General features: G+C 46.7%; 3 protein-coding genes across 3 annotated transcripts; 1 reads left to right on the top strand and 2 right to left on the bottom strand.

Annotated features, from left to right (window-relative positions):
• The first annotated feature begins 23,066 nt into the window (after nt 1-23,066).
• LOC125552486 (protein OBERON 4-like) lies at nt 23,067-29,981 on the top strand. Its single transcript, XM_048716060.1, has 3 exons — nt 23,067-27,078; nt 27,368-28,002; nt 29,491-29,981. The coding sequence occupies exons 1-2, from the start codon at nt 23,448-23,450 to the stop codon at nt 27,928-27,930; spliced, it is 4,194 nt and encodes a 1,397-aa protein (XP_048572017.1). The 5' UTR covers nt 23,067-23,447; the 3' UTR covers nt 27,931-28,002; nt 29,491-29,981.
• Nucleotides 29,982-30,817: 836 nt separating this feature from the next.
• LOC125552485 (sugar transport protein MST4) lies at nt 30,818-35,184 on the bottom strand. The gene is made up of 3 exons (XM_048716059.1): nt 34,924-35,184; nt 33,801-34,120; nt 30,818-32,214 (listed from the first exon to the last, which is right to left on the bottom strand). Exons 1-3 carry the CDS (start codon nt 35,057-35,059, stop codon nt 31,123-31,125), a joined length of 1,548 nt encoding a protein of 515 aa, XP_048572016.1. The 5' UTR covers nt 35,060-35,184; the 3' UTR covers nt 30,818-31,122.
• Nucleotides 35,185-43,733: 8,549 nt separating this feature from the next.
• On the bottom strand, nt 43,734-47,418 carry LOC125552484 (heat shock 70 kDa protein 8). The gene is made up of 2 exons (XM_048716058.1): nt 47,142-47,418; nt 43,734-45,778 (listed from the first exon to the last, which is right to left on the bottom strand). The coding sequence occupies exon 2, from the start codon at nt 45,775-45,777 to the stop codon at nt 44,035-44,037; it is 1,743 nt and encodes a 580-aa protein (XP_048572015.1). The 5' UTR covers nt 45,778; nt 47,142-47,418; the 3' UTR covers nt 43,734-44,034.
• Nucleotides 47,419-72,089: the final 24,671 nt, after the last annotated feature.

The raw sequence follows: 72,089 nt of genomic DNA, 5'->3' as shown, positions 1-72,089 counted from the left end.
ACCAAACGTCACTAGTATGCCTCTACTTGACTAGCTCATTAATCAAAGATGGTTAAGTTTCCTAACCATAGACATGTGTTGTCATTTGATTAACGGGATCACATTATTAGGAGAATGATGTGATTGACATGACCCATTCCATTAGCTTAGCACCCGATCGTTTAGTATGTTGCTATTGCTTTCTTCATGACTTATACATGTTCCTATGACTATGAGATTATGCAACTCCCGTTTGCCAGAGGAACACTTTGTGTGCTACCAAACGTCACAACGTAATTGGGTGATTATAAAGGAGCTCTACAGGTGTCACCAAAGGTAAATGTTGGGTTGGCGTATTTCGAGATTAGGATTTGTCACTCCGATTGTCGAAGAGGTATCTCTGGGACCACTTGGTAATGCACATCACATAAGCCTCGCAAGCATTGCAACTAATGAGTTAGTTGCGAGATGATGTATTACGAAACGAGTAAACAGACTTGCCGGTAACGAGATTGAACTAGGTATTAAGATACCAACGATCGAATCTCGGGCGAGTAACATACCGATGACAAAGGGAACAACGTATGTTGTTATGCGGTCTGACCGATAAAGATCTTCGTAGAATATGTAGGAGCCAATATGAGCATCCAGGTTCCGCTATTGGTTATTAACCGGAGACGTGTCTCGGTCATGTCTACATTGTTCTCGAACCCGTAGGGTCCGCACGCTTAAGGTTTCGATGACAGTTATATTATGAGTTTATGAGTTTTGATGTACCGAAGTTAGTTCGGAGTCCCGGATGTGATCACGGACATAACGAGGAGTCTCGAAATGGTCGAGACATAAAGATTGATATATTGAACGGCTATATTCGGACACCGGAAGTGTTCCGGGTGATTTCGGAGAAAACCGGAGAGCCGGAGGGTTACCGGAACCCTACCGGGAGAAGTAATGGGCCATATGGGCCTTAGTGGAGAGAGAGAAGGGCAACCAGGGTGGGCCGCGCGCCTCCTCCCCCTGGTCCGAATTGGACTAGGAGAGGGGGGCGGCGTCCCCCTTTCCTTCTCCCTCCCCACTTCCTTCCCCCTCCTAGTAGGAGTCCTACTCCTACTAGGAGGAGGACTCCTCCTTGGCGCGCCTATAGGGCCGGCCGGCCTCCTCCCCTTGATCCTTTATATACGGGGGCAGGGGCACCCCTAGACACACAAGTTGATCCACGTGATCATATTCTTAGCCGTGTGCGGTGCCCCCTTCCACCATAATCCTCGATAATATTGTAGCGGTGCTTAGGCGAAACCCTGCGTCGGTAGTACATCAAGATCGTCACCACGCCGTCGTGCTGACGGAACTCTTCCCCGACACTTTGCTGGATCGGATTCCGGGGATCGTCATTGAGCTGAACGTGTGCTAAAACTCGGAGGTGCCGTAGTTTAGGTGCTTGATCGGTCGGACCGTGAAGACGTACGACTACATCAACCGCGTTGTGCTAACGCTTCCGCTGTCAGTCTACAAGGGTACGTAGATCGCACTCTCCCCTCTCGTTTCTATGCATCACCATGATCTTGCGTGTGCGTAGGAATTTTTTTGAAATTACTACGTTCCCCAACACATATCCCCGTTGAGGTAACATAGTGTTATTCAAAATTTCTCCGGTTCCATGTTATTCGGAATGAGTTTGTTAACAAGACCTGATCAACCTTGTTAGTGGATTCCTTTTGATGAGCATGAGATGGATGAAACTAGAAGGCACAACCTTCTGTACCCTCCTTTTACTTTCTGTTATTTATATTAAATAAAATAAAAATAATATTTTTCTGTTTGTTATCTGAATTATCCGTGCAATATAAAAATACCCCGAAAATAAAGTTCTCCAAATGCCCTGAAATTTGAATATGATTTTTTCTAGAATATTTGAGAATATTTGGCACTGAGAACACAACAGGGGGGCATCCACCTGGCCATGAGGGTGGAGGGCGCGCCCTACCCCCCTGGGCGCGCCCCCCTGCCTCGTGGGCCCACGGTGGCCCTCCTCCACTTATTCCTGCACCCACACACTTCTTCTTCCTCCCACAAACACGAATATCCAGCTCAAGCACGAGTTCTAGCTCATTTTGCTGCGATTTTCGATCTCCTTGCTCAAAGCACCACTCACAAAACTGCTTGGGGGATTGTTCCTTAGTATGTGACTCCTCCATTGGTCCAATTAGTTTTTGTTCTTGTAACGCCCTCGATGCGGCTATAGCTCCCACGTGTCGAGGCACGACTTAGAGGCATAACCGCATTGAAAGCAGTGTCGCAAGTCAGGCAATCATTACAACATCCCATGTAATACATAATAAAAGGGGGAGATACATAGTTGGCTTACACTCGCCACGTCACATCAGAGTACATAAATAACATCCATCAAAAAAACACTCATGGCCCGACTACGGCGCCAAAATGGAAAAGAACCCAACATGCGTCAAGGCCCTGAATCAAACCCCAACTAGGCACCACTACTGATCATCGGGAAAGGAAACATAATAACGCTGAGAGTCCTCGTCGAACTCCCACTTGAGCTCGTACTCGTCACCTGGAGCGAAATCACCTGGACCTGCATCTGGAGTTATAGTATCTGTGAGCCACAGGGACTCAGCAATCTCGCACCCTCGCGATCAAAACTATTTAAGCTTATAGGAATGGATGAGGCAAATATATGTGGAGCTGCAGCAAGCGACTAGCATATGTGGTGGCTATCTTATACGCAAAAGAGAGCGAGAAGAGGAGGCAAAGCGCGAGCGAGAAGCTATAAGAACAACCTGCGCAAGCATAACTCCAACACCGTGTCCACTTCCCGGACTACGCTGAGAAGAGGCCATCACGGCAACACACCCGGTTGATTCATTTTAATTAATTAAGGTTCAAGTTATCTACAACCGGACATTAACAAATTCCCATCTGCCCATAACCGCGGGCATGGCTTTCGAAAGTTCAATCCCTGCAGGGGGTCCCAACTTAGCCCATGACAAGCTCTCACGGTCAACGAAGGAATAGACCTCCACCCGAGACACACCGATCAGACTTGGTAACCCGGTACAACAAGACAATTCGTCAGGTTAAAACAAGACCAGCAACACCGCCCGAATGTGCCGACAAATCCCGATAGGAGCTGCACATATCTCTTTCTCAGGGCACACTCAGATGAGCAAGACGACGGGTAGGCCAGCCCAGAGTTGCCCCTGGTAGCCCCGGACATCGCTCGGTTGGACCAACACTCAGAGGAGCACTAGCCCGGGGGGTTAACATAAGATGACCCTTGAGTCTGCAGAACCCAAGGGAAAGAAAAGGCTAGGTGGAAAAAGGTAAAACCAAGGTTGGGCATTGCTGGAAAAGCTTTAATCAAGGCGAACTATCAAGGGGTTCCCATTATAACCCAACCGCGTAAGGAACGCAAATCCGGGAACATAACACCGATATGACGGAAACTAGGGCGGCAAGAGTGGAACAAAACACTAGGCGAGAGGCCGCGCCTTCCACCCTTTACCAAGTATATAGATGCATTAAGATAACATAGCAATATAATGATATCCCCAACAAGTAAATAAAAGATGTTCCGACAAGGAACGGCCTCCAAACTTCACCTGCAACTAGCAACGCTATAAGAGGGCTGAGCAAAGCGGTAACCTAGCCAATCAACGGTTTGCTAGGACATGGTGGGTTAGAGGTTTGACATGGCAATTGGGAGGCTGACAAGCAAAAGGTAGGCATCGTAGCATTGGCATAGCAAGAGCGAGCAAACTAGCATAGCAAAGATAGTAGTGATTTCGAGGGTATGATCATCTTGCCTGCACAGTTGTCAGAGTTGACTGGATCCTCACAAGCAAACTCAACGGGCTCCTCGGTAGCGAACTCGTCTCCCGGTTCTACCCAACAAGACAAACAAGCAACAAGGACACAATCAACCACGTGCAAGAACAAGCAATATGATGAAATGATGATATGCTATATGGAATGCGATGCGGGATGCAAAATGCAAGATATGACAGGAAATGCATGAACCTGGCCTCAAATTGGAATTCCAAGGGTGCCACTTGATAGAGGGGATGAAATCGCTTGAAAACGATATAAAGATCATTGGAATCGGAGTTACGGTTTGGAAATGGCAAGCGTTTTAAGATATGACACCGGTCTGCAATTTACAGCAAGTAGGCATCTAAATGCAACGAAATGAACATGCTACAGCCAAAAAACAAGACAACAAAAGACATGGCAGGGATGCACACAAGATGCTTAACAAAAGACTAGCACTGAGCCACGGCCAATTCATCCATTAAGAGGTTCAAACAAGCATGGAAAAAACGCAAATGCAAAACAGATTCCAGACTTAGTGAAATTAACACTAGTCTAAAATCTCAGATCACGAAGCCCTCTTCGGAGCAGCAAAACAACATGATACATGACCTGAACATGACAAGTAAGAACATGGCACGGAGCTACTCAACAAGCTTAACAAAAGTCCCAAAGTTACCTGGGGCCAAAAGGGATCACAAAATATATTAACGGGCACACGAACATAGCTAAAACACAATCAGTTTTCAGACTTGGTGAAAACTGAGACATGCTGAAATATAACTCACGAAGGCATGTAAACGAGCTCAATGTACTCACCATGGTGCAAGTCATGGCAAGGCAGGCATACACCCATTAATAAGGCATAAAATACAAGCTATAAATGGCAAGAACAATGGCATAGCATGCACGGATCAACTATAACAACACCGGCAAAATCGCAAACGAGTGGACGATCTGCCCAGATTCACCACGAAGCAAAAGTAGAGCTCGATTGACTCAAGCTAGGGTGCTCCATAATTGAAAACAAGACATGGATGGATAGAGCATAAAATGATTAACAAAACTCCTTTACTGATCATCCTCAAAAGAGGCACGGATCACTAGGAAACAAGCTAAACATATGGCATCATGAACTAAAATATCCCAGACTTAGTGAAAACAACTAAGTCCCTGAAAACAGATTTCTCGGGTGCCTCTCTTTGCAAGCTTGCACAAGTCACCACACACACCCTAAAAATGCATGGTTTGCACCCCTGGAAAGAAGACAAAATGCTTAACAAAACATATGAAGGACTCATAGGCATAGCATGCACACAATAATCATGGCAAAAATAACAAAAGTCTAAGATGAACTAGCAGATCTGACAATTAACTCACGAAGCCTCCTTCTAACAGCATTTTGGGCAACAAGATGAACTCAAATGAAAATGATGCAATGGAATGAAATGATGTACTCGTCGAGACGAAGATTTTGATATATTATATGCCCAAATCGGAGCTACGGATGCAAAGTTACGGGCGGTCAAAGTATGCATAAAAAACTAGGGTTAGGGACGAAAAAAGTCAACTGAGATGACCCAGATCCAGATCTGGCGCGTTCTTCGATGTTCGCCGGAGTCACTGTAGCTCGAATCGCCAGAGAGGAGAGGGACGGCCGGAGCTCGGGGAAGAGGCCGGGGCTCACCGGCCGGAGCAAGGCGGTGCCGGCGGTGGTGGACGGGGGCGGCGCCGGCTCGGGCGGCGACCCACGGCGAGACAGGCGGCTGCGGGCGTGGCTCGCGCGCCGGCGAGGTGGCGATTTGTCCGGCCGGATCGGATGTGTCCGGCTCGGCGCGGGGATCTTTTAGGGTTCGGAGGTAGGGGAAGATCCGAAAAACGGGGGGTGTATATATAGGCATAAGTAGAGCTAGGAGAGTCCAAATGAGGTGCGGTTTTCGGCCACGCGATCGTGATCGAACGCTCTAGGACATGGAGCAGAGTTTGGTGGGTTTTGGGCAAAATTGGAGGGGTGTTGGGCTGCAACACACACGAGGCCTTTTCGGTCCCTCGGTTAACCGTTGGGGTATCAAACGAAGTCCAAATGATACGAAACTTGACAGGCGGTCTACCGGTAGTAAACCAAGGCCGCTTGGCAAGTCTCGGTCCAATCCGGAAATGTTTAATCCCCACACACGAAAGAAAGCTAGAAATGACCACCGGAGGAGAGCGAAGCGCCGGAATGCAAAACGGACAACGGGGAAAATCTCGAATGCATGAGATGAACACGTATGCAAATGCAATGCACATGATGACATGATATGAGATGCATGAAAAACGAAAACAACACACGGAGACAAAGGCCCGAACCCGAGAAATAAATATAACTTAACGCCGGAAACGGCAAGAGTTGGAGTACAAATTGGGAAAGTTACACCCGGGGTGTTACAGTTCTAGTGCTTTATTCATTGCAAATTTGTGCTGCCTAGGTGACCCTGTTCTTGAGGTTGCATGTCAAATTTATATGGTCCCAAGTAGTTCTAATGCATGATATAGGCTCTAGGCACTTGTAGGAGTTGTTGCTATCAATTTTGTTGAGCTTGGCTCACTTTTATTTGAAGTTACTAAAAATTTCAGAATTTTCAGAAAATAATGAAGAGATTTTTGAGGGGCTCATCGAGCCGAAGCTCGAAGGAAAAGCAAAATGAAAAAGCAGAGAGGCCCAAATATAATCTGCCTCGCACCGTTGAGGTTCAGCCGTGTGAATGGCCTTCCGATGATTTCTTGAGAGCAGCCGGGATTTATGATGATTTTTATGAATTGGCTGAGAATGCAAGTCTCACCGCCTTCTGCTACCTCTTGAGCACTGCGTTGGATTTCCTTGAAGAGGAAAGGATGATGCAGCAAAGTAGCGTAAGTATTTCCCTCAGTTTTTGAGAATCAAGGTATCAATCCAATAGGAGGTTACACGCGAGTCCCTTGTACCTGCACAAAACAAATAACTCTTCGCAACCAACGCGATAAGGGGTTGTCAATCCCTTCACGGTCACTTACGAGAGTGAGATATGATAGATATGATAGGATAATATTTTTGGTATTTTTGTGATAAAGATGCAAAGTAAAATAAAAGCAAAGTAAAAAAGCAAAGAAAATAACTAAGTATTGGAAGATTAATATGATGAAGATAGACCCGGGGGCCATAGGTTTCACTAGTGGCTTCTCTCAAGTGCATAAGTATTTTACGGTGGGTGAATGAATTACTGTTGAGCAATTGACAGAATTGAGCATAGTTATGAGAATATCTAGGTATGATCATGTATATAGGCATCACGTCCGAGACAAGTAGACCGACTCCTGCCTGCATCTACTACTATTACTCCACTCATCGACCGCTATCCAGCATGCATCTAGAGTATTAAGTTCATGAAAACAGAGTAACGCCTTAAGCAAGATGACATGATGTAGAGGGATAAATTCATGCAATATGATAAAAAACCATCTTGTTATCCTCGATGGCAACAATACAATACGTGCCTTGTTGCCCTTACTGTCACTGGGAAAGGACACCGCAAGATTGAACCCAAAGCTAAACACTTCTCCCATTGCAATAAAGATCAATCTAGTAGGCCAAACCATACTGATAATTCGAAGAGACTTGCAAAGATAACCAATCATACATGAAAGAATTCAAAGAAGATTCAAATATTGTTCATAGATAATCTTGATCATAAACCCACAATTCATCGGTCTCAACAAACACACCGCAAAAAGAAGATTGCATCGAATAGATCTCCACAAGAGAGGGGGAGAACATTGTATTGAGATCCAAAAAGAGAGAAGAAGCCATCTAGCTAATAACTATGGACCCGAAGGTCTAAGGTAAACTACTCACACTTCATCGGAGAGGCTATGGTGTTGATGTAGAAGCCCTCCGTGATGGATGCCCCCTCCGGCGGAGCTCCGGAACAGGCCCCAAGATGGGATCTTGTGGATACAGAAGGTTGCGGCGGCGGAATTAGGTTTTTGGCTCCGTCTCTGATCGTTTGGGGGTATGTAGGTATATATAGGAGGAAGGAGTACATCGGTGGAGCAACAGGGGGCCCACGAGGGTGGAGGGCGCGCCTGGGAGGGGTAGGCGCGCCCCCTACCTCGTGGCTTCCTCCTTTATTTCTTGACGTAGGGTCCAAGTCTCCTGGATCATGTTCGTTCCGAAAATCACGTTCCCGAAGGTTTCATTCTGTTTGGACTCCGTTTGATATTCCTTTTCTGCGAAACTCTGAAATAGGCAAAAACATCAATTCTGGGTTGGGCCTCCGGTTAATAGGTTAGTCCCAAAAATAATATAAAAGTGGATAATAAAGCCCAATAATGTCCAAAACAGTAGATAATATAGCATGGAGCAAACAAAAATTATAGATACGTTGGAGACGTATCAAGCATCCCCAAGCTTAATTCCTGCTCGTCCTCGAGTAGGTAAATGATAAAAAAGATAATTTTGATGCGGAGTGCTACTTGGCATAATTTTAATGTAATTCTTCTTAATTGTGGTATGAATATTCAGATCCGAAAGATTCAAGATAAAAGTTCATATTGACATAAAAATAATAATACTTCAAGCATACTAACTAAGCAATTATGTCTTCTCAAAATAACGTGGCCAAAGAAAGTTCATCCCTACAAAATCATATAGTTTAGTCATGCTCCATTTTCGTCAAACAAGAATGCTCTCATCATGCACAACCCCGATGACAAGACAAGCAATTGTTTCATACTTTAGTAATCTCAAACCTATAAACTTTCACGCAATATATGAGCGCGAGCCATGGACATAGCACTATGGGTGGAATAGAATATGATGATGGGGGTTATGTGGAGAAGACAAAAAAGGAGAAAGTCTCACATCAACGAGGCTAATCAATGGGCTATGGAGATGCCCATCGATTGATGTTAATGCAAGGAGTAGGGATTTCCATCCAGCGGATGCACTAGAGCTATAAATGTCTGAAAGCTCAACAAAAGAAACTAAGTGGGTGTGCATCCAACTTGCTTGCTCACGAAGACCTAGGGCACTTGAGGAGGCCCATTGTTGGAATATACAAGCCAAGTTATATAATGAAAAATTCCCACTAGTATATGAAAGTGACAAAACAAAAGACTCTCTATCATGAAGATTATGGTGCTACTTTGAAGCACAAGTGTAGCAAAGGATAGTAGCATTGTCCCTTCTCTCTTTTTCTCTCTTTTTTGGGCCTTTTTTATGGCCTTTCTCTCCCTTTTTTTTAATTCCTCACTTGGGACAATGCTCTAGAAAATGATGATCATCACACTTCTATTTATTTACAACTCAATGATTACAACTCGATGCTAGAACAAAAGATGGCTCTATATGAATGCCTCCGGCGGTGTACCGGGATATGCAATGAACCAAGAGTGACATGTATGAAAGAATTATGAATGGTGGCTTTGCCACAAATACTATGTCAACTACATGATCATGCTAAGCAATATGACAATGATGAATGTGGCATGATAAACGGAATGGTGGAAAGTTGCATGGCAATATATCTTGGAATGGCTATGGAAATGCCATATAGGTAGGTATGGTGGCTGTTTTGAGGAAGATATAAGGAGGTTTATGTGTGAAAGAGCGTATCATATCACGGGGTTTGGATGCACCGGCGAAGTTTGCACCAACTCTCAATGTGAGAAAGGGCAATGCACGGTACCGAAGAGGCTAGTAATGATGGAAGGGTGAGAGTGCGTATAATCCATGGACTCAACATTAGTCATAAAGAACTCACATACTTATTGCAAAAATCTACAAGTCATCAAAAACCAAGCACTACGCGCATGCTCCTAGGGGGTAGATTGGTAGGAAAAGACCATCGCTCGTCCCTGACCGCCACTCATAAGGAGGACAATCAAAGAACACCTCATGTTTCAAATTTGTTACATAACGTTTACCATACGTGCATGCTACGAGACTTGCAAACTTCAACACAAGCATTTCTCAAATTCACAACTACTCAACTAGCATGACTTTGATATTATTACCTCCATATCTCAAAACAATCATCAAGCATTAAACTTCTCTTAGTATTCAAAGCACTCATAAGAATTTTTTTTACTAATCTTGAATACCTAGCATATTAGGATTATTTAAGCAAATTACCATGCTATTTAAGACTCTCAAAATAATCTAAGTGAAGCATGAGAGATAATAGTTTCTATAAAACAAATCCACCACCGTGTTCTAAAAGATATAAGTGAAGTACTAGAGCAAAACTATATAACTCAAAAGATATAAGTGAAGCACATAGAGTATTCTAACAAATTCCAAATCATGTATGGCTCTCTCAAAAGGTGTGTACAACAAGGATGATTTTGGTAAACTAAAAGGCAAAGAATCAAATCATACAAGACGCTCCAAGCAAAAGACATATCATGTGGTGAATAAAAATATAGCTCCAAGTAAAGTTACCGATGGAAGTAGACGAAAGAGGGGATGCCTTCCGGGGCATCCCCAAGCTTTGGCTTTTAGGTGTCCTTAGATTATCTTGGAGGTGCCATGGGCATCCCCAAACTTAGGCCCTTGCCGCTCCTTGTTCCATAATCCATCAAATCTTTACCCAAAACTTGAAAACTTCACAACACAAAACTTAAAGTAGAAAATCTCGTGAGCTCCGTTAGCGAAAGAAAACAAAAGACCACTTCAAGGTACTGTAATGAACTCATTCTTTTTTTATATTGGTGTTAAACCTACTGTATTCCAACTTCTCTATGGTTTATAAACTATTTTACTAGCCATAGATTCATCAAAATAAGCAAACAACACACGAAAAACAGAATCTGTCAAAAACAGAACAGTCTGTAGTAATCTGTAACTAGCGCAAGATCTGGAACCCCAAAATTCTAAAATAAATTGCTGGACGTGATTAATTTATCTATTAATAATCTGCAAAAAGAATTAACTAAATAGAACTTGCAAAATAAAAATGGCAGCATTTCTCGTGAGCGCTAAAGTTTCTGTTTTTTTACAGCAAGATATCAAGACTTTCCCCAAGTCTTCCCAACGGTTCTACTTGGCACAAACACTAATTAAGCATAAAAAAACACAACCAAAACAGAGTCTAGATAAATTATTTATTACTAAACAGTAGCAAAAAGCAAGGAATAAAATAAAATTGGGTTGCCTCCCAACAAGCGCTATCGTTTAACACCCCTAGCTAGGCATAAAAAGCAAGGATAGATCTAGGTATTGCCATCTTTGGTAGGCAATCCATAAGTGGATCTCATAATAGATTCATAAGGTAATCTAATTTTCTTTCTAGGAAAGTGTTCCATGCCTTTCCTTAACAAAAATTGGAATCTAATATTTCCTTCTTTCATATCAATAATTGCACCAATCGTTCTAAGGAAAGGTCTACCGAGGATAATAGGACATGAAGGATTGCAATCTATGTCAAGAACAATAAAATCTATGGGCACATAATTCCTATTTGCGACAATAAGAACATCATTGATTCTTCCCATTGGTTTCTTAATAGTGGAATCCGCAAGGTGCAAGTTTAAAGAGCAATCATCAAAATCACGGAAACCTAACAAATCACACAAAGTCTTTGGAAGCGTGGAAACACTAGCACCCAAATCACATAAAGAATAGAACTCATGATCTTTAATCTTAATTTTAATAGTTGGTTCCCACTCATCATAAATTTTTCTAGGGATATAAACTTCCAACTCAAGTTTTTCTTCATAAGATTGCATCAAGGCATCAACGATATGTTTAGTAAACGCTTTATTTTGACTATAAGCATGAGGAGAATTTAGCACGGATTGCAACAAGGAAATACAATCAATCAAAGAGCAATTTTCATAATTAAATTCCTTGAAATCCAAAATAGTGGGTTTAACAACATCTAGGGTTTTAATTTCTTCAATCCCACTTCCATCAAATTTAGCATCAAGATCTAAAAACTCCAAATTTTTGGAACGCCTTCTAGGTAAAGGTGGATCATATTCAATCCCATCATTATCAAGATTCATATTGCAAAACAAAGATTTAATAGGGGACACATCAATAACTTTTAGATCTTCATCTTTATTTTCATAAAAATCCGGTTTAGCGGCCATCCTATTAACTAAGGTAGCCTGCTTATCCGAAATTTCAGCAGTCAATTTCTCAAGACGAGCAATTTGGGATCTTAAACCATCAAATTCTTTAGACATATCATCGAGCTCTTTATTCATAAAACTCATAAAACTTTTCTGTTCCTTAAGCTCGTTTCTGAAGAAATTATTATGCTCAAATTGCAAAATCATAAAACTCCTGACATTGCTTTCGATCTCTTCTAACCTTTTAAGGTGAAGATCACCAAATCTAGGTAGAGCCATTGTGACAAACAAGCAAACCAACACAGAAGCAAACAAAAAGCAAGCGGGCAAAAAGAGGCAAATAGAGAAAGAGAGGGAGGATAGAGAGAGAGAGGGCGAATAAAACGGCAAGGGTGAAGTGGGGGAGAGGAAAACGAGAGGCAAATGGCAAATAATGTAATGCGGGAGATAAGGGTTGTGATGGGTACTTGGTATGTTGACTTTTGTGTAGACTCCCCGGCAACGGCGCCGGAAATCTTCTTGCTACCTCTTGAGCACTGCGTTGGATTTCCTTGAAGAGGAAAGGATGATGCAGCAAAGTAGCGTAAGTATTTCCCTCAATTTTTGAGAACCAAGGTATCAATCCAGTAGGAGGCTACGCGTGAGTCCCTCGTACCTGCACAAAACAAATAACTCCTTGCAACCAACGCGATAAGGGGTTGTCAATCCCTTCACGGTCACTTACGAGAGTGAGATCTGATAGATATGATAGGATAATATTTTTGTGATAAAGATGCAAAGCAAAATAAAAGCAAAGGAAATAACTAAGTATTAGAAGATTAATATGATGAAGATAGATCCGGGGGCCAAGGTTTCACTGGTGGCTTCTCTCAAGAGCATAAGTATTTTACGGTGGGTGAACGAATTACTGTTGAGCAATTGACAGAATTGAGCATAGTTATGAGAATATCTAGGTATGATCATGTATATAGGCATCACGTCCGAGACAAGTAGACCGACTCCTGCCTGCATCTACTACTATTACTCCACTCATCGACCGCTATCCAGCATGCATCTAGATTATTAAGTTCATGAAAACAGAGTAACGCCTTAAGCAAGATGACATGATGTAGAGGGATAAATTCATGCAATATGATAAAAAAACCATCTTGTTATCCTCGATGGCAACAATACAATACGTGCCTTGCTGCCCTTACTGTCACTGGGAAAGGACACCGCAAGATTGAACCCAAAGCTAAACACTTCTCCCATTGCAAGAAAGATCAATCTAGTAGGCCAAACCAAACTGATAATTCGAAGAGACTTGCAAAGATAACCAATCATACATAAAAGAATTCAAAGAAGATTCAAATATTGTTCATAGATAATCTTGATCATAAACCGACAATTTATCGGTCTCAACAAACACACCGCAAAAAGAAGATTACATCGAATAGATCTCCACAAGAGAGGGGGGGAACATTGTATTGAGATCCAAAAAGAGAGAAGAAGCCATCTAGCTAATAACTATGGACCCAAGGTCTGAGGTAAACTACTCACACTTCATCGGAGAGGCTATGGTGTTGATGTAGAAGCCCTCCGTGATGGATGCCCCCTCCGGCGGAGCTCCGGAACAGGCCCCAAGATGGGATCTCGTGGATACATAAGGTTGCGGCGATGAAATTAGGTTTTTGGCTCCGTCTCTGATTGTTTGGGGGTACGTAGGTATATATAGGAGGAAGGAGTACGTCGGTGGAGCAACAGTGGGGCCACGAGGGTGGAGGGCGCGCCCCCCTACCTCGTGGCTTCCTCCTTTATTTCTTGACGTAGGGTCCAAGTCTCCTGGATCATGTTCGTTCTGAAAATCACGTTCCCGAAGGTTTCATTCCGTTTGGACTCCATTTGATATTCCTTTTCTACAAAACTCTAAAATAGGCAAAAACAACAATTCTGGGCTGGGCTTCCGGTTAATAGGTTAGTCCCAAAAATAATATAAAAGTGGATAATAAAGCCCAATAATGTCCAAAACAATAGATACTATAGCATGGAGCAATCAAAAATTATAGATACATTGGAGATGTATCACCTTCCTCCATGACCAACGCGAACGGTATCTCTTACTCACCAATATCTTTGTGCAAAACTTTCATTTCCATGCTAGGAGCTCACCACCTACGGTGGAGTTTTATTTATATGATGAGCATAAGGAGATGTCACTTTATGATTTTTGTCGGGTTTGTTTGATCCCTTTCGAGGGCACAATAGAGGAACCACACCGCGGTGATGTGGATGGGTTTATTGATACCATCACTGTAGGGGAAACGAGGAAGGTTTTCGATGCACGAATCACTAGCATACATTTTCCTGTTTTACGCTACTTTGCAATATTTGCTAGTCGTTGCTTAATTGGTCGCGGAAACTGTGGAAACCTTAGTGTTCCTGATATTATTATTTTGTTCCATGGTTTATTCTGTGATAACTCTGTTAGTATGGGTGGTATTATTGCTAAACGGTTAAGTCTGAACCGTACAAAGGGCCCCATCTTTGGAGGCATCTATACTTCACGCCTAGCTGCACATTTTAACATACCTATTAGGCATTATGAGAAGGAAGAAAAATTGTTGCCTCCTGTTTATTTAGATTATAAGAGTATGGTGGCACACGACTTTATTGTTAAGAATAGGGAAGGGGAGCTTAAATACAAATTGTTCTTTCATAAACATCATCCTGAGACTATTACCCTGCCTGCTCCTTCCTTGTTTGATTTATCTGCAGGCCAGTACCTTGTTCCGTTAGAGGCTATTCACGCCTACCGGAACCCTACATCAGCCACAGAGCCAGAGTCGGAACCACAAGTTGATCCTCCACGACAGTCTAATTACCATTGGGATCCGGAAATGATTGCCAACCAGTGGCAATCAAGTCTTCTTCTTCACAGTATGACCCCAACTATTACTATGGATATCCGCCAGGCCAACCGTGGCCATAGACCAACTTAGGCCAAAAGCCTAAGCTTGGGGGAGTACATATTTCTCACCGACATTACATTTATGTTCACACACTCATTGCTAGATGTCGGTGCTCATACTTTTTCATTGTATCATCCATGCTAGTTTATTTCCCTTTTTTATGCTTTGTTCTTGTGTATTTAATAAACCTTAAGAAAAACCAAAAAAATTAGTTGTAGCTTTTAATTAGTTTACTTTCCATGCTTGTAGTAGTAATTAAAAAGAAAACCCAAAAAGATTTCTTGTTCTTCTTTTGCTTGTTGGGAGCTTTCCCGTGTAAATAGTTTTATTTCTTTTCTTTGGGGGTCGATAGGAGAAGACCATAATTAAATTGTTGAAGTGACTCTTATATGCATTATTGTTGATCTGACAAAAGAGCCCATATTGCCTTGTCTTCTCATGTTTATTGAATGCTTGCAGATTCCAGCTTAGTCCAATGCACGTGCACTGTTATTATTATTCACGTCATTCGGCCGTGCAAGTGAAAGGCAATTATGACGATATATGATGGACTGACTGAGATGAGAAAAGCTGGTATGAACTCGACCTCTCTTGTTTTTGTAAATATGATTAGTTCATCATTCTTGATTCAGCCTATTATGAATAAACATGTTTGCAATGACAACTAGAGATCATAGTTTCTTGTGCCATGCTTGATTAGCTAGGAGCTTATAATGGTTTACCTTGCATGCCAACATGCTATTAAAATGGTTGTGATGTGGTATGATAGGGTGGTATCCTCCTCTGAATGATTTAAGTGACTTGACTTGGCACATGTTCACCCATGTAGTTGAAACAAAATCAACATAGCCTTCACGATATTTATGTTCATGGTGGATTATATCCTACTCATGCTTGCATTCGGTGTTGATTAATTTTAATGCATGTTCATGACTGTTGTCGCTCTCTAGTTGGTCGCTTCCCAGTCTTTTTCTAGCCTTCACCTGTACTAAGCGGAAATATTGCTTGTGCATCCAACTCTATAAACCCCAAAGTTATTCCATATGAGTCCACCATACCTACCTATATACGGTATCTACCTGCCATTCCAAGTAAATTTGTATGTGCCAAACTCTAAACCTTCAAATAAATATCCTATTTTGTATGCTCGAATAGCTAATGTATCAACTAGGGTTGCCCGTATCTTCCATGTTAGGCGGGTTATTCTCAAGAGGAGTGGACTCCGCTCCTCACTCACGAGAAAGTGGCTGGTCACCGGGATGCCCAATCCCATGCTTTATGCAAACTAAATCAAAATAATTGCAAACAAAACTCCCCCTGGGACTCTTGTTAGTTGGAGGCACTCGTTGTTTCGAGCAAGCCATGGATTGATGCTTGTTGGTGGAGGGGGAGTATAAACTTTACCATTCTGTTTGGGAACCGCCTATAATGTGTGTAGCATGGAAGATATCGCCATCTCTTGGTTGTTATGTTGACAATGAAAGTATACCGCTCAAAATATTATTCACCTCTATTTCAAAACCGAGCTCTGGCACCTCTAAAAATCCCTGCTTCCCTCTGCGAAGGGATTATCTATTTACTTTCATGTTGAGTCATCATCCTCTTACTAAAAAGCACCAGTTGGAGAGCACCGCTGTCATTTGCATTCATTACTGTTAGTTTACATTGAGTATGACTTGACTGGATCTCTTTTACCATGAATTACAATGTCTAGTCAGTCCTTGATCTTTAAAGGTGCTCTGCATTTATGTTTTGCGGTCTTAGAAAGGTCTAGCGAGATACCATCTTGTTATATCATATTATGACTATTTTGAGAAAGTGTTGTCATCCGAGATTTATTATTATTGCTCGCTAGTTGATTATGCCATTGATATGAGTAAACATGAGACCTATGTTATTGTGAATGTGGTTAGTTCATAATCTTTGCTGAAAACTTGAATGCTAGCTTTACATATTTACAACAACAAGAGCAAACAGAGTTTGTAAAAGTTTTTCTTTATCACTTTCAGTTTGTCAACTGAATTGCTTGAGGACAAGCAAAGGTTTAATCTTGGGGGAGTTGATACGTATCCGTCGTATCTACTTTCCAAACACTTTTGCCCTTGTTTTGGACTCTAACTTGCATGATTTGAATGGAACTAACCCGGACTGACGCTGTTTTCAGCAGAATTGCCATGGTGTTATTTATGTGCAGAAACAAAAGTTCTCGAAATGACCTGAAACTTCACGGAACATCTTTTCGGAAATAATAAAAAATCCTTGCAAAAGATGAAGACCAGGGGGCCCACACCCTAGCCACGAGGGTGGGGGGGGCGCCCCCTACCTTGTGGCCCCCTGGAGCTCCTCCAACCTCAACTCCAACTCTATATATTTGCTTCCGGGGAGAGAAAAAATAGGAGAGAAGGATTCATCGCGTTTTACGATACAGAGCCGCCGCCAAGCCCTAAAACCTCTCGGGAGGGCTGATCTGGAGTCCGTTCGGGGCTCCGGAGAGGGGAATCCGTCGCCATTGTCATCATCAACCTTCCTCCATCACCAATTTCATGATGCTCACTGCCGTGTGTGAGTAATTCCATCATAGGCTTGCTGGACGGTGATGGGTTGGATGAGATTTATCATGTAATCGAGTTAGTTTTGTTAGGGTTTGATCCCTAGTATCCACTATGTTCTGAGATTGATGTTGCTATGACTTTGCTATGCTTAATGCTTGTCACTAGGGCCCGAGTGCCATGATTTCAGATCTGAACCTATTATGTTTTCATCAATATATGAGAGTTCTTGATCCTATCTTGCAAGGCTATAGTCACCTACTATGTGTTATGATCCGTTAACCCCGAAGTGACAATAATCGGGATACTTACCGGTGATGACTGTAGTTGAGGAGTTCATGTATTCACTATGTGTTAATGCTTTGGTCTGGTACTCTATTAAAAGGAGGCCTTAATATCCCTTAGTTTCCGCTAGGACCCCGCTGCCACTGGAGGGTAGGACAAAAGATGTCATGCAAGTTCTTTTCCATAAGCACGTATGACTATATTCGGAATACATGCCTACATTACATTGATGAATTGGAGATAGTTCTGTGTCACCCTAGGTTATGACTGTTACATGATGAACCGCATCCGGCATAATTCTCCATCACTGATCCATTGCCTACGAGCTTTCCATATATTGTTCTTCGCTTATTTACTTTTCCGTTGCTATTGCTATCATCACTACAAAATACCCAAAACACTAGTTTTGCTACTGTTACCTTTTGCTACCATTACCACTACTATCATATTACTTTGCTACTAAATACCTTGCTGTAGATATTAAGTTTCCAGGTGTGGTTGAATTGATAACTCAGCTGCTAATACTTGAGAATATTCTTTCGCTCCCCTTGTGTCGAATCAATAAATTTGGGTTGAATACTCTACCCTCGAAAACTATTGCGATCCCCTATACTTGTGGGTTATCACGCGGAGCTTCGCAATATCCTCCTCCGTGACAGAAGAAGCCACCCATCGGCCCTGATGGTTGGATCCGCACATGACTAGGGCTGGTGGCGATTGGAACCCGAGGGTTGGAACTTGGGGTGGCCGGGTTGAGGAAGGAGCAAGCGCAAGGGAAGAAAACGAGACTGGCTCTCTATATAAAGGCCCTGAATATTGGGCGTCTCCCCCAGGGTCTCTAAACTTACCTATCACCAAGGAGTTGTACCCAGGGGATGGTTGGGTTACCCACGCATGCATTAATGAAAATCATGTAAATAAAGGGACACGATCTCTGCCCTGACGAGACATGCCAGTAAAACCGCACCTCGAGACGTGGGGCGGTTCGCTAACTGACGGTTGGAAATAGCAACCGGGCAGGCATGATACGACGTCATGAACAGCTATCAACAAGTTGGGCTCGTGGGGTGTTATATTTTCTGCCATTATATACATAGGTCCGTATATACTTACTTCGTCTGAAGACTATTCTGGAGTTCGGAAGGATGGAACCCGCCTTGCAATGCCGAATACAAATCTACGCGCCGCACTCCTCGTCATTTGAAGCCAGGTTCAGTGGCTACTGAGGGAGTCCTAGACTAAGGGGTCCTCGGGCGTCCGGCCTGTTATCCATGGGCCGGACTGATGGGCCGTGAAGACGTGAAGACCGAAGACTGCACCGTGTCCGGATTGGACTCTACTTGGCGTGGAAGGCAAGCTTGGCGACCGAAGATTCCTTTTCATGTAACCGAATCCATGTAAACCCTAGATCCCCTCGGTGTCTATATAAATCGAAGGGGATAGTCCGGAAAGGATAACACACATATACTCATTACCATATTCATAGGCTAGACTTCTAGGGTTTAGCCATTACGATCTCGTGGTAGATCAACTCTTGTAATACTCATATTCATCAAGATCAATCAAGCAGGAAGTAGGGTATTACCTCCATAGAGAGGGCCCGAACCTGGGTAAACATCGTGTCCCCTGTCTCCTATTACCATCGATCCTAGACGCACAGTTCGGGACCCCCTACCCGAGATCCGCCGGTTTTGACACCGATAGGGGGGCGGCCAAGGGGGTGCTTGCCCCCCAAGTTGGTGGGGGGCATCCCCACCCCTAGGGTTTTTACCCTAGGCGCCTTGGGGCCCTTGGGGGCGCACTAGCCCACTAGGGGGATGGTTCCCATCCATGTTCAGCCCATTTGGTCCCCCGGGGCAGGTGGCCCCACCCGGTGGACCCCCGGACACCTTTCGGTGGTCCCGGTACAATACTGATAACCCCCGAAACCTTCCGGCAACTGAAAACTGGACTTCCCATATATAAATCTTCACCTCCGGACCATTCCGGAAATCCTCATGACGTCTGAGATCTCATTCGGGACTCCGAACGACTTTCAGTAATCACATACAATTCTCATTACAACTCTAGCGTCACCGAACCTTAAGTGTGTAGACCCTACGGGTTCGGGAACCATGCAGACATGACCGAGACACCTCTCCGGCCAATAACCAATAGCGGGATCTAGATACCCATATTGGCTCCCACATGTTCCACGACTATCTCATCGGATGAACCATGATGTCGGGGATTCAATCAATCCTGTATACAATTCCCTTTGTCCTTCGGTATGTTACTTGCCCGAGATTCGATCGTCGGTATCCCCATACCTTGTTCAATCTCGTTATCGGCAAGTCTCTTTACTCGTTCTGTAGCACACGATCCCGTGGCTAACTCCTTAGTCACATTGAGCTCATTATGATGATGCATTACTGAGTGGACCCAGAGATACCTCTCCGTCATATGGAGTGACAAATCCCAGTCTCGATTCGTGCCAACCCAACAGACACTTCCGGAGATACCTGTAGTGCACCTTTATGGTCACCCAGTTACGTTGTGACGTTTGATACACCCAAAGCATTTCTACGGCATCCGGGAGTTGCACAAGCTCATGGTCTAAGGAAATGATACTTGACATTAGAAAAGCTCCAGCAAACGAACTACATGATCTTGTGCTATGCTTAGGATTGGGTCTTATCCATCACATCATTCTCCTAATGATGTGATCCCGTTATCAACGACATCCAATGTCCATGGTCAGGAAACCACAACCATCTATTGATCAACGAGCTAGTCAACTAGAGGCTCACTAGGGACATGTTGTGGTTTATGTATTAACACATGTATTACGGTTTCCGGTTAATACAATTATAGCATGAACAATAGACAATTATCATGAACAAGGAAATATAATAATAACCATTTTATTATTGCCTCTAGGGCATGTTTCCAACAGATGCGCCACCCAGGTGCGCACAATATGACCTCCTGTCAACTGGCCCTTCTTCAGGCGAGCAGTGGCCTCCGGCGTCAACTTCGCCAATGGAGCCCACGACCACGGCTTCTTCGGGGCTCATTCACAAAGGCCGGTAGATCTTCACCGAGGCCCTCCACGTAGAACCAGGATTTATGCCACCCAGTACAAACTTCGGGAGATTGAAGCAAAAGAACATGGAATTGGGGTGGAGCTGTAGGATGGCGCCTCCGAGGTTGCAGACGGCGCCCTCGTTTATCTGAACGCAAACCTGAAAGAAGTAGCGGAACAACTCAAAGAAGGGAGCTGTTCCAAGATAGCACTCACAGAAAGTAATAAAGTTGGCGATGTGGAGCACACCGTCGGGTGGGATGTGATGCAGCTGACAGCTGAAGAAGTGCAGGAGGCCCCACATGGAGTTGTTGAGTGGGAGTCCAAGCCCTCGCCCAAAATAGCCAGGACAGAACATGCTCGCCACAGCGGGGCTTCGGCGGGACCGCCCCGGTCAGGAACCGGACACTTAGATTCACCTGCACAAGGAGTTGGTCCTTGTACCCTTGGATCTCGCCTTCCGTGGCTACGGAAGGGAACCACTTCCCGGTGGACCTAGGGGCAGCGTGCGTCGATTTCGCCTCCCTTATGGAGGTGGCCCATTTCTGTTTCCTACCAGCAGCGCTCGACGACCACTCTTGGCGAAGAGCTCGCTTCCCCTTCTCGCTCCTTGTCCTAGCCATTGGTGGCGAAGAGGTGGGGGCGCGACAGAGAGATGAAGTTGGCACGACGACGCGTCAGGGGGTTTGGAAGCAGTCTGGGAGGTTGAACTGAGCAGAGGCGGGGTGCGATCTGAAACCCTCCTTTTCCCTCTCTTATAAACAACCAAAACCCGAAGCGTCACCCGCCTGAGACGGAACAGGTGTCTTCTCCAGTTTGGAAAGTTCCCTCTTGTTGTAGAACAATTGAAGCGACAGTCACAGCGGCATCACAACTCCATCCCGGGATCCGTGGGAATCCTAACGAGAATCCAGTTGACTACACCGAAAGGCATTCCATGTGAACCAGAGGCTCAAGCAGACCATCGTCTGAGCTCCATGCCGGAGAAAACTTGAGAAGATTTCAAGCAAGTGCGGGAGCCCGCCAGAGGTCTTGCGGCCACCCTCTCTGACCTCTGCCACTCTCGGGGGCTACTGATGGGGTCCTGTACCGGGGATGACTATTGCCAGGGAGCCCGGCCTCATCGACCACAAGGGGGTTGCTAGGCCCAATAAAAGGAGCAAACCCTAGGAGGCGAAGACGGCGTTCATGATCTTCAAGACTAGAGGGCAGCAGCGCCCCAGATCGCATCTGCCATGTAAACCCTAGACCTCTCTTGCCTATACAAAGGGAGGTGTAGGGTCCTCATTCATCATCTATCCACATATAGGAAACTCTCGATAGCAATCTCATTCACCATTGTAATCCCGCATGAAGTATCCCTTCATTATCAATCATCAAAACCAGCAGGACGTAGGGTATTACTCTCGGGAGGCCCGAACCTGGATAAACTCCTCGTGTGACCTCCGATTCATGACTTCCAGCTACGCTTGGACCCCTACCGAGGGATGTGACAGTATTTTGCACCGTCAATGGATGTGCCCGATCACGGCCGGGCCTCCCTGTATCCGCCCTACATTTGAGTTGCATATAAGGGTGCCGATCAGCTCGGACGTTTGAGGATGTTTTGAGGTGCCCGTGTGGTCGACTTTTTTTATCGACCACTGATCCGCCCGGACGTATGAGGGGGGGTTTGAGGTGCTCTAAGGATGACGGAATATTTCATTACATATTCAATATCCACTAGTATAATGTTTTAAAGAAAAAACAGAGAACCTGTAATCCCGAATGCAAGCAAACTTTGGAGAATAAACTAGTGGATGAGTAGTCAGCTTCTACTAGCCCCGGCGGAGGAAAAACTGGTGGCTTGTTGTTTTCGTCAAGCAATTGACAATGGCCAATTGGTAAACTCCGGCCTCCGCAGTTGCTCTCACCTTGAAAAAGAAAATCAGGAACCCGTTTTTTTAATAAATTCAGAAATCTGCTGGCTGCAAAGGAGGGAGAAGCACGCAACATTTGGGACTCCATTTTCCCTTCGAATCAAATCGGAGTCTGGAATCTGGATTTGCGGGGACGACGGGACAAGTCACCAGCGCGGGGGTCGGGAGACGGAGACGCTGATGCCCATGCTATCCTCCGCACGCAAACGCCAGTCAAAAGCTGACCTTTCCGGCTCACACATCAGGGATCAGACCACCGCACCACGCCACCCTGAGGCCTCCACGACACGACCCATCATCGCCCCAGCCGCATCCCCAGCGCGCCACCCACCCCACCACATCCACCCCCACGAGTCCACCACCGCCGTTGGCCACGCGCCACCGCGCCACGACGCCCGGCCCCGCGTCCCCTGTTCGGCCCCGGATCCGCTGCGCTCACTGCCATCTACGAAGGCGGGCCCCGGCCGAGCGACTCCCACGGGCCTCCTGCACCGCGCTCCGTCCGTCGGCGGTAAAAAAAAGAGAGAGGAGTAAGCAGGGGCGGCCGGCTGTGAGACCCGGGTCCAAATCTGGGTGACGCCCGTTGACCGCGACCAGGAGGCGAGGGGAGTGGCCGGGAGCGAGCGAGGGAGGAAGAGGTGAGGAGTGAGCCGGACGGACGCAAGCGCGAGCAGCAGCGGCCACCCCGCGCACGCATTCGCCCGTACGCCCCCACCCGCTCCTTCCTTATCTTTCCCCCTCGGCGGCAGCCCCCCCGCCCTCCTCGGCGGGCCGATCTGGCATGAAGCGCCAGCGGTCGTCCTACGTCGACGACGACGACCCGGACGGCGACAGGCGGAGGTTCTACGACCGCGGGGGCCCGCCGTCGCCGCGCCGCCGCCCCGCGGAGTACGAGAGCGACGAGTTCGACCGCCGGGCCGGCTTCGGCGGCGGCAGGTTCTACGACCACCGCTACCGGGACTCCCCCTCGCCGCGGGGCTATGGCGGGGACCGCGCGATGCACCGCTCCGAGAGCTTCTCCGGCTTCCGCCGCGAGTTCCCCAAGGGCTTCCGCGCCGACCGCGACCGGTCGTCGCGCTGGGACGCGAGCGGCAGCGGCAGCGGCGGCGGCGGCGGCTCGGCGTGGCGCCGTCCCGGTGGCCCCTGGAGGGATCCGCACGGCTTGGACGGCCACAAGTCTGCCACCAGGCGGCAGGCGCCGTCGCCGCCTACGCCCCCTCGCCGGTCTCCTAGTGAGCCCAGGAGGAGGATAGATGGTCCCAAGGGGGACAAGTTGAGGAAGCACAACTGCGGCGCCGGTGAGATCGAGGAAGGGGAAGTCGCGCCAGATCCGGACGCCAAAGCCCCGCCTCCGCCTGCCGTCGCGGAGCATCAGAAGTGGGTTGACTCAGGCCGTCCTGATGACAAGGGCACTAGTAAGAGATGCGAGTTAAAGAAAGTGGATTCACCTGGGCCAAGACTAAGAGTGGATTTGAGAACTCAAGCTGCCGACAACTCGGGGAAGGAGAAAGGGAAGATCAGCGATGATGCAGTTGCAGAAGCAGGGAAAGTAACAACCACGCAGCATGAGAAATCAGCATCAGATGTCACAGGGAAAGTAGCAAACACACAGCATGAGAAATCAGCATCGGATGTCACGGGGAAAGTATCAAACACACAGCATGAGAAATCAGCATCGGTTGTCACAGAGAAAGTAGCAAACGCACAGCATGAGAAATCAGCATCGGTTGTCACAGAGAAAGTAGCAAACGCACAGCATGAGAAATCAGCATCGGATGTCACGGAGAAAGTGTGTGGAGGAGATGGAGCTGCCAGTGCCGTTGATCAAGGTGGAGAGAGCACTTCCTCCGCTATGCAGCTGGAAGCGCGGCATGAGGAAGTCGTTACACGACAAGATGGTGCCAATGCTGCTCATGTGGGTGGGCAGAGCACTTCATCTGGTATCCTCAAGGAGGCTACCATGGAAGAAGTGACAACACAAGTTGAAACTGCCATTGCTGTCAATGATGTTGGGAAGGGCACTTCATCCAGCACACAAAAAGAATCACTGCAGGATGTAGTAATGGCATTAGGTGAGACTGCTAGTGACGATGATATTGTTTGGATTGGCAGTTCATCGACTACGCTGCAGAAAGTTCTTCCTAAAGAAGCAACAGATGGAAACATCAATGCCGGTGGCGATGTTGGATATTGCGCTTCGTCCAGTATCCTGCAGGGGGCGACGCAGGAGGAAGTGAAATATGTAGATGTAGCTGCCAATATTACAGATGCGCCGAAAGAGGTCAGTTCTTTCAGTATGCCAAAGGAAGCGGTTCATGAAGAGGACACACCGCTAACTGCTAATACCATTAATTTGCTAGGAGATAGCAATTCATCCGTTATGCTGGAGGAAGCAATGCATGAGACAGTAACCACGAAAGAACTATCTGCCAATGCGCTTGACATAGCTGGAAAGAGCAGCTCATCTACTATGCTCCAGGAAGATGTCATGACTTCTCTCTGCCAAGAGTCTCAAGAAATTAAAGAAACTGAAATAGGAAATGTTGGAGACAAGAAGATTGATGAAACAACTGAATCTATCGCATCCCAGCCAGTGGAAGAGGGACTCGAGAGGTACGGTTGTGAAAATAGAGTTGCGCTTGACAAAACTGAAGTTGTAGAAGAAAAAGAAGCAGCAGTTGAGAATGAAATCGTTGCGAAACAAGTAATACATGTTGATCTGGAGGCCAAACTTGCAGGTACTGGTGCTTTCCTTCAACCACCCAAGGACCATATTAAGGATACTGAGGAAGAGGACACGACTTTGGATCTGATTATGGAGAAGCCAAGGGCTGAAGATAAAGGAAAGGGTATAGCATTTGATGTCCTTAATAAGGCAGGTGGTGGTACTTTAGCGGGGAGAGGTTTTGACATAGGATTGCAGCCTGACACAGACCAAAAAGAAGCATGGAAATCTACAAGCACTACTTCCGTAAAGCAGGAAGATGACACACTCAAGATAGGGAGACTCGATCTTTCACTAAGCTTGTCAGGTGGTTTACACGATCCTGAATTCAGAAGTTCTGTTCCCAGGCCTGATTCTGTAGCCCATGGACCATGCTCTCAGTTGTCGTCGTCATCATCATCATTCTGCACAAATTCAGATGGAATAACAGCTTCTGTATCATTGACCAATTCTCAAGCATTTGTTCGCAACCCTAGTTTCTCACATACTCAACGGTCATTGGACAATTGTGAGCACTCAGTAGGCAGTAAACCTTTGTTTCAAGGAGTTGATCAGGTGAGCAACAGCACAGGATGGCAAGTAGAGTTGTCGTCAAACATATCTACCGAGAAAGGGAACCCTACCCCGCTACTTCAGAAAGCACTCCAAAATGGTCATTTGTCAGATACCACTTTGGTTGGTGTGAACATGCAGAACAATGGGCTATCGCCAGTCCTGTCGACAGCACATAATCATGGTTCGCTTGATGCTGGATTGGGACATAGTAGACATAGAAGGCAGCTCACAAGAGAGAGAAGTAGCAGCAGTCTTTCAAGGGGTGAGCTACAGCATGAGGAACAGCTTGTTCTGAATGGTGCTGGTGTTGTTGAGAGGGTTATTTCCAAGATTGTTTCAGACCCTCTGAATTATACAGGAAGGATGCTTCAAGAGATGACAGGCAATTCTAGAGCATATTTGAGGGAGGCCATTTCTGAGATCATAATTAATGCTGATAAAAGAGGACAAATAGTAGCGTTGCAGGAGGCACTTAAAAAACGATCAGACTTGAATAGTGAAATACTGCAAAGGTGTCCACGGGTGCTGTTGGAGATACTTGTTGCTATAAGGACGGGTCTTCCAGATTTTTTAAAGAAAAGCAGTAGCATTGCTACACCTGATTTGGTTGACATTTTTTTGAATTTGAAATGCCGCAATCTCTCATGCCAAAGCGTTCTACCAGTGGTTGATTGTGATTGTAAAATTTGTAAGCAGAAGAATGGTTTCTGTAGTTCTTGCATGTGCATTGTCTGCTTGAAGTTTGACACGGCATCTAATACATGTAGTTGGGTTGGCTGTGATGTCTGTCTTCATTGGTGCCATACGGATTGTGGCTTACGCCACTCCCTTATTCGAAAGGGGGGAGCTGGTTCTAGGGCACATGGTACTAATGAAATGCAGTTTCATTGCGGTGCTTGTGGACATCCATCAGAGATGTATGGTTTTGTGAAAGAAGTCTTCCGAACATGTGCTAAACAATGGAGGGTGGAGGCTCTGATCAGAGAGCTTCAATACGTGGAAAGGATCTTCTCTGCAAGTGATGATGCAAGGGGTAGGAGAGTCAGGGACTTTGTCAAGCAGATGTTGATTAAATTGGAAAACAGGGGTTATTATTCTGAAGTCATCAAATATGTCATTGCATTCTTTTCTGGTAAGCCGCTACCATAAGTAGTGAGAAATAATAGTTAACATTGCCATGCTTGTTCAGTTCTTGCTTTTAGTTATATATTTCTAGACATATAAGACTAGTGACCATGTTATCGTCAACCATGCTTGATCTTCAAACCAATGACAGTTATCCAGCTTGTAGGCTTTCTCATTAAGGATTCTCCAGTACTACAGATTTTGTGGTCCATGCTTTCAAAACTGGTGTAAATACGAGTGCAAGCTGTCATCGATCGGCAAATTATATCTTGCTAACGCTCTGTTTCTAATTCCAGATGACAATCCTAACATGGGCAGTGGTCCATTAGTGCCACTAAAGGGCATTCCATGCAGCATTGCTGAAGGAATAAATGGGATTCCTAGTTCGAGTCGAACGGCAACATGGTTACCATCAGTTACCTTAGAAGGAGTCCCGTTCCTACAAAAAGCAGGTGTTGTTTCTACTGCTGGGAGCCAATCGATGTCTAGAAAAATAGCTGAAACTGGATTTCAGGCGGTCAATAATAAGCCAGTTTCTGATGAACTGGATGGTCTAGTGAGGTTAAAGCAGGCTGAAGCAAATATGTACCAGGAACGTGCCAATGAAGCACGTAAAGAAGCTGAGAGTCTGAAAAATATTGTGATGGTAAAATATGCACGCATTGAAGAACATTATGCTACTCAAATGTCTGAACTCCACATAAATGAGTTGCAAGAGAGGCGCAAGCAAAACATTGAAGAACTTCAAGTCATTGAAAGATCGTACCATCAATTTCTCAGCATGAAAACGAGGATGAAAGATAACATTAGGGAGTTATTGTTGAAAATGGAGGCAACAAAACAGAATCTAAGCACATAAACGAGGTTACTGCCCGTGTTTAGTTACAGATACCAAACTTGCTGAGCTTAGTGAAGGCAGACTCCATATTGTGTAAGTTATAAATCTTTCATGGTATATTCCCTTGATGATGCTGAGACTACCATACAGTAAGATTATTTATTCTCAGATGTTACCCAGTATCTTCCTTTCATAATACATTCAGTTTTTGAAGCTGACATATCTACACAAGTTTTACATGTTATCAGCTCCTATATTTTGTGCACCATTCACATTGGTAAAATTATGAACAATTAACTTTAGTTGTTGATGCTTATTTTTGAATAACTATTTACATGCATGGGTTCTGTTTTCCTGATGTAAGTTTCTGTGAAATGGACTAAACAAAGTCACTGATTCTTTTCGAAGGTTCAGCTACTAAATTAGGCCTTATACAATGCAAGGTGCTTAGGGAAGGTGCTTAGAGAAATAAACCAGGCTTTCCTTAAGCACCGGTGCTTATTTCTATTGAGTAGACGCTTAATTAGGCGTCTCTCCTACAGAAATAGGCACTGGTGCTTCAAAAAAACCCGGTTTATTTTCCAAGCACCTCCGTAAGCACCTAGCATTGTACAAGGCCTTAGTGGACCTATCGTTGAGTTCTATTCTTATTAAGAACATACCATCTGCTATCAGTAATGGCATGGCCTGTTGATTCAGAGAATTATCACAATGCAGCTACTTTGCACTTTCTTTTCCTATTTGAACAGTTTACCACAATGCAGACCCACACACAATGTCGTATATGATTATCATAATGTAGAAGAAGCAATATTTTTTTTTTTTGGGGGGGGGGGGGGGATGAAATGATAAGCTCTTTGCTACACTAATGTGGTGTGTTTTTCCCTAATGAACGTTTACTGGATTGAGGCTCCAGAGTAAAGACAAATGGGTGTAGTATTATATAACTATATTTGGAGAGAGGAACTTCTATCGCTAGTTCATTGATAATGTTGTGCCAAATCCAGTAATGTACTTTCATTAATTTTAATGGTAGAGGAAACATGATGTATTTTCTAGTAAATCTATAAATTTATAGAGCTGTAAAAGACACTACCTCGTATCGAAAATATACGTCCTTTTAGAATTTTACTCACGTATTATTGGTAAAATGCCATATTACCATGGAAGCGGATTTGTAGCACAGCGACGTCACGGCGTCGTTTCCCTTCATGAAGCCGTCGTCTTGATTGCTTGTGGCATGCTCGGTACTGGGTTTCGAGATTGGTACATTGTTGCGGGTCTTTTCTCTGGCTGGGTAGTTTTGCGCTGTGTTGTAGCTTCCGTCTGGGCTGAGCATCCCACGTCTCTCTGCTCCGGGCATCATGTTTGCGCCATCTTGTGGTTGTGCCATGTGATGTCCCCTCTCTTTGTTCAACTTCTTCTATCAATGAAAAGATACACCAGCTTTGCGTATTCGCGAAAAAAGATATATAGGCTGCTTCTTTTGAGCGTTCTCCTAGGATCACTGTATGGTGTTCATGTATTATGAGAATAAATTGAAATATTGATACTTTTGAATATCTCTTCTCTTGTTTCTAGGAGGACCATCCTTCGAGCTCTTACATGTCTGGTTGGCAAACGACTTGTCATCTTTCTTGAAGAATTGCTCTTCAGAAAACAGCAATGCTGAATTTCAAGAAGGTGCGAGCAGGCGGGCAGGTCTCGTTCCTAAGAACCAGTTTTGCTGATCCAGTTTTGAATCAATTACGACGGAACAGCGCTGGTTCAAAGCCAACAGCTCTGTAAGCTCCTGGAAACGAAATTTTCCTGGGTCCCGGTGGCAGCGGAATTATGTTAGGCCAGTTGGTGGTAGTGTATGTAGGGCATGGAACTGGATCTGTAAATTATGGTACGTCTGTAGTACTTGCCATTTTCGATGGGAATATGTATGCATCAGGCCATGTCTGAAATGGCTGCTTAGTTTGTAGTCTCTCTCTCTGCAACAGATGAACAAAACTCTGCCCGAGTTATCGAAGACTGTCTCTCAGTTATTCTATCGTGATATTATCTCTCAGAGATTTCTGCTCTAAGCTGTTTGCCGTCAGAGGAAAAGGTTTGGGGCATGTCTGATGGTAATGCTTAATGGGGGTATACATTCTGGGTTGAACTGTGTTACTCGGGAATGGCTAGAAATTAGTCAGTTGACATTTTCGTCTCTGGTCACTTGATCTTCCAGCCATTGGATGCGAAATCAAAGGCCCGCAGTTCATCTTCAACCTCCACCCTTGAACTGCCAGCCCCCGCCGCCTGTGGCCGGCGGCACCGCCTCGCCCTCCTTGGAACCACTCCCCACCGCCGATCCGCCGCCGCCCCGGCCATCCCTCTAGCCCTCTGCGCCTAGCTTTTTCTTTGGTGAATCCCCACGCCACCGCCCCATCACTGCGCCCCCTCACCGCTTGCGACCACCGTCCTCACCCTGAAGATAGATAGTGGGGTAGCCTCTCTGGCGAGCCCCCCCCCCCCCCCCCCCTCCTCGAAAATTGACCGACCCAAAGCCGAATCAGTCGACTAAGTGTAGCTAAATCGATGTTACTCACAAGCTGTGGACTGACAGTAGCAGAATAACAGAGCTTGAGACCTGCTGCAAGTGTTATTTTTTTCGTGAATACGCGCGGAGTGTATCATTCCATTGATAGAAGGGGAGAACAAACAGTGGCGAACCTCATTAAGCGTACACTGAAAGACCTGCTGCAAGTGTTGAGTAGGCAAAAACCTGTTAACACTTTAGAAGGGCGGATGATGACATTTATAGCTGACTAAAAGAGAGGCGATTGTGTAACATCACTGCTGTGCATTAACGAATCGCAACATCAGTCTTACAAGGTGCTGTATACAGGTAGGCTCGCATTGTCAGAGGCCAACTCCAAACAAATAGACACATAAATAATAAAGGATACTAAACAAGAAAGACCGAAATACTCTTCACTACTACGTATTCCGTACCTATTATACAGAACTGCAAGGTTTACTACCGCATTGCCTGCTGTTCCTCGTCGCATGTCAGCAGTGTAATAGTTGAGCTCGCGACTGAGAAAGTGTCTGCACATCTTACAGTCGATACGAGATGAGATGAGATCGATCGATAAAGCTCAGTATCCATCTTTCTTCTTTCTAAGTCGAGTTGTGCAGGCAGGCAGTGTTACATTTACATAGTAGGAGTAGTAACACTTTTCAGACGGTGGCGTTCTTGCCGTTGGCGATGTTGTGGTGGTGGTGGTCGTCGTCGTCCATGTACCTCTTCCAGAACCAGTGCTGCTTCCACACCTTGTCGGTCATCTCCTCGATGGGCACGTTCTTGGTCTCCGGGAGGAAGAAGAGCACGAAGACGGACATGACGAGCACCCACGCCGAGAAGAAGATGAAGATGGCGAACTTGAGGTGGCAGAGCATGGAGAGGAACGCCTGCGCGATGAGGAAGGTGAAGAGCAGGTTGACGCACACCGTCACGCTCTGCCCGGCCGACCGCGTCTCCAGCGGGAACGTCTCGCTCGGGATGAGCCACCCCAGCGGGCCCCAGGACCAGGCGAAGGACGCCACGTAGGTGCACACCATGACCACCACCAGGATGGCCCACCCGTGGCCCAGGTTGTCGGACCTGTCCGTCACCTTGATGCCCAGCACCACGGCGATCACCACCTGCGACAGGAACATCTGCACGCCGGCCTCCAGCAGCAGCGCGCGCCGCCCGGCGCGGTCCACGGCGTACACCGACACCAGCGTGGCCAGCACGTTGACGGCGCCGGTGATCACCGCCGAGTAGAGCGACGCGTCGCTCTTGAACCCGAGCGTGTTGAACAGCACGGGGGCGTAGAACATGATGGCGTTGATGCCCGTGAACTGCTGGAAGATCTGGAGGAGCACGGCGATGACCAGCTGGGGGCGGTTCCGGCGCTGGAGCAGGTTGCGGAACGGGTGCTTCACCTCCTGCGCGATCCGGCTGGCCTCCACGATCTCGTTGAACTCCGGCTCCACGTTGTCGGTGCCGCGGATGCGCTTGAGCACCGCCTTGCCCTCCTCCAGGTGGCCGCGCTCGATGAGGCTGTTGGGGGTGTCGGTGACGAAGAGCGCGCCCAGGGTGAGCATCGCCGCCGGGATGCCGGCCAGCGACAGCGACAGCCGCCAGCCCCACGGGTGGATCTTGCTCGTGCCGTAGTTCACCAGGTTCGCGAACAGGATGCCGATGGTCACGTTCAGCTGGAACAGGATGTTCAGCCCGCCGCGGATCCTCGTCGGCGCGATCTCCGACAGGAACAGGGGAACGGCCTGCATAAACCACAGTTCGTTTCGTTAGAGATGCATAAAGATGAAATTCAGAAACGTGAAATCACGAAATGGGTCATCAAATGCAGATGGCCTTAACGAGGCCCATTGGGCCCAGAAGGTTCTCTTCCATTTTTTTTCCTTTTCTTGGGACATTACTAGCGTGTGACTTTCCTCAAAAAAAAAACTAGCGTGTGACTGCTAAAACACATGACCTAGCATGCTTTCCTGCTGTCAAGAAAAAGAATCAGTGACCGTACAAATAAAGTGTCAGGACCGCACCAACCTATCACCATCGGGATCTCTTAATAAAATATTGTTGGACTAATGATCTACTACTCCACACATGCATGTTGTCTTGCCTGCTTCGTATAATTGAGTCTACTAGACGCCTTTAAATTATACACAAGGTACGTTATGTTATTATTTTTGTACGTTAGTGTGTGCATAATTTGCAAACTGATGCCCAATCAGTGCGTTGCTCCATGATTTCTTGTAATCTAACGCATCACTAGTGCACAAATTCTTTGCATTCTCAATCGGGAAATCTCCCCCCTCTGAGGTCTAGAGTCCATACTCCATAGACGCATCGTTTTTTCCCAGTGTTCGACAAGGACGGAACCAGAAGAATCCAAGCGAAGTGCACCTCCAAGTCAAGCATCCAAGTTACAATTCTGGCCAAAAGTTTATGTACAACTACTCGATCAGCTAGGCCCGCTTCATATCGCGACCCGTGTGGCCTACGCGCGAACAACCAAAGCTTGCGACTACTAAAATCAAAAGTTTCGACAGCCAAAAACGGAAGAATCCAACGCCGCTGTGTTAGTATATTCTACAACTAGTCCAAGTTGATAGCAACTTGGACAAGGGCATGCAACCACGCCAGCAGAAGAACGACCAGTAAAAACCAAAGAGAAACCAAGGAAGATAAGCTGCAAGCGTACACCTATCACCTGTTGGTTGGCCCAAACTTCTCCTACCGTTCGGTCCAGTAATTTCTAAGCTCGGGGTCGCGGCCAGCATCGGAATCTTGGAACTTAAGAAGTTTATCGCGAGAGGCGATCGATGATATCCATGCCACCAATGGAAGGTGTCCTCGTGCGCCAACACGAGTCATGCACCGTCACATGGCTTCTACATTTGACCCCTAAATTCCGGGAAACACGAGAGGGATACGACGTACCTACATACTGCAGCTAGCACGTACAGTATAAAATACAACAATATTTTATATTTAGAGCATTAATCTGGACGTAAAAAAAAATGGTAGGACCAGTAGGTTTAGTTTGGTCCAAAGATTCTTTGACACTACCGTGGACATGGACGGTGACTGATTGCCAGCAAACAAGGAAGAAACTGCGCACGGGTTACGTCATTTTCGTAGACGCAGAAAATTATGTCTCGCGCATTTTCTCAAACCAGCCACCGCTAGCTTTACATGTTTGACTTCGGTTTCTACCGAGACCGTTTGACTTAAGTGACCCAGGAGTACGTACATACTATCAAATGTTGCTGCCTAAACGTACGTAATCTTGCTTACTGATATTGAAAGATAAACAATTCTGAAGCTGGTGGAAATTTGTGCTGACCTGGTTGGCGAAGCCGACGCCGCAGCCGAGCAGGATCCTGCCGACGATGAGCATGGCGAGGTTCTGCGCGGCCCCGTTGAAGATGACGCCGATGATGAAGAAGACGCCGGCGATGAGCATGGTGAGGCGGCGGCCGAGGCGGCGGGTGGTGTAGGAGGCGAAGAAGGTGGCGGTGAGGCCGGCGAGGTAGAGCGACGAGGTGAAGAGCTGCAGGCCCTGGTTGTCGTACTTGCAGTAGTTGCTCTCCTTGTCCTGGTTCTTCCGGCGCAGCACCGCCGGGAAGAACTCGCGCAGGAAATCGTCCATCGATGTCACTCCGCCTGCAAAAACAAACAGTTTTTAGACCTTAGAACTGGTTGCTAATCAAGCCGGACGCTGCGAAAGAAATGGATAAGATTTTCTTAATTAGTTTTAGTAAGAATTCATCTCGCAAAAAAAGTTTTAGTAAGAATTCATGTAATACTACGCTAAACCAAAAGGCAACGTGTCGACACAAAAGACAGCTTTGTTGAATCAGACGTGATCTGGAGGTGTACAAATGGGTTGACTTAACAGCCTATCAAAGTAGGTGGCAAGATGGCAGCACTTATATATTTTGTTCCAAATACAGTACTAATATAATATTAGTTCTTATATATACGGGGTATCAATCAGACAATCACAGAATCAGACAGGGCGAGTATATATGATCCTGGCCGGAAAACTGGATAGTGTTCACAATGGAGTAAATCGGAAAGAGTTTGAATTATCAGCTGGCCGGTGCGTGGTAGTTAATGAGGAGGATCAATTGCACCAACTTCCTTCCAATTATCTGTGGTTATCTGCCTCGTCATATGAGGAAGACGAGAGACGGCCGCCACAAGTAAACACCATATCCAAATCCATATCCATGGAGTCAAATAAACTCCTCTCTTCCATGCTGGCTCCAATGGGATCATGGGAGCGCACGGATGAACATACGCGCGGACGGCGACGTTACGGATCACTAAACCATGCATGTAAGGCGGATTTGACATGATTTCCCAGAGCTACCACGGGAGCACGTACGCAACGCAAGCACATGCATGGGCGGAGACGATCGATCGCAAGAAGAAGTGGATGGACATGTGGAGTATGGGGTTACCTGAGATGCCGACGTCGTAGCCGAACATGAGGCCGCCGGTGGCCGCCATGATGCAGGAGATGATGACGATGGGCGTGATCTTGGCCTCGAACTCCACGCCGGAAGGCGCCGACACGGCGAACCCTCCGCCCGGCATCTCCGCAAGCCGGCCGGTCAAGCTACGCCGATATAATGGAAGCTAGACAAGCAGCGAGTGTTTCTCCACAGAAGCACACGAGGAGAGCAAGAGGAGGGGGATTGGAGATGGGACACAAGGCTCCGAGTCCCCGGGGTATATATAGGGAGGGAAGCCCACTCGGCTAAGAAATTTCAAACGCAGCCGAGCGGCCAGATCAGGCCACGTCACCTCCAGCCAGGATCCTTCGGTGGGGCCCGCACGAGCTCGCAGCCCGCTGGCTGCCCAGTCAACGGACGGCTCCACGGCCCACGGGCCAGAGCAAGCACGACGACTTTTCCGTCCGTCCCACAAATTATGGCTTATCCAAAAAACCAAAACCCTTCTAGTAGGCCTTTATGGGCTCCTTTTTTTGGAAAAGAAAACTGGAGAGTGGTTCGGAAAACCCTGAGGATATTCTCTTATCGGACGCCGACCTTCTTGACAACGAGATACCTAGATGTTGGGCCCACATGTCGGTGAACAATCCTTCTGAATTTTCGGAGTGTCAGCAACGGGCGCAGCTTCCTTGTTGCTGGGTTGATTCATGTGAATGGAGGACCTTGACTTTGAACGTTACCATTTTAACGAAGTTTATACGTCATGTGGGGATGGATTCGCTTGGGAAAATTATTATGTGTTGGTCGATGTGGATGGCAGTATAGTACATGCAAGCACATGAAAATTGACTCCTGGTCGGCGTTCGCCGGCGATTACCACAGTGCGTGCGTGCGTGTACTTTTCCACATGGGAAAGTGGTGTTGGCCAAGCGGTGATAGTTTATGTATACAGATTTTGTACCATTAGCGATTTGGTCGAGATACGATCGTACAACATACGGCTGTATAAATGTGCCGCTGTCACGACGTCGACCAAGGGCAGACTAAATCAAATCCCACTTCCAGCTAAGCCTCGCCGACATGATATGATACAGCACATGGTAACGTTGCAAATTGGTATTCTAAACTGCTCCATTGTCTTTGTAAATCAGTTCGATCTCGCATACTTCTGAGAGACACGACGCGGATTAGGACTAAACAACGCAGCTAAGTATCCACGTTAGGCTCACGGGAAACGAACGCATGCCGTGGAATTAGAGCATGTGGGCTAACGACCGGTCGCCCATCCAAATATGAAATAACAATCTCTGCGCGAAATCGAATTTTGCTTCGATCTTTATATGCATCCAGCAACCCGAGCACATTTGCACGTTCTCACCGGCCGCTGCTGCTCAGTTCATACTGTCACAAATAAGATAAGTCAACTCATCTTATCGACTGAATATTCAACACCCCAGAAACTCTGCAGCCCTGGCCCCGAATAATGCCGTCAGGGGAATCAAATGGTTTTCCTCGAAAAGAATATGCACCCATGGTCGAAAGAAATCGAACGGATGATTCGGCACGGTTTGCACGAGAGAGCTCCCACCCGCTTGGGAATTTTAAACGGCGTGCGACGCCGCAATTTCCCTCCTTGGTTCAACCCGATGGGCCGACTGCGACGTGTTCGCAAAAGCAGAGAGGGACACGAGCGACCTGGAGCTTTTGTCCGGGGCAGGCCATGGCTTCTGCGAAACTTCCTTCAGCATGCTTACGAACGAGAGCAACACTTGCGCATCGCAGACTGCCACGACAACGTACGTGTTACGTGAGGATCTTTTTTACTCCCTGTATATATGCTTATATACAGTACGTAGTAAAATGTGCTGCCAGTACGCAGTCAACGCCACGCATGGATGTCTCACGTACGCACAGCACCGGTTTTCCGTATGATCTCTGAAAAAAGAACACCGTACGTTTTCCGTGGGGAACTCCCTAACGATCTCTGGGTTTGGTTTGCGTTTCGGTGCGTCTCAACCAACGGCCGGGCGCCGTCAGGCAATGCCGGAAGCTACTACACAGCCGCGCCGAGACACGTCCGGTCCGGGCCGGGCTTTGACTCTGCGGTAACCGATAACGTAAACACGCCATCTCTCCCCTCCCCTCACCGGCAAACTGCTTATATAAAAAAGAACTAGCGCGATGGTTTACGCCTCACCTGTTACTCCTACCCGTACGAGTCTGAACTGATTGATCTGCCATTGTTTCGGAGTTCAGAGCCACCGTGGTCGAGTGTTGCGGCACTGCGATTGACATCTGAACCGCGCGCGACGCGGAAGTCAAGCGGCGGAGGGTAGAATTTCTGTGCACGGCAGGCGTGACCTCCGTTCAGTCTTGTTTCTTACGGCGGCTAGTTTTCGGAAAAGGATAACGACTAGAAGCCGGTGACTCACCGTTCACGCGTCCTTGGCATCGTGTCACTGCCAAGGGGAGATCGTTTAAGTCGTCCACCAGATTCTCCGAGTCAGCACCGATCGATGCATGCACCGTTTGCACATACGTAGAACTGATGTCTTTGGCCATTATCTTTACACGCATGCATGCATCGGTAAGTCGTCCACTGGATTCTCCAAATCAGCACCGATCGATGCGTGCACCGTTCGCGCCCATGTATCGATGTGTTTGCCCATGACATTTACACGCATGATTTAGCCCGTTCCAGGCCGCCCATTGGCCGTCTGATTGTTGCAGCCGGTACATATCCAGTCCCCGGCCATAGGTAGTACTCTACTAGCATCTTTCAGATTTTCCTCCTGAAATGTAGACAGTCAGGATGTAAGTGGCGCTGGGTCCCATTAGTCCCACATATGCCATCCATCAAAAAAACGTTATGTGGCATTCGTGGACACCCAGAAAAATTAAACGGCGCAAGTGGATAGCCCAGAAAAGCCCATCGAGCCAGCGGCAGTCCACAACCCCCCCTTCGCGTCCTTCCCCAGTCACGTCATGCCCTAGGCTAGGGCGCCGTCGCCGCCATCTCCACCGCACCAGTGGTGCGGCACCACCTCCCGCTTCCAATCCCATGGAGCCGCCGTCGCCGTCGTGTTTCTTGAAGAGGCCGTCGTCCAAGGACATCGCCGGCGACCGAGCCAAGCCTTGCGAGGATGACTCCTCTGCTCTCTCCCCTATCCTGCCGACGCCCTCTTCAGCTCCTGCTCCTCCGCCGCCGTCAAAGGGGATAGCCGGGGACCAAGCCGAGCCCTGCGTGGCTGCTCCCTCCCCGATCCCGGTGATGGCCTCTTCGGCCCCTGCTCCCCCGCCTCCTCCTATTCTACCCCAAGGTATGCAAAATCCCCCCTCCTCCTATTCTACCCCAAGGGGCCAGGCATGTCTTCTTCAATTGCTTGATGTGAATCAGCTACACCAGTTGTGATCCATGTTTTGTTGTGCATCAGCTATACTGAATGTGAGTAGCCTGCTAGATATTACTATTATGTGTGGATGTGAGTAGCTTGCTGAATCTATAGACGATGAGCTTCTCTGCAATTTATTGCGAATCCGTCGTCCGGCATTTGTTAGGTACTTAAGATAGTACTTGGTCCACTCCCTTGTGGCCGCAACTTTGTTAATTGATATATTGTTATGAACTGTAAATTAATATCCACATGCCAGTTTGATATCCTCGTGGTCAGAATTAGAATCTCTATATATATCAGAGGAACAACACAATTAAAGACTATTTAGTGGTACTTAGTTAAGATCGAAGGACCAAAAGATCCTAGTACAGATGCAGACAGTGCCAAGCTATGCACTACTCTAATTTGGCTGTGTAGTGATGAGTGGGCAATGCAAACACGACTATACGCGTACTACTCCAGGTGACGAATTAGATGGTTCTTGGTTATCTTTGCCCGATACCACTGTACAATCTTCTAGTAGATTAGCGTTCGTTACTTATTGCCGTCCATATATTTCTGGATTATGGGGACCAAGGCAGGGGGGTGTGGTGGTCATTGACTTTATCAAGAGTGTACAGGCAAGTACATTACAGGGTATTTCCATATAGCATGCGGCGATCTTTTGATGATTTGAATGAAAGCTTCCTCACGCTGCCGCAGGTATCCCGATGCATGTTTTTGCAGAACAATCAATGCATGAACCGAGAAATTATTTGGAGTAGGTAGAATGGTCTATAAAAAGGAATTAGTCAGAGGAGCAGCTAGCAAAACGTCGTTGTGATTCGTACGAAACTAGTTGCAAGAGCATTGCACCTGTAAAAACATCCCTCTGAATTCTAAACAAGTTGTACAATACGTATCACACTGGCATGTGAATATTAATTGTAATCGTTCTTCTATTTCCAGATATTAATTGTAAAAATATCAAAGTATATCTTGCTCTGGCGGTCAGAATTAGAATATCGCTATAGGAGTTCGGTGTATGCTAAATTTGTATGTTAATGGTGAAATCTTGTATTGTGTCTGAAGAAAGCAAATAGAACAATTCTACGGTTGCGTCCATTTGTTCTGATTGCTAGTTAAATTTAGCATTCATTGAACATTCAATGCAGATTTGATGGAAGTTACCATGGGTGATGTCGACGACCAAATGGTGTTGACGATCGACAAGCAAGCTGAAAAGTGGGAAGCCATGGAGCAGGAACAACATGTGTGGAATGCTATCGATGAGGAACGGAAGTAAGTATCTGGCCCTCATGTGTTTCCCCGTGACATTACTTGTATTCTTTGATTTTTTTTGACCCCCTGTGTTTGCGTTACAGATTAGAAAGGCAGAAGGAAAAACGAAGGCATAAGGAGAGAAAGAAAAGCCTGGAAGAGAAGAGGAAAGAGAAGAGAGAAGAGAAGAGGAAGAAGCAAGAGAAGAAGAGGAAAAACCAGGAGGAGGAGGAGGAGTTGCAGGAGAAGAGGAAACATGCTCGTTCAATGAACTGTTCTGAATTTGTTTAAGGAGCTACAACGGAGGGGCTACAGGTCATTTTTCTTGCCAGATTTCTCTATTAAACCTCACTCTATACCACAAATCTGCTTTTATACCTTCTTGAAATTGATATCATGTTCTGAACTTTCTGTGTTTTGTTATCTAGAGACGAGATTCTCCACCTATGACACATAGTCAAAGAGCGACAAGATCACCATTGGTAAGGTCACCGGTGGCGAGCACATGGAGATCTTCCCTTGGTCTTCTAGCAAGAGTTGCAGCCTCAAAAAGGGGCAGGTCTCCCTCAACGAGGATTGCAAGTTCCCCATTGGAGGAGAGGGCAAATTCGTCCACGAGATCACCATCTATCTTAGGATCCCCTTCTCCAGTGACTACTCCATTTGGAGTCTCAAAAATTAATCATCCACATGGTGAGTTGGCTTTGTTTTTTCTCTTTTGTAATTACACTTGTATGTAGTTACAAGTTTAAAATGTTCTTGTGAGTTGACATTTTATTTGCTTGCCAATTAACAGTCCGCAAGACAAGAAGGCTAACTTCTGCTGTTTGGAGGGATTTCAAACCAATTTATCATCATAAGATACTTGTCAAAGCTCAGTGCAAGCACTGTCATGAAGTGTTTCAAGCTGGACGAGATGTTGGCACAAGTGGTGTAAGAAGACACTTGGCTGCTTGCGAAAAAAGGTCAGATTTACACCTCTACGTTGAGAAGATGAAGTCCTCGGTTTCATCTCCTGATGCCTCTATGCTTAAGCAATGGAACTTTGATCAAGAAACATCTAGAGATTTGCTTGCCAGAATGATAGTAATGCATGAGTTGCCTTTCTCAATAGTTGAGTACAGTGGTTTTAGAGACTTCGTGAAAAGTTTGAATCCCTTGTTCAAAAATGTTTCTAGAAATACTATTAAAGATGAGTGGATGAAACACTATAATTTGGAGAGGTCGGCGTTCTCTGGACATTTGAAGAAATACAGTGGTAGAGTTTCTTTAATAGCGGACATGTGGACATCTAATCAGACTTTGTCCTATCTATGCATCACTTGCCATTTGATCAACAGCAAGTGGATTTTGCAAAAGAGGATCTTCAGATTTTTTATGGTGGAGACTCCACATAACGGAGTAACAATGTTTAATGTCTTATTAAAGAGTTTGCAGGAGTGTAATATTGAGGACAAACTCTTTAGTATGACATTGGATAATGCATCAGTTAATGGTACAATGGTCAATAATCTTAGAAAAAATCTGAACAACAAGCATATGTTGCCTATTAAAGGTCAATTACTTCATATCCGTTGTGCATGCCATGTGATAAATTTGATTGTCCAAGATGGGTTGACAATGATGAAAGGTGTGATAGATGATATCAGAGAGAGTGTGAAGTACATTAAGAGTTCTCCCTCTCGGTTGGACAAGTTCAAAGAAGTAGTTGCGCAAGTTGGTATCTCTTGCAAACTCCCCTCAGCTGATGTGCCAACACGTTGGAACTCCACCTATATTATGTTGGAGTCAGCGCTCCCCTTTCGAAGAGCCTTTCGTGCTTTGGTGCAAAAGGATCCAGATTATGTGTTTTGCCCATCCTCAGGAGAGTGGAAAAATGCTGATACAGTTTGTGCTATGTTAAAAGTTTTTCACACAGCCACAAATATACTTTTTGGTTCAAGTTATTCTACCTCAAATTTGTACTTTCATCAAATTTGGAATGTGAGGTTATTGCTGCAGAAGGAAGCTTCAACAAAGGATGAAGTCGTTCAAGCAATGGTTGGAGAGATGCAAAAAAAGTTTGATAAGTATTGGATGGAATCATATTTGCCAAACTGTATTCCTGTGATCCTTGATCCACGATTTAAACTTTGCTTCATCGAGTTTCGACTAAAACAAGCTTTTGGTCCAGATGTAGAAAGACACTTGCTTGTAGTAAAAGAAGTTCTTGACAACCTTTTCGAAGAATATTCTTCACAAATGACGGATGCATTGGATGAGTCAGCACCCCGACAAAATTTTGATGAGGTTGTGAATGAAGAGAATGATCCGTTGGCGGATTGGGACCAACACTTGAATAAGAAGCAACGCCAAACTGCTAGTGAGCTTGCCAGATACTTAGAAGAAGACACATTCACTCGCACGGAGGATTTCAACATTCTTCAATGGTGGCATCTTCACTCGTCTAAGTATCCCATCCTTTCTTGTATAGCTCGTGATGTTCTTGCTGTACAAGCTTCCGTCGTATCGTTAGAGTCGGCTTTCAGTACCGGAAAGCGTTTGATCAGCGGTTACAGAAGTAGATTGTGCAGCGAGACAGTGGAAGCCTTAATCTGCCTTCAAGATTGGTTTAGATGTAATGATAAGCATGCCAATGCTCCTGAGCAAGGTCACTACTATTAACTGAGGTATGTGTGCACTACATAATATTGCTAATCAATTGTTCAATTGTAGCAAGCTTTGGGTAAATTTGGGGAGTATTTGAGTTAAATCTGGTTTCTTTTACGTCCATAGTTTCGAGTTGCGCTCTGAATATAAATTGTGTATGCTGCTAACTTGTATGTATTTATCATCCTTGCAATTATGCTATCAAGATCTGGTCACAATAATACTCATTAAGGACTCTTCTTGGTTAGAATATTAATTTAAGATCATTGCCTATTGTGAATTTGTTGCTAGCTATCTGCATTTTTTAAAGATTGTGGTGCTAGCTATCTGCACTTTTTATCCTTGATGGTTTTGCTTCCCTCCTCGACAATATTGATTAACAATCATTTTAGGGAAAGGAAATACACACTGGTGTATGCTTGTGATTTAAGGAACCCTCCTTACTTCTTATCCTTGTTTCTTTTTCATGTAGATAGTACTGTATGTCTTATATAACTTATTAATAAACTTGAATGACCGCAGGTTGAGATGTTTCTGGAGAAAAAATCAATTGAGTCGACCGAAGATGAGGCCAGTCCTGGGACCATTCTGATTCCGATTAATTAAGTGAAAGACCAGTGAGCATAGCTTGGTGTACAAAGATCGTCCGACACAAAGCTGACAGAAGAATGGAAGATGCTCTTAGCTGATAGTTTTATCATTTGGTGCCGTTTTGAGTCTAGGACTCTAGGTGCTTTCTGTTAATTTTGGGATATGGAGGATGGGGAGTGTGTTGCATATTCCTTTTTGTTTACATACAGGAGATATTTCTGCTGCTTTGATAGGCGTTTTTAGTTAAGTTGCCGCTGCTTTGTGGATTTTGTTATTCTAGAGGCGACTACTGAATGAAGCTCGAACTCACTAGTTATGTCAGTGTGGGCTAATATTATCTACTGTTCCAGTGATTCTTTGTATGTCAGCTTATCCAGTCTAAGCTTTGTAAATATATGCGGCAGTATGTGGACGCCACATGTCCCGCATGAAAATTAACTGGGCTCCCGTGTAATCCCATATAAAAAATGGTGGCCAGTGCGGGCAGTCCCACAACATCACCATTTACATCCTGAGCAGACAGGCACAATGGGCCGAAAAGGATACGCAGTATAGTGTGAGTGGTGTGAGACAGGAGTGGCCAATTATGCTGTGCGGGAAGAAACTTGGGGCGATGGGCCGAAAAGGATACGCAGTATGGTGTGGGACAGGAGTGGCCAATTGTGCTGTGCGGGAAGAAACTTGGGGCTCATTCGGTTTGCAGGAAATCTAAACGTAGAAATTTGATAAGATGGCACTTGCCACTTTAAGGAATTGACTTGCCTCGTTCCTACGCGCAAAATGAGTTTTGAGTGGATGTGTAGTTTCCTCCAAAAACATAGAAAATGAATAGTATTCCTACGAAATTCTTATATGCATTTGCATTTCCTATAAACCGAATGCATATATAGAAAATTTTCCTCTGGAATCCTTGTTCCTATGTTTTTCCTATAAAAATCCTCCGAACCGAATGAGGCCTTGAGGAAATTCTAAAGACCAAAGGTGTCTAAATTAGACATCCCTTATTTGTACAACTAGCAACATCCCATTTTACACGCAAGACACTATTGTACACAGACAACAGTGGCATTTATTTGTCTACATGTACCACATAGAGATCTCACACGACATGATACATCGTCGAAACCACCATCCGCGACCTAATTTACTAGAGTACACAGCCAGTCTCACAAAGTCACAAGCAAAGCAATTTTTTTCTTCGAAAAATTGATGAGCAAAGCACTTACGGGTGCAGCTTCTTAGGAAGAACAGCGAGGTCGAGCTTGCTGCCGTACATCTTGGCCAGGGCCTGCCCGCACCAGCCATGGCCGTCGTCCAGCGTGGGCATCCTCACCTCCATGAACGGCGGGGTGGCCTCGCCTTGCGGCTTCACGACCCCAGCGAACACCCTGAGGACGTTGCCGGCGTCGATGTCCATGCAGACGCTGATCTCGACGGCACCCTTGGGCGCCGGCGGGATGCCGGTGATCTTGAAGTACCCCAGGAGATGGTTCTCTTCCGCCTGCTCCCCCTCGCCTTCGTAGACGGCGATCAGCGCCTCGGCCTGGTTGTCCTGCGTTGTTGTGAACAGCATGTCCCTTCTAGCCGGGACAGCGGTGTTCCTTGGTATGATGGCTGCAAAGCCGTCCCCGTCGGCACGGATCCCGAGGTTCATCGGGGTCGCCTGAATCGTCAGCAGATCCAGGCTCCCTGAAGGGTCGGTGACTCCTGAAGCAATGGCTCCTTCCAGTGCAGCACCTGAAACAGCGGCTTCAAGATCGTCGATGCTTCCATAAGAGTCTCCCTTCTTGCACAATCCCAGGACAAGGCTTCTGATCTTGGGAATTCTGGAACACCCTCCAACCAAGATCACATCGTTGATGTCCTCTGGCGTTAACTTTGCATCTGACAGGCATTGCTTGATGATCCTCTCGCATTTCTCAAAGATCGCCTGGTTCACCTGTTCAAACTCTGCACGACTCAGCAGCTTGGACACTTTCAGGCCATTACCCAGGTCTGCATTGATCTCAGTGCTTTCCTGGGAGGCCAGTTTGTGAATCGCATCCTGAGTAGCCATCCGCAGTAAACCCATTGACTTGATCCTGTCCGTGGTTGGACCAGCATTGTCACATAAGCTATCATAGTCGGGTAGAAGGTGGCGCATTACGTTCTGAAGAATGTCCTCTCCACCAACGGTGCAACCTGCGAGTGCTCTTATCTGAGAAACACCTCCAGCAGTGGCAGACACCGCAACGTCACAATAGCCAGCACCGATGTTAAATATCAGGGCGATTTTCTCAATGCCACTTCCCATGTTATCTTGCATAAGCTGCTGCTGCTGCTGAGCATACAAAAGAGCAACAGCAGTGGGCTCTGGCATAAGCCTCAGCACATGCAGTCCAGCCATTGCACATGCTCTCTCGATCCTGGTCTGCTGGAAGCGACTGAATGCAACTGGGATGGTTAGAACAGCATTCCTCACTGGATGCTTGAGATGCATTTCCACCAGGGCCTTCAATTCAAGAAGAAAGATGGCAAGAACTTCCTCGGGAGTTGTGGAGCGCCACATATTGTTGACCAGAGCTGCAATAAATGGCCTCACACCAATGCCCAGTGTCTGCACAAGGAAAGGGAGAGTCTTGCTAGCTTGAACCACTTCATCTGTGTCCATTCTCCCGATTAAACGCTTCATGTTAAATATTGCACTTCCTGACAAGATATCTCTTTCCTCGTGTGCGTGCTCCTTGGTTGCTCCTCCAGTAACACCCGCTGAAAGGGTGTCATCTTTGAACATGACATATGACCTCATCCCTTTCTGGCTACGGGTGTTTTTCAGCAGCTCCACTTGATGACCATTCCAAATTGCAACACTGCATCTTGAAGTGCCAATATCAATGCCGATAGCAACATCAGGGAATGATTGTTGTGCTTTGTCGTCCCCGGTGGTTTCACTGTCAGATGCCACTGTGTAGAATTGCTCAGCCATCCTACAAAATACAGTCAAACCAGTTAGGCGTTGTTAGATTCTTTCAAGTGTCGTCCAAAACCAGATTCTTTAAACAGTGACAGCAGCAAATTATACTGTGTGCTGCTGAGTATTCAGACATCCAAAACTAAAAATTGCATGCAAAACGTCTGAATATGTATGCTGATGAGCATTCAGACATTCAAAACTAATAATTGCACGCAAAACGTCTGAATATGTATCCTGCTGAGTATTCTTTTGTAGAAAAAGAGGGAGGCACTCCCCGGCTCATACTTAGAACGAAACCAAATGAGTTTTTGGTGCTTACATCAGCTCACTGAGAAGAGCAGTTCGAAAGGAAATGAAGGGCAGATTACAATTTAAGCTAAATCCCCACCATGAACTATCGATATATATATGAATGCAGGCTGCTGCTGCTGAGTATTCAGACATCAAAACTAATAATTGCACGCAAAAAGTCTGAACATCTACAACTACAATCCAATTTTGACATGATGCATACCACACAGGGTAGAGTGAATTATGAACATGCACTGCATAATTTAAACTAACTATCTTGATTTCCTTTTGCAATATTCACCTGTCATAATTTAAAGGAAACGCAAAAAACCTGATGTTAGATTTTTAAGCATGGCAAATCAAATATTTTTATGGCAAATCACGTGTCGCGAGCATGGTAATCCCCTTCAGCAATCATGGCAAATCCTGGCCAAAACAATGAACATGCTTGCTGAGGGGAATTGCCGGGCTCGCTCGCGACACGTAATTTGCCGTAAAAAATGTTCGATTTGCCATGTTTAACAGTCTGACATCAGATTTGTAGCAGGGTTCTAATTTAAATTAGATTCTGCAATATTACCTGTCATAATTTAAACCAGATTCTGCAATACTCAATTTTGACAAACCATATTTACCAAGAGAAACATTCAGACACCAACTTAGCTTGCCTAGCTGATCCTTCCATGACTACGTGTTTCTATGATAATGACACATTGAAATCTGGCTCCTAAAAAGAGTCTGGCACATTTAATCCCCGGCGACAAACCAAGAACTTGACTAAGGTTCAAGCAATGTCTGGGTTTGAAACAAGCAGGCACAACTACGCACATGAGTAACATGTCACGGCTGCTGTGTTTCTCCACCTTGCATAGAAGGCAAATTTTAGTACCTTACCGCAACCAACCATCACTGCACTAGTACTAGCGAACTACCCGATTGCAGAGCATAGAACAAACACAGGCACATAGGCACCTAATACTGAACTCAGCGGAATTCGTGCTCGGATCAACGAGCCACGACGCGTCAATCTAAAGAAATCAGGCACGGATCAAATGGAGCATCTGAAGGGTTGGGAGAAGCCTTACCGGAACGGGCGAGGGGTGCGCGCTGGGGACTCTCTTCGCCGGCGTTGCTCGTCGATGCTCCTCCCTCCGCGGTAGCGCAAAACGAACTGAGGGTGTGCGCGAAATGGGTTGACAGGAATGGGCTGAAGGAGGGGGTGGGGGAGGTAGAAGAAGGTGGAAAGGCATTTTCTGGAGAGGCCGGGAGAGAGCACGACACGCGGGCGCCTCAGGCGGGGCCGCCGCCGAGGCTCCGGAAGCGTCGCGAACAGGGGAGACGCCGCTGAAGGAGTGGGGAAGGGTAACTGCCGACGGCCCAGCGGTGGCGCACTGGGCTGGCAAACCTGGGCCTGATTGGGCCCGTAACGAGGTTTGTGTGATTGGACTGGAATTGTGGTGGGAGCAACTAATGAAAATCTTGTGCTGGAACTGTCGTGGGATAGGCGATCCTGCGACAGTTCGTGAACTCCGTGATCTTGTGGAGATTAGTTCGCCCTCTATTTTGTGTTTAGTTGAAACTCAATTGCAAAAGAGTCGTGTTGAAGATCTTCGGATTTCCTTAGGTTATGATTTCAGTTTTGGAGTTGGTAGCACGGGCCGTAGCGGCGGCCTTTGTATCTTTTGAAAAAATTCTTTGGATGTTGCAATAAAGAATTATTCCGAGTATCATGTTGATGCATGGGTCACGGAACCAGGGAAAGAACAATGGAGGCTGACTTGTTTCTACGGGGAAGCCACCAGAAGCCTACGTTATAAGACATGGGATACTATGAAACGTTTGCGGGGGGAGAGCACCCTCTCGTGGATGTGCATAGGTGATTTCAACGAAATCTTGCGGCCGGAAGAGCAACATGGTCCTAATGAGCGTGACAGCTCACAGATTGATGCATTCAAAGAGGCCGTGGATGTATGCAGTCTAGCAGATCTGGGCTACCGATGATTGGATTGGACTTGGGAGAAGAAAGTAGCCGGGGGTCACTTCCGTCGCGTTCGGTTGGACAGAGCCTTGGTTTCACCTTGTTGGTCTGCCCTTTTTCCCTTTGCTTCTCTTGAGCATCTTACCGCGGCCAAGTCTGACCACTGTCCGATTTTTTTGGAGACTGACCTAGTTGACACAAGTGTGCGGGCCAACAAAAAGCGTTTCCGGTATGAATGCATGTGGGAGAGGGACACACGTTTTGGCGACATGCTTATTGAAGCATGGAATTCAATAGGCAGAGCTAATACGGTTATGGAGCTGTCAGGTAAGCTAGCATCGGTGGCGGGCAGGCTGCAAAGCTGGGGGCGTACCACCTTTGGTGCAGTCCGGTCAGAGCTACGCCGCCTATGTAAGCAGCTTGAGGAGTTGCGTTCGCTTCCCAACTGAACGGGGCCATCAAATGAGGAGGGGAGAGTGGAAGCTCGTATGGTTGAACTTTGCCTAAGGGAAGAGATTATGTGGCGCCAAAGGGCGCGAATCCAATGGCTTGCGGAAGGGGATAGCAACACCAAATTTTTCCACCGCAAAGCAAGTGCTCGTAAGGCCAAAAACCGCATTGCTGAGTTGCAACGACCAGACGGTTCTGCTTGCACGGACAAATACGAGATGGCGGATATGGCTATAGCCTTCTACAGTAACTTGTACACCTCAGAAGATACGATGGGCATCGAGGAAGTCTTGTCACATATACCCTCATGGGTAGACGCTTCTATGAACGCCTCGCTAAATGCACAGTACAACAATGCCGAGGTGAAAACGGCTCTGTTTCAGATGTTCCCGACCAAGGCCCCAGGGCCCGACGGCTTTCCTGCACATATTTTCCAACGACATTGGAAGTTGTGTGGTGATAAGGTTACTGCGATGGTGCTCAGAGTTCTTAATGGAGATGATTCCACGGAGGAGATCAACAAAATGTTCATTGTTTTAATTCCCAAGATTGCTAGTCCAAAAAATTTAGCACAGTTTCGACCGATAAGCCTTTGCAATGTGATCTACAAGATTGCATCCAAGGCTTTGGTAAATTGGCTCAAGTTTATTCTTCCCCACATCATCTCCGAAGAACAATCAACATTTGTACCAGGACGTCTTATTACGGACAACTTCGTATCAGCCTACGAGTGTCTCCACTTTATGAAAACCAGGAAGCTGAAGGGCAATAGGTATTGCGCTTTAAAACTTGATATGATGAAGGCCTATGACAGGCTAGAATGGAATTATTTGGAGCGAGTTATGCTCAAACTGGGAATAAGCCCACGCTTTACACAAACAGTGATGTGGTGTGTCACATTGATTTCTTTTTCGGTCATCTTTAATGGAGGCAAGCAAGAGGAGTTTCGGCCTTCCAGAGGACTCAGGCAGGGCTGCCCTATATCCTCATACTTATTTTTATTAGCCACCGAAGGACTGTCCTGCCTTCTGAAATCCACAAGACTGGATGAGATTGTAAATGGCATCACGGTGGCAGCCGGCGCACCACAGGTAAATCACTTGCTTTTTGCAGATGATAGCCTTTTATTCTTTAATGCTAGTCCTGAGATGGCAAATAGAGTGAATACCCTCCTCTAGAAATATTGTGCGGCTTCGGGGCAACGAATCAACAAGGAGAAATCCTCCATATTCTTCAGCAAGGGCTGCTCAGAATCCTCGAGGCAAGAGGTCAAGCAAATACTTCAAGTCCAAAATGAGAAATTGTCCGAAAAGTATCTTGGCCTTCCTGTTGATGTAGGGAGAGCCAAGGAGGGGTCCTTTAAATATCTTAAGGACAGGATTTGGAAGCAAGTACAAGGCTGGATGGAGAAAGCGCTTTCGGTTGGAGGAAAGGAGGTGCTCAGCAAATCTGTGGCTCAAGCAATACCTACATACTCTATGGCGTGTTTCAAGCTCCCTAGAGGCTTATGTCAGCACATCAATGGCATCTTGAGGAAGTTTTGGTGGGGATCGAAAAACGGTGAAAGGAAGACTGCTTGGGTATCATGGGAAGTCATGACGCAATCGAAGTTCATGGGAGGTATGGGGTTCCGCGACATCGAGCTCTTCAACCTAGCCCTGCTTGCACGACAAGCTTGGCGTATCCTCCAGGAACCAAACTCCCTGAGCGCCCGGATTCTCAAGGCGATTTACTATCCTACTTCGTCGATTCTTGAAGCCGAGCTGGGCAGGAACCCTTCACAGGTTTGGTGTTCCCTGATAGAAGGAAGAGACACTTTACGGCTCGGGCTAGTGAAATGTATTGGTTCAGGCGAAGATACCAATATTTGGGGAGATAATTGGATACCACGTGATTTCGAGCTTCGACCGGTGTGCCCCAAAACACCGAACCCCCCACAGATGGTTTCAGAACTCATTAACCCAGTCACCTCATCTTGGGATATCGACATGCTTGAGACACACTTCTACACGATGGACAAGGAAGCAATCTGCAATATTCCGCTCAGCTCTCGTGTGCGGGAAGACTTCTGGGCGTGGCATTATGAATGAAAGGGAATCTTCACTATCAGGTCAGCGTACAAGCTCTTGTCCGCAACAAAACAGCAGCGCACGGACTGGCTCGAAAACAACGAGGATCACTCACGTGTTGATTCAGATCGCAGGTCTTGGTCTACGCTCTGGGGCGCTGCAGTTCCCTCAAAAGTTCGTGTATTTGCCTGGCGTTTGGCGAAGAGCTCTATTCCTATAGGAGAGGTCCGCAAGCATCGAAGCATGGCTGACTCGGCCGAGTGCTTGATCTGTCACGCGACAGTCGATACATGGCGCCGTTCTCTCTTTGATTGCCGCATGGCCCGGTGTGTTTGGGCCCTCACCGATGAGGATCTAACGAAAACAACCATCTCAAACAGGGAGAAGGATGCTAAACTATGGATGTTATGGCTCGTTTACACTCTACCTTCGGCGGACCTAGCACAAGTTTTGGTTACATGTGGGCCATCTGGTGGGCAAGACGCCGAGCCATACACGATAATCAGTTCCAGAGCCCACTGAGTACCCATATTTTCATCAAGAAATTCCTAGCCGAGCTCGAGATGTTACTGGACAGAAAACCATGCACCAAGGACTCACATGTAATCTCCAGGGACCTGCATGTGAATATCAGGGACCTGCATGTAACAGGAGGTGGTCACGTGGTTTCGACCTCGTCCAACTGGCTACCGCCCGAGCATCATGAGGTCAAAATGAATGTGGACGGTGGATTTTCCAAGATTGGGGACCAAGCAGCTTCAGCAGTGGTATGCAGGGACTAAAGGGGCAAGTACCTAGGTGCCTCGACCATCATCCATGAAGGCCGACTCGATCCAACCATCCTCGAGGCGTAGGCATGCAGCGAGGCCCTCTCACTTGCAGCTGATTTGCAGGTTCAATCTTTGTGTGTAGCCTCAGATTGCCTGGAAGTAGTATCGAATATACAAGCTTAAGTTCCTTGCCACTATCATTCCATCTTGCAAGATATCAAACACCAAAGGAGGCAATTCCAGGATGTAGAGTTTCTTCATGAAAACAGGAAGCACAATGGAGAAGCCCATGCTTTAGCGAAGGCAACTGCTTCTCTCAACCCCGGGCGCCACGTGTGGCTTAGTATTTTGCCCGAAATTATCTGTATCCCCTTGTGTTTGAACTTTTAATAAAGGATACAGTAGCTAAAAAAAGAGTACCTATCAAAAAAACATTCTTGAGTAATAGAGCTTGTGTTTAGCCTAAAAAACTAATGAAAGGAGTTCCACTCAAAAATAATAATAATGAAATGAGTATTTCATCAGGAGCCTCGTAAGGGTCATTTTAGAGCGCGCCACTTGATGTGTTTTTAGCGGCCCTCATGTGTCATACTATGTGGGCGTGTTTGGTTGCCGTGCGCTACAGTATCCGCATTGCATACACTTCTCCACTCAACCTGGCTATGCAAATGCGGCCTCAAATGCACCATCTGCATGTTGTTTGGTTGCCTGCATGGGCAGAACCACACTGCCTGGTGTTTGGTTGCTTGCATGTTAGTGGACAAACCCAAGGCGTGGTGTTTAGTTGTATGCAACACCTGGTGTGTGATAACCTCTTTGGCTAGTTGGTGAGGTTACCAGCACACTTCGGCACAACCATGTAGCACAAATCATAAGCAGAGCAGGGTATAAACAGAGGATCAAGTACTTAAGAGCATATTTCAGATAAGCAGTACCACACTTCATAACAGTTCTACGCATAAACCATAAACATAAACAATTCAAAACAGACTCGATGGTACTTAGGGAGGCCCCGACCCTACTCCTTGGCGGCGAAGGCTTCGTCGTGCTTCCCGCACTTGTTGACGACCTCAATGTCACCATCGTCGAAGATGATGACCTTGAGGGTGTCGGGAGTGAGGAGCTTGAACGTCACCATGTAGCCGATCTTGATCTGATAAATGGTTGCGTAGGTGGCCCAACCCTGATCCAGGGTCACCCTGTCGTTCATCAACTTCACCGTCACCTTCCAGGAGCAGCCGGTCTTGTTCCTGAGCTTGAACTCCGTCAGCACCGCGACGAAGTGCTTGGTGAAGTCCAAGGGCATGGGGATGCACTCAAGCTTCGATGCAAGGATGACCTTGCATAAGTGAGTTGGGCCATCCTCCTGATGGTAGTGGCCGTAGTTGCGGCGCTTGTTGCTGGGGGGCTCCTCCATGCCCTCGTCGTCGCCACCCTCAGGCGGCTTTGGGTCTTCCTCGGCGGTGGGCGGCAGCACAACCTCGTCGGGCATTGGGTGAAGGGCTTCTTGCCCTTGTTGTCAACGGCCCGGAGCACCTCCGTGCCCATCTCATTGCTCCCCTCGATCTACACACAATTCATGGAGTCAAGCACAACACATCGTTCATGGCTTATTGAAGAGCATGTTGTTAAAACGGCATGACTGTCACTCTTCTCCTCCTCTCCATCCCCCCTATATTTACTCACCCTGTCCACCACTACTTACCCACCCCCTCTCTTCTCTCACTGTCAACCTTCCTCCTCCCCATTGCCATGAGCTCTAGCTCCAGATCCAACATTAACCCTTTCCCTTGGGGTATTGGCTGGAGGGCCTTCTTTCTCGGGTGGTCGGCTGGTGACTGCACCAAGTTCGAGAACACCATGGAGGTGTGCATGAACTTCGGCTACATGCATGACATGCAGAATGATAACCCACAAGTATAGGGGATCGCAACAATTTTTGTGGGTAAAGTATTCAACCCAAATTTATTGATTCGACACAAGGGGAGCCAAAGAATACTCTCAAGTATTAGCAGCTGAGTTTTCAATTCAACCACACCTAGAAACTTAGTATCTGCAACAAAGTGTTTAGTAGCAAAGTAATATGATAGTAGTGGTAACAGTAGAAAAAGGTAACAGTAACAAAAGTAATGTTTTTGGTATTTTGTAGTGATGATAACAATAGCAACGGAAAAGTAAATAAGCAAAGAACAATATATGGAAAGCTCGTAGGCAATGGATCAGTGATGGAGAATTATGCCAGATGCGGTTCATCATGTAACAGTCATAACCTAGGGTGACACAGAACTAGCTCCAGTTCATTGATATAATGTAGGCATGTATTCCGAATATAGTCATACGTGCTTATGGAAAAGAACTTGCATGACATCTTTTGTCCTACCCTCCAGTGGCAGCGGGGTCCTTACGGAAACTAAGGGATATTAAGGCCTCCTTTTAATAGAGTACCGGAACCAAGCATTAACACATAGTGAATACTGCTACCTCTTGAGCACTGCGTTGGTTTTCCCCGAAGAGGAAGGGATGATGCAGCAAAGTAGCGTAAGTATTTCCCTCAGTTTTTGAGAACCAAGGTATCAATCCAGTAGGAGGCTATGCGCCAGTCCCTCAATCCTGCACAAAACAAATAAATCCTCGCAACCAACGCGATAAGGGGTTGCCAATCCCTACACGGCCACTTACGAGAGTGAGATCTGATAGATATGATAAGATAATATTTTTGGTATTTTTGTGATAAAGATGCAAAGTAAAATAAAAGCAAAGTAAAAAGCAAAGGAAATAACTAAGTATTGGGAGATTAATATGATGAAGATAGACCCAGGGGCCATAGGTTTCACTAGTGGCTTCTCTCGAGAGCATAAGTATTCTACGGTGGGTGAACAAATTACTATTGAGCAATTGACAAAATTGAGCATAGTTATGAGAATATCTAGGTATAATCATGTACATAGGCATCACGTCCGAGACAAGTAGACCGACTCCTGCCTGCATCTACTACTATTACTCCACTCATCGACCGCCATCCAGCATGCATCTAGAGTATTAAGTTAATGAAAACAGAGTAACGCCTTAAGCAAGATGACATGATGTAGAGGGATAAACTCATGCAATATGATGAAAAACCCATCTTGTTATCCTCGATGGCAACAATACAATACGTGCCTTGCTGCCCCTACTGTCATTGGGAAAGGACACGCAAGATTGAACCCAAAGCTAAGCACTTCTCCCATTGCAAGAAAGATCAATCTAGTAGGCCAAACCAAACTGATAATTCAAAGAGACTTGCAAAGATAACCAATCATACATAAAATAATTCAGAGAAGATTCAAATATTTTTCATAGATAGACTTGATCATAAACCCACAATTCATCGGTCTCAACAAACACACCGCAAAAAGAAGATTACATCAAATAGATCTCCACAAGAGAGGGGGAGAACATTGTATTGAGATCCAAAAAGAGAGAAGAAGCCATCTAGCTACTAACTATGGACCCGTAGGTCTGGGGTGAACTACTCACAGTACTTCATCGGAGGGGCTATGGTGTTGATGTAGAAGCCCTCCGTGATCGATGCCCCCTCCAGCGGAGCTCCGGAACAGGCCCCAAGATGGGATCTCAAGGATACAGAATGTTGCGACGGTGGAATTAGGGTTTTGACTCCGTATCTGATCGTTTGGGGGTACGTAGGTATATATAGGAGGAAGGAGTACGTCGGTGGAGCAACAGGGGGACCACGAGGGTGGAGGGCGCGCTTGGGGGGGGGGGGTAGGCGCACCCCCTACCTCGTGGCCTCCTCTTTTGTGTCTTGACGTAGGATCCAAGTCTCCTGGGTCTTGTTCGTTAAGAAAATCACGTTCCCGAAGGTTTCATTCCGTTTGGACTCCGTTTGATATTCCTTTTCTTCGAAACCCTAAAACAGGCAAAAAACAACAATTCTGGGCTGGGCCTCCGGTTAATAGGTTAGTCCCAAAAATAATATAAAAGTGGATAATAAAGCCCAATAATGTCCAAAATAGTAGATAATATAGCATGGAGCAATCAAAAATTATAGATACGTTGGAGACGTATCAAGTATCCCCAAGCTTAATTCCTGCTCGTCCTCGAGTAGGTAAATGATAAAAACAGAATTTTTGATGCGGAGTGCTACTTGGCATAATTTTAATGTAATTCTTCTTAATTGTGGTATGAATATTCAGATCCGAAAGATTCAAGACAAAAGTTCATATTGACATAAAAATAATAATACTTCAAGCATACTAACAAAGCAATTATGTCTTCTCAAAATAACATGGCCAAAGAAAGTTCATCCCTACAAAATCATATAGTTTAGTCATGCTCCATTTTCATCACACAAGAATGCTCTCATCATGCACAACCCCGATGACAAGCCAAACAATTGTTTCATACTTTAGTAATATCAAACCTATAAACTTTCACGCAATATATGAGCGCGAGCCATGGACATAGCACTATGGGTGGAATAGAATATAATGAGGGGGGTTATGTGGAGAAGACAAAAAGGAGAAAGTCTCACATCAACGAGGCTAATCAATGGGCTATGGAGATGCCCACCGATTGATGTTAATGCAAGGAGTAGGGATTGCCATACAACGGATGCACTAGAGCTATAAATGTATGAAAGCTCAACAAAAGAAACTAAGTGGGTGTGCATCCAACTTGCTTGCTCAGAAGACCTAGGGCACTTGAGGAGGCCCATTGTTGGAATATACAAGCCAAGTTCTATAATGAAAATTCCCACTAGTATATGAAAGTGACAAAACAAGAGACTCTCTATCATGAAGATTATGGTGCTACTTTGAAGCACAAGTGTGGCAAAGGATAGTAACATTGTCCCTTCCTCTTTTTCTCTCATTTTTTATTTGGCTCTTTCTCTTTTTTTATATGGCCTTTCTCTCTCTTTTTTATTTCCTCACTTGGGACAATGCTCTAGAAAATGATGATCATCACACTTCTATTTATTTACAACTCAATGATTAGAACTCAATACTAGAACAAAAGATGACTCTATATGAATGCCTCCGGCGGTGTACCGGGATATGCAATGGACCAAGAGTGACATGTATGAAAGAATTATGAATGGTGGCTTTGCCACAAATACTATGTCAACTACATGATCATTCTAAGAAATATGACAATAATGAATGTGTCATGATAAATGGAATGGTGGAAAGTTGCATGGCAATATATCTCGGAATGGCTATGGAAATGCCATAATAGGTAGGTATGGTGGCTGTTTTAAGGAAGATATAAGGAGGTTTATGTGTGAAAGAGCGTATCATATCACGGGGTTTGGATGCACCGGTGAAGTTTGCGCCAACTCTCAATGTGGGAAAGGGCAATGCACGGTACCGAAGAGGCTAGCAAGGATGGAAGAGTGAGAGTGCGTATAATCCATGGACTCAACATTAGTCATAAAGAACTCACATACTTATTGCAAAAATCTACAAGTCATCAAAAACCTCAGCACTACGCGCATGCTCCTAGGGGGATAGATTGGTAGGAAAAGACCATCGCTCGTCCCCGACCGCCACTCATAAGGAGGACAATCAAATAACACCTCATGTTTCAAATTTGTTACATAACGTTTACCATACGTGCATGCTACGGGACTTGCAAATTTCAACACAAGCATTTCTCAAATTCACAACTACTCAACTAGCACGACTTTGATATTATTACCTCCATATCTCAAAACAATCATCAAGCATCAAACTTCTCTTAGTATTCAAAACACTCATAAGAAATTTTTACTAATCTTGAATACCTAGCATATTAGGATTTTAAGCAAATTACCATGCTATTTAAGACTCTCAAAATAATCTAAGTGAAGCATGAGAGATCAATAGTTTCTATAAACCAAATCCACCACCATGCTCTAAAAGATATAAGTGAACTACTAGAGCAAAACTATATAACTCAAAAGATATACGCGAAGCACATAGAGTATTCTAACAAATTCCAAATCATGTATGGCTCTCTCAAAAGTTGTGTACAGCAAGGATGATTGAGGGAGTCCTGGATTAGGGGGTATCCGGACAGCCGGATTATATCCTTTGGCCGGACTGTTGGACTATGAAGATACAAGATTGAAGACTTCGTCCCGTGTTCAGATGGGACTCTCCTTGACATGGAAGGTAAGCTTGGCAATACGGATATGTAGATCTCCTTCCTTGTAACTGACTCCGTGTAACCCTAGCCCCCTCCGGTGTCTATATAAACCGGAGGGTTTAGTCCGTAGGACCAAGAACAACAATCATACCATAGGCTATCTTCTAGGGTTTAGCCTCTTCGATCTCGTGGTAGATCAACTCTTGTAATACTCATATCATCAAGATCAATCAAGCAGGAGTAGGGTTTTACCTCCATCGAGAGGGCCCGAACCTGGGTAAAAACATCGTGTCCCCTGTCTCCTGTTACCATCCGCCTAGACGCATAGTTCGGGACCCCCTACCCGAGATCCGCCGGTTTTGACACCGACACTGGTGCTTTCATTGAGAGTTCCTCTGTGTCGTCATCGTTAGGCTTGATGGCTCCTTCAATCATCGATAGCGATGCAGTCCAGGGTGAGACTTTTCTCCCTGGACAGATCTTTGTATTTGGCAACTTCGCACTGCGGGCCAACTCACTTGGCCATCTGGAGCAGATCGAGAGTTACGCCCCCGGCCACCAGGTCAGGTTTGGAAGCTTGAACTACACGGCCGACATCCGCGGAGACTTGATCTTCGACGGATTCGAGCCCCTGCCGAGTGCGCCACACTATCACGATGAGCATGATTTAGCTCTACCATCGGACAGTGTTCAGGAGATCGCACCGGCAACCGCTCCGACCCTCAATTCAGAGCCAATTACGCCATCCGTGGATGGGTGGATAGACCCTGCCACAGAGGCCGCATTCTCAGCGGCGATCGAGCCGAGTATCGACCTTACCCTTCACGAGAGCCGTGACGCCCAACTGCCGGATTCTTCCCTGGCCACGGACTCCGAACCGCCTGCACCCGTGCCTATCGAATCCGACCGGGCGCCGATCATGGAGTTCACCTCCGCGGATATCTTTCAGCACTCGCCCTTCGGCGACATACTGAACTCATTAAGGTCTCTCTCGTTGTCAGAAGAGTCCTGGCCGAACTATGTCCGGCAGGATTGGGATGCGGATGACGAAGAAATTCGCCGCCCACCCACCACCCACTTAGTAGCCACTGTCGACGATTTGACCGACATGCTCGACTTCGACTCCGAAGACATCGACAGTATGGACGACGATGCAGGAGACGAATAAGAACCACTGCCCACTGGGCACTGGACAGCCACCTTATCATATGATATATATATATATATATATATATATATATATGGTGGACACACCCAAAGAAGGCAATGGCGACGGGACAACGGAGGATGACCCCTCCAAGAAGCAACCCAAGCGCCGACGTCAGCGACGCCGCTCTAAGTCTTGCCAAGGCAAAAGCGGTGATACCGGCACAGGAGATAGTAGCACTCCGAACAGTGCCGAAGATGACGACAATCCCCTCCAGCAAGATTTAGAGCAGGAGGATGGAGAAGTCAGCCCTCCCGAGAGAGCGGCAGATGGAGAGGCGGAGGATGATAATTACATGCCTCCTTCCAAAGACGAGGCAAGCCTCGACGATGACGAATTTGTCGTGCCTGAGGACCCCGTCGAGCAAGAGCGCTTCAAGCGCCGGCTTATAGCCACGGCAAATAGCCTTAAGAAAAAGCAACATCAGCTTCGAGCTGATCAAGATTTGCTAGCTGACAGATGGACTGAAGTCCTTGCGGCTGAGGAATATGAACTCGAACGCCCCTCCAAGAGTTACCCAAAGCGCAGGTTGCTACCCCGACTAGAGGAGGAAGCATTAAAACCTACATCTCCAGTGTATGACGCGGCTGATCGGCCACCTCGTGGTCCCGACAGAGAGGCATTTCTGCCAAAAGCTCAGCCCGCACCCCAACGCCACTCAAATAAAAATGTCAAGGCACGGGGAAACACGCTAGACCTGCGAGACATATTGGAGGACAAAGCAAAACATGCAAGATCGATCTACGGATCACGAGGGCGCGCCACTACGCGAGATGATAACCGTCACGCTGGATACAGTAAAAGTAAATCCAGCTGGGCTGAACACAGTGGACAAGACTCATTTGAGCTATGTCGCGATATAGCCCAGTACAGAGGCGCCGCACACCCCCTATGCTTCACAGACGAAGTAATGGATCACCAAATCCCAGAGGGTTTCAAACCCGTAAATATCGAATCATATGACGGTACAACAGATCCTGCGGTATGGATCGAGGACTTCCTCCTGCACATCCACATGGCCCGCAGTGACGATCTACACGCCATCAAATACCTCCCACTCAAACTCAAAGGACCAGCTCGTCATTGGCTCAACAGCCTGCCAGCAGAATCCATTGGCTGTTGGGAAGATCTGGAAGCCGCATTCCTCGACAACTTTCAGGGCACTTATGTGCGACCACCAGATGCCGATGACTTGAGCCACATAATTCAGCAGCCAGAGGAATCGGCCAGGAAATTCTGGACACGGTTCCTGACAAAGAAAAATCAAATCGTCGACTGTCCGGATGCAGAGGCCCTAGCAGCTTTTAAGCACAACATCCGCGATGAGTGGCTCGCCCGGCACCTTGGCGAGGAAAAGCCGAAATCTATGGCAGCCCTCACGACACTCATGACCCGCTTTTGCGCGGGAGAGGACGGCTGGCTGGCTCACAGCAATAACATATCAAAGAACCATGGTACTTCGGATACCAAGGATAGCAATGGCAGGTCACATCGCAACAAACACAAGCGCCGCATCAACAGCGGCAATACTGAGGATACGACAGTCAATGCCAGATTCAGAGGCTCTAAACCCGGTCAGCGGAAAAAGCCATTCAAAAGAAGCACTCCGGACCCGTCCAGTTTGGACCGTATACTCGATCGCTCGTGTCAAATACACGGCACCCCCGACAAGCCAGCCAACCACACCAACAGGGAATGTTGGGTGTTCAAGCAGGCTGGCAAGTTAAATGCCGAAAACAAGGATAAGGGGCCACATAGCGATGACGAGGAGGAGCCCCGGCCGCCGAACACCGGAGGACAAAAGAGGTTCCCCCCACAAGTGCGGACGGTGAACATGATATACGCAACCCACATCCCCAAGAGGGAGCGGAAGCGTGCGCTAAGGGACGTATATGCGTTGGAGCCGGTCGCCCCAAAGTTCAACCCTTGGTCCTCCTGTCCGATCACCTTCGATCGCAGGGACCACCCCACTAGTATCCGTCATGGCGGATTCGCCGCACTGGTCCTAGACCCAATCATCAACGGATTTCACCTCGCTCGAGTCCTTATGGACGGCGGCAGCAGCCTAAACCTGCTTTATCAGGACACAATGCGCAAAATGGGTATAGACCCCTCAAGGATCAAACCCACAAAAACGACCTTCAAAGGCGTCATACCAGGTGTAGAGGCCCATTGCACAGGCTCAGTCACACTGAAAGTGGTCTTCGGATCCCCGGATAACTTCCGAAGCGAGGAGTTAATCTTCGATATAGTCTCTTTCCGCAGTGGCTATCACGCACTGCTCGGGCGAACCACATTTGCGAGATTCAATGAGGTACCACATTATGCATACCTCAAGCTCAAGATGCCAGGACCTCGGGGGGTCATCACAGTCAATGGAAACACAGAGCGCTCTCTCCGCACGGAGGAGCACACTATGACCCTCGCAGCAGAAGCACAAAGTAGCCTCTTAAGGCAATCCACCAGTTCGGCGATTAAACACCCGGACACCTTCAAGCGCGCTCGGAGTAATCCGCGACAAGAACGCCTGGCACGTTCCGAGCTCGCATAGCAATGCGGCCCCCACTCCAGTCCCAGCCAAACGGCGAAATCCGTGCCATGCGTACATAATTACGCATTGAAAATACCATGGGCATAGGTGGGGGGGGGGGACGACTACGGCACGCCCCAAAACGCGGCTCAACCGCACTAGGAGCTTCCCGCTTTGTTATTTTTTCTCTCTTTCAGGACTTTACTCTCTGGAAACCCCGTCCGGCAGTACGATTGCCGGACACACGATACAACAACCAAGGAGGCAGAAAGCTACGTCGCACCATGGAACTCCCAGGCGGTCTCTGATAACGAGTGAAATACCTGCTTTAAATACCATTCCATAGCTTGCCCTTGGAGGGGACATGTCAAATAGTCCTACTTTTTTCTTATCGCACTACTCGTATCATTATGCTTCGGCGCACCTTTTTGAATAAACAATGCATAGCACTAGTCTATTATAGCATTCTCTATTCTTTTATATATATATATATATATATATATATGTTCATTCATGACATTCAGCACCCGTACACTCTGGTACGGCCAATACGCCAGGGGCTTAAGCGTACCCCATAATACGACATGAGAAGTCCGAACACTTTCGATAGTGCGGCACCCTGAACTTATAGCATTATATGCATCAGCTCCGAATCATGTCTTGGGTCAATAGTTGGGTTTTCCCGGCTCCCATGTTTTGGTACCTTACGTTCTGCTATATCGGCTAAGGTAGCACTAGGAGAACTACTGCGATTGTGCCCCGATTCATCTGGGCAAGCACCTCAGTAGAGAAAGCTAAAACTGACTGTCATGATAAGGCGAGAGCTGGTCGCTGTTCGAGAGGTCTCGAGTCCCTAAAGACTTATGCCGCTTAGGGCGAGGAGTCGGCTTTGTCCAGCTTAGGCGTGTATAGCGCCCCGAATTCAGCCTTCCGAATACTAGGGGCGTCGCCAAAATTTAAAATTATAGACTTCTATGGCTAAGTGAGAGTGATAAAGCATTATAGTCTGATTGCCTTGTTCGTTGCACTGAGCACCTCCCTCGAAGGACCCAACAATGGGAAAAAGAGTGCTCAGATTTATCCCGAACACCCCAGCACTCATGGCATGGGGGCAGAAGCCGGTGACCGGCCATCTCTAAGATTTGATAAACAGCCGCACAGAAGGATCACACGAGCAAGTTCATTCAAAAATTACATCCTTCGCACACTCGTCCGCCACAAGACGGCCACCCTTCAGGACACCCTCATAATACATTTCAGGGTGGCGATGCTCCTTGCCCTGCGGCGGCCCCTCCTTCACCAGCTTCTCTGCATCCATCTTGGCCCAGTGCACCTTCGCACGGGCAAAAGCCCGGCGTGCACCTTCGATGCAGACAGACCGCTTTATGACTTCCAGCCGTGGGCAGGCATCCACAAGCCGCCTCACCAGGCCGAAGTAGCTGTTGGGAAGGGAGTCGCCAGGCCACATCCGGACTATAAGGCCCCTCATGGCCTGTTCGGCCGCCTTGTGCAGCTCGACCGGTTGCTTCAGCTGGTTGCTCACAGGCATCGGGTGTTCAGTCCCAGTATACTGAGACCAGAACAACTTCTCCGTCGATCTTCCCTCCTCGGCCTGGTAGTACTTTGCGGCATCCGACACGCTGCCGGGCAAATTTGCGAATGCTCCTGGAGAGCTCCGGACTCGGGTAAGTAACAAGTAATTTACTTTCACATGCTTGCTTTGCATAATGAATGCCTTACCTGCCACTATCTTCCTCATCACCTCAATTTCCTGGAGGGCCTTTTGGGCTTTAGCCTTGGCATGCATTGTGCTCTCGAGGGCCGCAGCAAGCTCGAACTCTCGCGTCTTCGAGTCAAGCTCCAAAGTCTCGTGCTTCTTCACGAGAGCCTGGAGCTCTTGCTGCACCTTGCCCACCCATGCCTCTTGTTTCTCCCGCTCGGTGCGCTCCTCGGCCGCTTTGTTTTCGGCCTCGGACATCGCTTGCTTCAGGGTCGCCACTTCGGTCGTGGCCCCTGGCACATCCATGATGATCCTATCATTTTGCAACCACATCTTATATATATAGACAAGGTATTACTTACCTTTGTTCTCCTCGAGCTGCCTCTTGGCAAGGCCGAGCTCTTTCTCGGACCGCTCAAGGTTCTGCTTCAGTGCGGCGACCTCCGCAGTTAGTGCGGCAGAGGTCAGCAGCGAAGCCTGCATACGCATATAGACATACTTGTATTAGACTCCTACATATATTATTTGATCCTCTATTCGGCTTTTCTTTGTGAACACCAAACAGAGCATCAGGGGCTACTGTCTATGGGTAATATTTTCCTATATTTTAAATACTTACCTCAAATCCTGTTATAAGGCTGGCACAGGCTTCAGTCAGTCCGCTCTTGGCGGACTGAACCTTCTTGATCACCGCACTCATAAATAGGGCGGTGCTCTTCGTCGATGGAAGCGCCGCGAAGCGCTCCCAGCAGGTTGTCCGGTGCCTCTGGATAGACAGAGGTCACCGGCACGGGTGGCTTGCCCCTCTTGGCAGGGAGCCGCCTGCCGGAGTCCGGAACCACTGGAGGTTCCAGCGCGGTGTTCGGCTGAGGGCCGAACTTGGATCCCTTGGGAGTCTTGCTCCCTTTGCGCCTGGAGTCCGGAAGGTCGCCTTGAGGCGCCTCCAGGACTACCTCCCCTCGGTTCGGTGCCCCTTGAGACAATACCTCGACATTGTCCGTAGGGCGAGGACAGGAGGCGGTTGGAAGTGACTCGCTATTCATATCCGGCGAGTCCAAGGAACCGTCCGACGAGGATACGTCGATACGGGCTCGGGGCAGACTGCATGATCATATTCGACGTTAGGAGAGGCAGTGCAATAAAAGTATGCTATGAGTTACTCTGGTATCCGAATACTTACGACTTCACCAGGGGTTTGGCCCTGAGTAACCACTTGTCTTCGCTGTCGGCGGCGGTGGTGGAAACAGTCCGGAAGGAGAGTCCTTCCCTTCTTGGACCCTACGGCCTCCCCGGTTGGGGCGACCTTCCTTTTCCTGTCTCCCCCGGCTGGAGGGGGAGAACCTTCATCTTCCTCCTCCTCGTTTTCATGGAGGAGTGCGTCTCAGTGTTATCGGACGATGAGTCCGATACCACCTGGCGCCGGGAACTCTTTCGGGTTCCCGTGGCCTTCTTATTGATCTTCTTCTCCGGCAGCTCATAAGGAGTCGGAGTCCGCATCTCCGTCAGGAGAGCGTCTGCAGGGTCTTCGGGTAGAGGGGCCGGATAGTCAATCTGCTCCGATGTCTCCACCCAGTCCTGTCAAAGGCATGGGAGCTCAGACCCCGCACATGGTTAAACTATGGAAAATAAATACCCTACAAGATGTACAGAACTTACCGGATTCGCAGGGCGCGCCGCGCTTAGCCCACGGTCCTCGGTAAGGGGAGGGGGGACCTCGACGCCCTTGAACAGCACCTTCCATACGTCCTTATGCATCGTGTCAAAGAGCTCGTGTAGAGTCTGGTGCTGGGCCGGTCGAACTCCCATAAGTTGAAAGTCCGTTGTTGACACGGGAGGATCCGGCAGAAGAGCATGACCTGGACTATGTTGACAAGCTTGAGTTTCTTGCCTATCATGTTCCGGATACACTTCTGGAGTCCGTCCAGCTCCACCGATGAACCCCAGGACAGGCCCTTCTCCTTCCAGGAAGTGAGCCACATGGGGATTCCGGATCGAAACTCGGGGGCCGCCACCCAGTTGGTGTCGCGCGGCTCGGTGATGTAGAACCACCCCGATTGCCACCCCTTTATGGTCTCCACGTAGGAGTCCTCGAGCCATGTAACGTTGGGCATTTTGCCCACCATGGCTCCGCCGCATTCCGCTTGTTGGCCGCCTACTACCTTCGGTTTGACATTGAAGGTCTTCAGCCATAGGCCGAAGTGGGGCCGAACGCGGAGGAAAGCCTCGCACACGACGATGAATGCCGAGATGTTGAGGATGAAATCTGGAGCTAGATCATGGAAGTCCAGCCCATAATAGAACATAAGGCCGCGGACGAATGGATGGAGGGGAAACCCCAGTCCGCGGATGAAGTGGGAGAGGAAAACCACCCTTTCGTAAGGTTTCGGGGTAGGGACGATCTGCCCCGCGGCTGGCAGCCGGTGCGCAATATCCGCGGCTAAGTATCTGGCCCTGTGCAGCTTTTTGATGTCTCCCTCCGTAACGGAGGAGACCATCCACTTGCCTCCTGCTCCAGACATGTTTGGAGAGGGTTGAGGAGAAGGATGTGGACTTGGGCGCTGGAGCTCGAGTGCGCGAGAATGGATGAGCAAGGAGGAAGAAGGCGTGGGTAGAAAAAGGTGAACCCTTATCCCTTTATAAGGGCGGACTAAACTATGCACCCCCACCAGCCTGGTAAAACTCGCTTATCCCCCAAGCGCCGTAATTGATGGCGCGGTTGGGTTACCCACGTCCGTATTGATGGGAATCCCATAATAAGGGGACACAATCTCTGCTTCGACAAGACGTGCCAAGGAAACCGCCTCGCGAAACACGCTGAGGTTGGTTGTGAAAAATGATTCGAATGGTGACCTGGCTGTGGTGTGATGTCACACTGCGGAATGCGTCGGCAGATTAGATTTGTGAAAATATTATTCTCTCTACGGTTGTATGTGGAACTTGTTTTGCAGAGCCGGACACGATCCTCGTGTTCAAAATCTTCTATGAAGTATTCGGAGGAGGAACCCGCCTTGCAATGCAGAAGACAATCTGCGCGTCGGACTCATCGTCATTGAAGCCTGGTTCAGGGGCTACTGAGGGAGTCCTGGATTAGAGGGTATCCGGACAGCCGGATTATATCCTTTGGCCGGACTGTTGGTCTATGAAGATACAAGATTGAAGACTTCGTCCCGTGTCCGGATGGGACTCTCCTTGGCGTGGAAGGCAAGCTTGGCAATACGGATATGTAGATCTCCTTCCTTGTAACCGACTCTGTGTAACCCTAGCCCCCTCCGGTGTCTATATAAACCGGACGGTTTAGTCTGTAGGACCAAGAACAACAATCATACCATAGGCTAGCTTCTAGGGTTTAGCCTCTTCGATCTCGTGGTAGATCGACTCTTGTAATACTCATATCATCAAGATCAATCAAGCAGGAGTAGGGTTTTACCTCCATCGAGAGGGCCCGAACCTTGGTAAAAACATCGTGTCTCCTGTCTCCTGTTACCATCCGCCTAGACGCACAGTTCGGGACCCCCTACCCGAGATCCGCCCGGTTTTGACACCGACAATGATTGTGTTAAAATAAAAAGTAAAGACTCAAATCATACAAGACGCTCCAAGCAAAACACATATCATGTGGTGAATAAAAATATAGCTCCAAGTAAAGTTACTGATAGAAGTAGACGAAAGAGGGGATGCCTTCTGGGGCATCCCCAAGCTTTGGCTTTTAGGTGTCCTTAGATTATCTTGGGGGTGCCATGGGCATCCCCAAGCTTAGGCTCTTGTCACTCCTTGTTCCATAATCCATCAAATCTTTACCCAAAACTTGAAAACTTCACAACACAAAACTCAAAGTAGAAAATCTCGTGAGCTCCGTTAGCGAAAGAAAACAAAAGACCACTTCAAGGTACTGTAATGAACTCATTCTTTATTTATATTGGTGTTAAACCTACTGTATTCCAACTTATCTATGGTTTATAAACTATTTTACTAGCCATAGATTCATCAAAATAAGCAAACAACACACGAAAAACAGAATCTGTCAAAAACAGAACAGTCTATAGTAATCTGTAGCTAGCGCAAGATCTGGAACCCCAAAAATTCTAAAATAAATTTCTGGACGTGCGGAATTTATCTATTAATCATCTTCAAAAAGAATTAACTAAGTAGCTGTAACATCCCAAATTTTCAATTTGGAATGTTATACACTAGACCATCATTGCATATCATATTTCATTGCATTTTGGTTGATCCTAGAAATTCTACGCAACTCAAGGACCCTCGGAGAGAGTTGGGGATTTCGTTATTTTCATATTTGAGTTTTCTCAAATTTTGAAAAATAGGATCGTTTGATTTTATTTATTTTATCTTCAATTATTTCTATTATCAAATATGAGAGAGGGAATAAAATGACTTTCCCAAAAAAGAAATATTGAGGATTTAATAAAAAAATCAGATAAGATTTTATTTTGGTTTTATTTGCTATTTATTTGAATTTAGTAAAAATTGCACGTTTTCAAAAATTGCATTTAGAGCCAAAGAATGTTCTTCCTGTTCTAAATATTTTATTTAGACGGAGAAAATTTGTTTTGGCATTTTTAGGATTTTATTTATTTTTCTAGAATTTTTTTAGTCGCAGCGAAACTGTTTAAAAAAAAAGAGAGAGAGAGACCCCGCGCCCGACTGGGCCAAGGGCCCAGCCGAGCGGGCCGGCCCAGCCAGCCGCCGCCGCCTCCCGCCGGGTCGGGACAGAGTCCCGACCAGCATCGCCGCCGCCCGAGTCCGGGGAGGACTCCGCCTCCCGAGGCCGACCCCTCCCCCAAGTCGCCTCCCCCGCCCCCTTTATAAGCGCCGCCGGCCCCCTGCAGCCCACACCGTCGCCGCCGCCGCACGCCCCAAGTCGCCTGCCGCCGCCCCGCGTCGCTTGCCGCCGCCGCCCGCTGCCCGGAGCCGCCGCCCCGCCGCCTCGCGCTACCCGCCGCCCTGCCGGAGTCTCGCCGGAGCGCCGCCGCCGAGGTAGTCGCCGGCCGGTTTTTGAGAAAAAGACGTTTCGTTTTTTTTGAAAAAACCCTAGTTTTCGTTTTTTTGAATAGATCGGTTTTGTCCGGTTTATTTATTTAGCGAGCGTTCGCTCGTCCGTTCGTTTTAACGAACGCAATTTTCGTTTAGTTCTAGTTAACGAACGTTCGTTCGTTAACCTGTTCGTCGTTTTTCTTTTTCTCGGATTAAATCCGTGATTTTTCTGATCGCGATTTCTGATCCGATGTTCGTTTTAGTTTAACTTTTCGCTTGTTTGTCGGAATTAGGCGATTCAAGCGCCTGGAGTTTCGTCTCGAAACCATCTTTCCGTTTAACCAACTCAAACAAGTTTTTGCCATAGTAATAATTGCCCTAGTTTTCAGATTAGTAAACGAAGCTTATTTCTTTTGCCTTTTGTCTTTCGTTGCTTCGTTTGATTTGGTTCTTTTTGCCAACCGGAGTTCTTAAGTTGAACTTTCTGGTTAGATCTCTTATTCGAGTTTTACCTGTGCATTATATGAGTACTTGTTGTATGCTTGTTTGTTTGCGATAGAGTACCCGGAGTGCGCCGCTTGCTACTTCGAATCGCTAGGTTTTGCGGATCATCAGCAAGGCAAGTAACACTTTGATCATACCTCCAACTACCCAGTTTTTATTGCATTAGACCAATCCTCACACATTGCATGATTATGTTCTAATTAAATTGTGGGTTTGGGAAGTAGTTGAGGTAGAACCTATTACCTGTTTATCATCAAACCTTTGGGAGTTACTTCTATGTTTGCTTATTATGCCATGCTATGCTAGTAGACGTGGATTGGGTGAGTGTATCCATGACAGATGTGAGATTGTTATATTAATGGTTTATCTAAGGTGACAACTTAAATACACATCTGGGTGGATTGAGGCACCTGGGTATTCCAGCGATTGCCTGTTTTCTTTTGGACCGCCACCCAGGCTCAAAGGGGTCATGAGATTATTCATGCTAGAAACTTCCGTGTGCAGCCACAAGCTACTATGGGCTCAGCATAGTTGACTAAGTCGTGCGAACTCTTACAGTGGTAGACTAGCAGATGTAGGGGATGTAGGTGGTACGGTCTACCCATCGTAAGGTGCTAGCGCTTCTGAAAGACTATGTCTCGGTCATCCGTTTCTCAAACACCATGTGATACGTCCATTTTGCATCATGCTTTTATATCGATATTTATCGCATTATGGACTGTTATTTCACTTTATGTCACAATACTTATGGCTATTTTCTCTTATTTTACAAGGTTTACATAAAGAGGGAGAATGCCGGTAGCTAGAATTCTGGTCTGGAAAAGGAGCAAATATTAGAGACCTATTCTGCGCAACTCCAAAAGTCGTGAAACTCCACAGAACGTCTTAAAAGAAATAAAGAAAAATCCATGCCAAAGATGAAGGCCAGGGGGCCCACACCCTTCTCACGAGGGTGGGGGGCGCCCGCCCTAGGGCGCGCCCCCCTACCTCGTGGGCCCCCCTGGTGGCTCTCCGATGCCCATCTTCTCCTATATGAGGTCTTTCGATGAGAAAAAAATAAAGAGGAACTTTTTGCGACGAGACTCGGCCGCCACGAGGCGGAACCTTGGCGGATCCAATCTAGAGCTCCAGCAGAGCTGTTCTGAAGGAAATATGCCCTAGAGCAATAATAAAGTTATTATTTTATTTCCTTATATCATGATAAATGTTTATTATTCATGCTAGAATTGTATTATCCGAAAACATAATACTTGTGTGAATACATAGACAAACTAAAACGTCACTAGTGTGCCTCTACTTGACTAGCTCGTTAATCAAAGATGGTTATGTTTCCTAACCATAGACATGTGTTGTCATTTGATTAACGGGATCACATCATTAGGAGAATTATGTGATTGACATGACCCATTCCATTAGCTTAGCACCCGATCGTTTAGTATGTTGCTATTGCTTTCTTCATGACTTATACATGTTCCTATGACTATGAGATTATGCAACTCCCGTTTGCCGGAGGAACACTTTGTGTGCTACCAAACATTACAACGTAACTGGTTATAAAGGAGCTCTACAGGTTTCTCCAAAGGTACATGTTGGGTTGGCGTATTTCGAGATTAGGATTTGTCACTCCAATTGTCGAAGAGGTATCTCTGGGCCCTCTCGGTAATGCACATCACATAAGCCTTTCAAGCATTGCAACTAATGAGTTAGTTGCGAGATGATGTATTATGAAACGAGTAAAGAGACTTGCCGGTAACGAGATTGAACTAGGTATTGAGATACCGACGATCGAATCTCGGGCAAGTAACATAACGATGACAAAGGGAACAAAGTATGTTGTTATGCGGTCTGACCGATAAAAGATCTTCGTAGAATATGTGGGAGCCAATATGAGCATCCAGATTCCACTATTGGTTATTGACCGGAGACATGTCTCGTTCATGTCTACATTGTTCTCGAACCCGTAGGGTCCGCACGCTTAACGTTACGATGACAGTTTCATTATGAGTTTATATATTTTGATGTACCGAAGTTTGTTCGGAGTCTCGGATGTGATCACGGACATGACGAGGAGTCTCAAAATGTTCGAGAAATAAAGATTGATATATTGGAAGCCTATGTTTGGACATCAGAAGTGTTTCGGGTGAAATCAGCATTTTACTGGAGTACCGGGAGGTTACCGAAACCCCCCGGTAACCTAATGGGCCTTAATGGGCCTAGTGGAGGAAGAGGAGAGGATGCCTAGGGGCTGCCGTGCACCCCTCCCCCCAAGTCCGAATTGGACAAGGAGGGGGGGGGGCGCCCCCCCTTTCCTTTCTTCCCTCTCCTCCTTCCCCCCAAGTCCTAATCCAACTAGGGAAAGGGGGGGAGTCCTACTCCCGGTAGGAGTAGGACTCCTCCGGCGCGCCTCCTCCTAGGGCCGGCCGCACCCCCCTTGCTCCTTTATATACGGGGGCAGGGGGCACCCCTAGACACACATGTTGATCTCCAAGATCGTTCTCTTAGCCGTGTGCGGTGCCCCCTTCCACCATAGTCCTCGATAATATTGTAGTGGTGCTTAGGCGAAGCCCTGCAACAGTAGAACATCAAGATCGTCACCACACCGTCGTGCTGACGGAACTCTTCCCCGACACTTTGCTGGATCGGAGTCTAGGGATCGTCATCGAGCTGAACATGTGCTAGAACTCGGAGGTGCCGTAGTTTCGGTGCTTGATCGATCGGGCCGTGAAGACGTACGACTACATCAACCGCGTTATCATAATGCTTCCGTTGTCGGTCTACGAGGGTACATAGATTACACTCTCCCCTCTTGTTGCTATGCATCACCATGATCTTGCATGTGCGTAGGAATTTTTTTGAAATTACTACGTCCCCAACAGTGGCATCAGAGCCAGGTTTTATGTGTTGATGTTATATGCACGAGTAGAACACAAGCGAGTTGTGGGCGATATAAGTCATACTGCTTACCAGCATGTCATACTTTAGTTCAGCGGTATTGTTGGATGAAGCGGCCTGGACCGACATTACGCGTACGCTTACGTGAGACTGGTTCTACCGACGTGCTTTGCACATAGGTGGCTGGCGGGTGTCAGTTTCTCCAACTTTAGTTGAACCGAGTATGGCTACGCCCGGTCCTTGCGAAGGTTAAAACAGCACCAACTTGACAAACTATCGTTGTGGTTTTGATGCGTAGGTAAGATTGGTTCTTGCTTAAGCCCGTAGCAGCCACGTAAAACTTGCAACAACAAAGTAGAGGACGTCTAACTTGTTTTTGCAGGGTATGTTGTGATGTGATATGGTCAAGACATGATGCTAAATTTTATTGTATGAGATGATCATGTTTTGTAACCAAGTTGTCGGCAACTAGCAGGAGCCATATGGTTGTCGCTTTATTGTATGCAATACAATTGCGATGTAATGCTTTACTTTATCACTAAGCGGTAGCGATAGTCGTGGAAGCATAAGATTGGCGAGACGACAACGATGCTACGATGATGATCAAGGTGTCACGCCGGTGACGATGGTGATCATGACGGTGCTTCGAAGATGGAGATCACAAGCACAAGATGATGATGGCCATATCATATCACTTATATTGATTGCATGTGATGTTTATATTTTATGCATCTTATCTTGCTTTGATTGACGGTAGCATTTTAAGATGATCTCTCGCTAATTATCAAGAAGTGT

The sequence above is a fragment of the Triticum urartu genome, chromosome 4, assembly GCF_003073215.2.
Source record: "Triticum urartu cultivar G1812 chromosome 4, Tu2.1, whole genome shotgun sequence".
Taxonomy (NCBI): Eukaryota; Viridiplantae; Streptophyta; class Magnoliopsida; order Poales; family Poaceae; genus Triticum; species Triticum urartu.
The sequence above is the reverse complement of the archived record's forward strand: the minus strand, read 5'-3'. Positions and strand labels throughout refer to the sequence as shown.

What these genes read in the sequence shown, in the direction of transcription:
- LOC125552484 (XM_048716058.1), bottom strand. Translation starts at nt 45,777, where the DNA reads ATGGCTGAGCAATTCTACACAGTGGCATCTGACAGTGAAACCACCGGG.
- LOC125552486 (XM_048716060.1), top strand. Translation starts at nt 23,448, where the DNA reads ATGAAGCGCCAGCGGTCGTCCTACGTCGACGACGACGACCCGGACGGC. An exon ending in TGTCATTGCATTCTTTTCTG is followed by an intron (nt 27,079 to 27,367) that starts GTAAGCCGCTAC and finishes TTCTAATTCCAG; the next exon opens with ATGACAATCCTAACATGGGC.
- LOC125552485 (XM_048716059.1), bottom strand. Translation starts at nt 35,059, where the DNA reads ATGCCGGGCGGAGGGTTCGCCGTGTCGGCGCCTTCCGGCGTGGAGTTC. An exon ending in CTACGACGTCGGCATCTCAG is followed by an intron (nt 34,121 to 34,923) that starts GTAACCCCATAC and finishes TTGTTTTTGCAG; the next exon opens with GCGGAGTGACATCGATGGAC. An exon ending in GCGTCGGCTTCGCCAACCAG is followed by an intron (nt 32,215 to 33,800) that starts GTCAGCACAAAT and finishes TGGTTTATGCAG; the next exon opens with GCCGTTCCCCTGTTCCTGTC.